The following is a 72,089-nucleotide window of genomic DNA, read 5'->3' as shown; positions in this document are numbered from 1 at the left end:
TAAATAAATCACACGAAGTTAGTTTCGGCCTTACAGCTGATTCTTACCTGTAGAAACAACTCTTCTCTGCTCTGCTATACCGCAAAATAAATCATACCTCTATACTTCTGTAAGAAATAACTGCGTGGCATACAGCCTTACAACTTCTTTAAAGCTGCCTTACCAAAGATTTTTTTTTACACCAAAAATTGCAGCTAGCTGTGCACACAGTAGTGCAAGGAGTGACTTATAAATGATATTACATTAAGATTCTTTTAATGAAACGGAAGTGAACAACATTAACATGAAACCTTTGGAAGTGACAGTTTCAGGTTTGTAATTTGAATACTATTATAAACCACGTAATACTCATTTAACACTTAAAAATGGTTATTTGTGACTATTGATTATTGTAAAGCTCTTTTATATCTGCATTCTACGCAAAACGAATGAAAATAATCTAAGGACGTGCTTGATTTTAAGCTGACGTTGACACCCGTTGAGAAGCCGCTAAGTTTAATAAGAACTAAAAGAATCAATACAGATCTTTCAGTAGATCTAGTCTACGAAATTTTTCTAAAATTACGAACTTTGAGTTAAATACTTTGACACTTCATCCATTCTTCAGACAATGCGTCTGTTACCGGTATATCCTACCACATACTACATTTTTTAGGGTTCTATACTTCATATAAAACCATGACTATCACTTCGCTTTCGCTCTGTCTGTCAGAATGTAAAGACACTTTTTTCTCAGGAACACGTAGAAATATCAAGCTCAAAGCTATGTCAAATACTAAGATCTTCAGTCTCTCGACAGTGGAAAGAATTTAAGCTTCAAACTCAATGGAATCAAAAGATACGGCTAATTGTCACACAGTTAAAAGCTATGGCCATTTATGTCAGACATTTTGATGCAACCCAGTCATGAAAATCTACAGACATTTTGAAACGTTTGAACGTCATGACACATGGCAGTTTTGTTTGGAATGTTTGGCATTATCGGTGGCTTTGGATACCTGACCACATGAGTGATTGATTGCTCTTTGGCTACCAGAGGTGTTATGAGCGGATAACGTCACTGTCATTCTGATCCGATATTCTGCGTCGAATGGCTGGCGAGTGATGCGCCCTGGTCGTGGATGTGGCGAACAGAGGATGCTGTTTCTTTGAGATGCTGTTTGGCGTAGCGGAGCTCACAGGATTGTTTTTGAGATGTTATCACGGAGAACTGTGCATATAGAAGGAGGTAACACGGACACACCTGTTATTTGGTGCAAGCGCTAACCGTCGGCTATTGCAGTGTGATGTACTGCACAAAAATCTGCACCCTACCCTTCAAGGTAATTCTTTATAACAGGGCAACTGTAAATTTTATGTAACTTAAATACAGTTTGCCTAAAGCAGCTTTCGTTGTTTGTTACAATGTGATGTTCAGTATATGCTGAATAATCATGCTACACTGAGAAACTTGTCATATTATTAATTTTGCAACTAATATTGTAGCATTACACACACACACGTCGTTTTTGGAACTGAAAATTCGGAAAATAGGTGAACCTTTTATTCGTGTAATTTATCACTATATAGGTGTTGCCGTAGTAGGAGCGCCGCTTTTTAACGTCGAATATTGTTCACAGAAACCGAGATAGCCGGTTTTCGTGAGGTATGCTGAGTAATCGTCCCTAATGAGCAAATGATGCCCAGTATTAGGGGGAGAACATATATAAAACGGACAAATATGGGAAGGATTCGCACTCTGAAGTTTCCGTATAAACTTAGTTATGCACACAGATAATAATAATAATAATAATCGTCTGTTGCAAGCCTTTCAATAGGAAGCCATTTCGGCGAGCGGCGTTTCCGTAACCTACACCAGTTACCTAGCCAGGGTAAGGTGACACAGGGTTCAACGTTGATTCTGACCCACGTGTCATTTCTGCCGACTTTTCACATCGTTAGGTGTTCAAGGATAGGTTAAAAGGAAGACTGAAAAGTTATTGTTCTGACCGAGATTCAATCGCGCTACCTGTCAGCTTCCTAGTACGTGCCTTACCGATTTCTTTTTTGTTTTTGTCTATCTGTTTCTTCGCCTGTTTTCGTTAGCAGCTCTGACGGAGGTTGCTTGACACCCCTTACATTCTATCAGTAAAAATGTCATTCATTTCTTATATCAAAGAATGTAGATTCTTAAGAGTGAGTTTTCGAGTATTAAAGTAAGTGAAATAAATGGCTGAATCTTTTCCTGCATTGATTTAGAAGCTCAAATATTTTCACTGCCAAGTGACTTTGAACCTTAGCATTTGACACAAATATCATCTCGATATCTCGTCCGTTTCTGAGAAAAAGGGATCTTAACTAGCGGACAGACAAATGGCCAGCGAAGTGCTCCTATTATGGTTCCTCGATTATCGACAAAGGCACGGAATCTTTAAAAAAATACATTTGGGACGGCCGGCCAAATCTCATGGCTTCAAGCGAGTAATATTCATGATACTAGTAATATTCGTGATTCCGTTACCCATGCTCTTGTATCCTACTAATAGTCACACCTGCATTGTTGTCTAGTGAACATTCCTTCACAAGCCGTAGACTCGAAATGTTTCCTTCTATGATGTAGCACAGTGATCAAAATGAAAGACCAACATTCGATGTGAGCGGAATCAAAGTATCCGTGTAAAATATATGCTAGCAACTGGTATAAAATAGATACGTCTTTCAAAGTTTTACTAATCTTCAAAGTAGTCACAATCATTGTATATATCCCGTTACCAGAGATGTGGAAGTCGTAGGATACTCTGAGCAGTGCCAGTTGGGTTGACAATTCGAGCGGTGCGGTCTACTGCCCGACGAATTTGTAGCAGTTCTGAAGCGAATGGCGTGAAGTGTTTCCTTAAGTTTAGAAACCGAGTTGAACTCACGAGGGCCTAAGTCAGGGGAGTGCAGCACTTACCAGCCTCATCAGTCAAACAAATCAGTAACAGCTTGCACTGTACGTGCTTCAGCATTGTCCTGCAAAATGATGGTCAGGTCCTGCAGAAAGTGTCATCACTTCTGTCTCTAGGCGGTTCATTTTTGGAACACAACCTACGACCAACTTAGAAACAGAAGTAATGACACGTTCAGCGGAACCTGACCATAATTTTTTAGGGCAATCCTCAACCACGTACAGTGCAAGCTGTTACTGATTTGTTTGACTGATGAAGCTAGTAAGTGCTGTACCACATACTGCACTCCCCTGACTTAGGCCCTCGTGAGTTCAACTCGATTTCTAAACTGTAGGAAACACTTCACGCCATTCGCTTCAGAACTGCTACAAATTCGTCGGGCAATAGACAGCGCCGCTCGAACTGTCAATACAAGTGGCATTGCTAAGAGTATCCTACGGCTTCCCCATCGCTGGCAACGCGTTATGCACATTACTGGTGGCTAATTTGAATGTCAGTAAAACTTCTAAACACGTATCTATTTTGTACGAGTTGTAAATAAATAGTTGTTACTATTAAAGTTCCAACCCTCGTGTTTAGTCTTCCTGGGGTTTCCATTGCAAAACTTTCGATCGAGCTCGGTATTGCTTGTAGCTCTATGCCGCTTGTCCTGAAGATATTCGGCTGAAATTACTATGAAAGATACCTTCGTCGCCAGTATTTGATGGAAATTAGAAAAGGTAGCATGGTGTTACACTTCTCCTCAGTAGGCTATACTCCCATGCTATCTTCATAACATCACGCGGATAGGCGATTGTCTATCCTGTAGATAACGATTGAAATTTCCGTGGCTGTTACACACTTTCTACATGCCCACGGCATAACACTCAGGAAAGGAGATGGTTCTTGTCTTCTACAGGCTGAGTCCGTACCTCACCGACTCAACTGCGGACTTTGCTGAAGGATATCTTCAGAGTATATAGTTAAGAAATTCTCATAGTCTCCGTTGGTTCGTTGAGTAATTTTGTAATAACGATTTATTAAGAATGTTAACACGCTTACCATTTTTCTTTGCAAATGCTTTCACAACAGTTGAAAACTCTGAGCTATGTAATCACCAAAATGCACAACATAAAATACAGTGTAAAACAACAACACTGCGTTGCAAAGGGACTGTGACTTGGTTGCCATCGCTACGTAAACAATTCCAACTTTCAGTCGTGACGCTCTTCTATTGCATTCAGTGAACCCACACACGAGATGAATACCTCACGTTCTCAAAACTGTCCATACTGTTGTATTCACTGTCAACATACAGCCAACACATTCAGAGGAAAAACCCCAGAGAGAACCGACGAGTACTACAAGCTTGAGGCCGAAGAATGAAGACGTTACTGTTGCCAACAGCAAGTGACTGAATAGAATATATTTCTTTCAAAACAAGACACAAGGCGCATACCGTTGGCTTTTGCATTGTTGTGCTGATAATTTCAGTGTAATACAGATAATATTGTCTTCCTCAGCTCAACCTAACCAAGTCTCTTCGTTTCTGCTTAATTATGGCAACTTAAATCAATTCGTTCTACAATTTTTACCCAAACCACCTCCCTCCGTTACCAAATTCTCAATTTTTTTGTACTTCATGATATTTCGTATCGACCGACGCCATCTTTTAGTCAAATATTTCTGTAAATTTTTATTTGCCCATCTCGAATCTGTACCTCTCCACATTTGTTGTAGGGTACACATACCTAATCATCAGCATTGTTCTGGAGCACAACATTTAAAAAGCTTTTATCTTATCTGGTCTGACCTGTTACCAATAGCGTTTAACACACCCATAACGCTACTCTTCAGATAAATAACCTTCATAAAGTTACCCAACGCTTAAAGCTGTGTTCAACGTCAAACATCAGAAATGCTTTCCTTGCTATTATCTGTCTGCAATTTTTATCTTCTCTACGTCAGTCGACATCAGGTATTGTGCCACCTAATAATAAAACCTACTGATTGCTTTATTGTCTCATTTCTTAAACTATTTCTATCAGTATTACCGGATTTAATTCGAATACATTCCCCTACTGCTATTTTACCTGTGTCGAAATTCCGTTTTTCATCGATTTTCATCACACTACCCATGGCATTGGTCTGATTTTCAAGTCCTCTGCTGCCTCTGCGAGCTACGTCCTTGGCCAATCGCAGACGTTTCATTTCTTCTTCTTAAACTTTATTTCTGTTTCGAAATTTACTCTCGGTTTCCTGTACTGCTAGCCGAGTGTAGATATTAACAGCGGGTTGTGGTCTAGGGGTTGGCATTGGTGTCTCAGATCGTGATCCACCACGTTAGATTTCCGCCTGAGTTGAGGATTTTCTTCTACTCTGGACTGCCTTGTCCCCATCATTCCTCTCATCTTCATCAGACGCGTAAGTCTCCAAAGAGGCGTCAAGTAGAAAGACTTGCACCTGTGGATAGGCTACAACCCTGTCTCATTCCAAACTTCTCATTCCCTTTCATGTCCTTGAAGAAATGGAGGTAAGAAATGAAAGGGAACGCAATTACTCCATAACAGGGCAGTGGCGACTACGGGACCTACTAGCTTAACAGTCGTGTGATTCAAAGTTGGAGGTGCGGAAATTGGACCCTGCATCTGACATACACTAACTAAAATACCTCCCGAAAAATTATTTAGAAATTAAAGGATTTTTGTATGAAACATGACTCACAATTAATTACGTTTACTCCGTAAAAGACAAATTTGACAAGCAGTGATATTTCAGGCTATCCCAACGGATCTATTGCAAATACGCGTCTCGGGTTGGCTGCCAGAACTCACTGGACAATCCCCAAAATATAGGGTGTTTCAAAATGAATATACGGGTTTTAAGGTTTTGTAGCACATATTGCATTCACCTTTCAATTGTAAATAATACACCAGATGAATGAGAAACACAAACAGTTTCTCTTACAATTATTCAGTGTGAACACCGATCACACGTTGAGGTGATAGGCGAGTTTTTCCGAAACCTTGAGGAAAGTGTCAGGAGTAACTGTTGCAATCACACTGATTCTGAAGTGGGTTAGATCAGCTGGTACTGTAGGGACATGCAGATGATCGCGCCAGATCGTGTATGAACGTGGAGGTCATGAATAAAATGCTGTGTCAACCGGCCCCTTACGCCCAATCCTGCGGTCGGATACAACCAGTCGTCTACTGAGCTACACCAGTGAGGCGGTGCACCATCTTGCTCCCAAATAAATATGTGTTGTTCATCTTCTTCCCATTGAGGCAAGGACCATACCTGTAGTACATAAAGATAAGAAACATTAGTTACAGTTGATACACCGAAAAAGAAAGGTCCATAAATCCATCCGCGGGGATATTTCTTGGGGGTAAGCGTGAAAGACTCGCATTCATTCAACACGTTTTTCAGTCACTCTTTGTCATTCCATACAGTTCCCATTGCGTACAGGTATACAAACAAAACTGAGTTGCTCTTTCATTTCATGTATAATTTACAATTATAAGTTGAACGTAATAAATGCTACAACGCCTTAAACTGGACTGTCCGTTTTGAAACACCATATATTTAATCGCTACAACTGTACGACATCTTCAGGTGGTGATAGTTGCTACTGTCACTGCTGATAGACGCGACTGAACATAATCGCGCGGAGGCGTCGAACTTTGCCAGGAACAGGCAGTACACGTGAGCGGGAAGACGTTCTCTGTTGGATTAAAGCGGTGCTCAGATGCACCTGGCAGGAGCGAATTCTGGAACCTCTACGGGGAGGAGATAGCCGACGGCATGTGAGTCTGGCAGCTTACATAAGAAGACGGATAGACTGCGGTGCGCTATGGCCTTTTTATTGAGATGCCATGACAAGCAAACCATACCAACGTTTGCTAAATTTAAAATCATATCGACCTGGGACTGCTGTTAGAATTGGACGACGGGCCAGTGCAGCGCTAATAAGAGAGAGGGTAAGTTATACAAGACGGGAACTGCACATGACGTCCATAAATTGCTGTCACTACATCTAAAGAGCTCTTCAAACCTTTCACCTGTATCCTGCGACTGGGAAAATAGCAGCAACTGGACGCTAGTTGAATGGTTTAAATAACACGCTAGGCATCACTAAATTTCAAAATAGTCTCTAAACCCAACGGCAAGAATTAAAGCCACCATGTTGGTGCACGGTGTTTAATCTCACTGTTCGGATCTGGGAAGTCCCAGCGGTTTCGCTGATCGAGAAAGGTTTGAAGTGTGCACCAGTACCTGAGACAGCTCCAATTCAACATGTGATAGCTGGGATTGAGCAAGAAATTTTGAAATTTTCTAGTGACGTCGCAGAAGAAATTAGGAGGGTTACCTGCCGAAGTCTAGCCTGAGCTCCCACCAAAAAAAGTTTAATAAAGTTCAGCAGAAAGGCAGGTTCTGCGAGACTTGAGACGTCATCATCTTACCGACAAGGATAACTCCAACATCCTGCTCTCACGATATTGATACAACAGTAAAATGGAGGCATATCTTAGTAAGGAGAGGATCCGACTGACAGAATTCAGAAAAAACATTAGACTTTCTCAAGAAGAGTTCTATTCCGGCCAAACTCATTAAGGGCCTGCGTCAACAGGCTGCATTTCCCCCAAGACAGTACGAGCCACCGAAGTGAGCAACATTGGAGCCCACGTATTTTTCCTGGCAAAACACCTCGCTTCCCTGTTGATGCCATTTCTCGGCAAATGTGATCATAATAGGACACCCAAAGACACTCACAGTACAACAGTCGGATCTTTTGGTTAGCTCTGAGGTTGTATCTCTATTTACAAAAGTACCTCTGCAAGACTCATTACAGGTTATCACCAACAAGTTTGAGAAAGACCTTATGGCACTGTTTAAAAAACCACTATTTTGAAAAAGTTGTCGGGGTCGCCATGGGAAGTCCTCCGTCTAGCCGTCTGTTTTATGCTTCTTGCAGTATGCAGACTTTACATCTGTGGCATGGCACCATGGAATAGATACATCACCCAGGTTTCTCCTGCATTTGAAATCGCTCCATCCCAATATACATTTCTCCATGGACGTGGCAAAAGATGGCGTCTTAACAATTCCTACATTTTATGTTTAGAATAAAAGTCGATGGTACATTGGGACATAGGTCTACTGCAAACCAACCTGTAGGCCATAAGCTGTCATCATTGTGCACAATGCGATAATGTCTTACAATAAATGGCTCTGAGCACTATGGGACTTAACTGCTGAGGTCATCAGTCCCCTACAACTTAGAACTACTTAAACCTAACTAACCTAAGGACATCACACACATCCATGCCCGAGGCAGGATTCGAACCTGCGACTGTAGCGGTCGCGCGGTTCCAGACTGTAGCGCCTACAACGGCTCGCCCACACCGGCCGGCGATAATGTCTTACACTCTTTGGTACATAGATCACATGTAGTCTCAGATACTTGCAGTCTTCCTGGTAACCTACAAACCTGAGAACGGTGTTTCAACAGACGATTAATCTGAGAGACGAATACGATATGCATTTCGTTTTAAGCAAGATCGCAGCAGGGATGTTAATGAAGATGCGGAGGCACCAATTCAGCGGTGTTCTTGTCGTGTTTTGGTGGCATGTCTTGAAAAATAGAAATAATCCTCAAGACAGACGACATGACGTGTGTTTCTCGAGCACCAGCAAATTTGAGGAATTTGTTGTGTTCGCTCAAAGACGGACTTGGCCTTAAGAGTCGTAACGTGTGTAAATCCCAAGCCAATGTGAGATATACTGGGCAGACAAGCCGTACCATGCAAGATCAACTGGCTCTGAGCACTATGGGACTTAACATCTGTGGTCATCAGTCCCCTAGAACTTAGAACTACTTAAACCTAACTAACCTAAGGACAACACACACATCCATGCCCGAGACAGGATTCGAACCTGCGACCGTAGCGGTGCAAGATCGTTGTGTTGAAAACTATCGTCTTACTCGCCTGGAACAACCCGATAAATCAATAGTAGAGGAGCATTGGCTGGACGTGGGCTGGCCGTGGTGACCGAGTGGTTCTAGGCGCTTAAGTCCGGAACCGCGCGGCCGCTACGGTCGCGGGTTCGAGTCCTGCCTTTGACGTGGATGTGTGTGATGTCCTTAGGTTGGTTAGTTTAAATAGTTCTAAGTCTAGGGGACTGATGACCTCAGATGTTAAGTCCCATAGTGCTCAGAGCCATTTGAACTATTTGAATTTGCGCTGGACGTGGGGCGCAGTATGTTTTACGACAACATTGATGCATTACCTTCAGCTTCATCTTTATGGTACTGTGTTCTTAAAGCAGTCATAAATATCCGTACGGAACAATCCTATCAGCAGAGATGCAGGTTTGCAACTAAGCCCTCCCTCCCCCCCCCCCCCCCCTTGGAATCCAGCCTTGGCTGCCATTACGTTAAAACGGGGGAAACAAGAATCTCTGATTCATGACTCGACGCAGTGCTTTGCTGAGATTTAACTTTGCCTTTAAACACAGGAGCGTCTAGCAGCCCAGTCTTTGCCTACTGCGTACGCGAGGAAGGCTTTTCTGAGGTTCCCTCCAACTGGAAATATGAGATCTTCCTCTCTCCGACTGCGAGCGGCTTTGCTCGTACACTTATTGTCCGTTTGTGGCCTGATACAGTTCGAAGCCGCCACACTATTATCATCAGTCGCGTCTTGCAGCAGAGAACACAGCAACTACCACCATCTGAAGATGTCTAGCAGTTGTACCGGCAAAATACTGTGGGATCTGCACAATATGGTCCGGTGAAAACCTGAGAAGGGTATTTGCAATGACAATATTTTTCTAGTAAAACGTTTGGGCATTTATTAAATACCATTTTATTAAGTCTTAGGAAAGATTCTAATAATCGTATTAATGAAATAACTGCAATCGATAAGTTGTACTGTAATTGTCATGACGTTAATACAAAAGACAGATAGTACTACAGGAGGGAATGCTTTGAGGCTTTTGGTCGTAGTTGAAAGCAACCTGGTCATTGAATCTGAGAGAAAGTCTTCTAAGTTGAGCTTGAAGTTATGAAATTGTATAAAAAGGTTTCAATACCCCTATTCATCGTCTCCTGATTGTGGCTTGATCATACCGTAGTAAACTGTAGATGGAGGCTAAAGTGGCTGCAGAATCAGTCATTGACGACATATTAAAAACTCTCGCCGAAGGCTAAGTACGGATCATCTCAAAATCTTTATATGTCCCTCAGCACATTTCCTCCGGCAGCCGACCCTGGCAGTCCAGCCTCTCAGACGTGAAGCGATAACGGCTCTTTACAAGGAAGTCACGATGATGTATCTCTAAGAAGTAATTTCCTACGTGGTCTCTGCCAAAAGGAAAACTGTTATTTCCGAGTTTCTGTTCTTTACTCTATTTGGATTTGGTGGGCAACCGATCTTTTGATTCCTGATCGGTAAAAATGTTCCTAAGATAACGCTGCTCGCCTTCCCTGATCATTGCGTCGGGCTGTTTACCAGTAATGTCTGTCCTACCATTTAATACTGAAAACAGGCATCCCACTTGTTACATCTCTCACTGTGGCCAATGCGGAGGGTCCTCGTCGGCACAGTCCTGTCCTATGTCAAATCACTAGTTGGTTCATTTCACTCAATCCGGTCAGTTCTTATCTACATCTACATCTACAATGATACTCCGCAAGCCACCCAACGGCGTGTGGCGGAGGGCACTTTACGTGCCACTGTCATTACCTCCCTTTCCTGTTCCAGTCGCGTATGGTTCGCGGGAAGAATGACTGTCTGAAAGCCTCCGTGCGCGCTCTAATCTCTCTAATTTTACATTCGTGATATCCTCGGGAGGTATAAGTAGGGGGAAGCAATATATTCGATACCTCATCCAGAAACGCACCCTCTCGAAACCTGGCGAGCAAGCTACACCGCGATGCAGAGCACCTCTCTTGCAGAGTCTGCCACTGGAGTTTATTAAACATCTCCGTAACGCTATCACGGTTACCAAATAACCCTGTGACGAAACGCGCCGCTCTTCTTTGGATGTTCTCTATCTCCTCCGTTAGACCGATCTGGTACAGATCCCACACTGATGAGCAATACTCAAGTATAGGTCGAACGAGTGTTTTGTAAGCCACCTCCTTTGTTGATGGACTACATTTTCTAAGCACTCTCCCAATGAATCTCAACCTGGTACCCGCCTTACCAACAATTAATTTTATATGATCATTCCACTTCAAATCGTTCCGCACGCATACTCCCAGATATTTTACAGAAGTAACTGCTACCAGTGTTTGTTCCGCTATCATATAATCATACAATAAAGGATCCTTCTTTCTATGTATTCGCAACACATTACATTTGTCTATGTTAAGGGTCAGTTGCCACTCCCTGCACCAAGTGCCTATCCGCTGCAGATCTTCCTGCATTTCGCTACAATTTTCTAATGCTGCAACTTCTCTGTATACTACAGCATCATCCGCGAAAAGCCGCATGGAACTTCCGACACTATCTACTAAGTCATTTATATATATTGTGAAAAGCAATGGTCCCATAACACTCCCCTGTGGCACGCCAGAGGTTACTTTAACGTCTGTAGACGTCTCTCCATTGATAACAACATGCTGTGTTCTGTTTGCTAAAAACTCTTCAATCCAGCCACACAGCTGGTCTGATATTCCGTAGGCTCTTACTTTGTTTATCAGGCGACAGTGCGGAACTGTATCGAACGCCTTCCGGAAGTCAAGAAAAATAGCATCTACCAGGGAGCCTGTATCTAATATTTTCTGGGTCTCATGAACAAATAAGGCGAGTTGGGTCTCACACGATCGCTGTTTCCGGAATCCATGTTGATTCCTACATAGTAGGATACGCGAGCAAAAAACATGTTCTAAAATTTCTACAAGAAATCGACGTAAGAGATATAGGTCTATAGTTTTGCGCATCTGCTCGACGACCCTTCTTGAAGACTGGGACTATCTGTGCTCTTTTCCAATCATTTGGAACCCTCCGTTCCTCTAGAGACTTGCGGTACACGGCTGTTAGAAGGGGGGCAAGTTCTTTCGCGTACTCTGTGTAGAATCGAATTGGTATCCCGTCAGGTCCAGTGGACTTTATTGAGTGATTCCAGTTGCTTTTCTATTCCTTGGACACTTATTTCGATGTCAGCCATTTTTTCGTTTGTGCGAGGATTTAGAGAAGGAACTGCAGTGCGGTCTTCCTCTGTGAAACAGCTTTGGAAAAAGGTGTTTAGTATTTCAGCTTTACGCGTGTCATCCTCTGTTTCAATGCCATCATCATCCCGTAGTGTCTGGATATTCTGTTTCGAGCCACTTACTGATTTAACGTAAGACCAGAACTTCCTAGGATTTTCTGTCAAGTCGGTACATAGAATTTCACTTTCGAATTCAATGAACGCTTCACGCATAGCCCTCCTTACGCTAACTTTGACATCGTTTAGCTTCTGTTTGTCTGAGAGGTTTTGGCTGCGTTTAAACTTGGAGTGGAGCTCTCTTTGCTTTCACAGTAGTTTCCTAACTTTGTTGTTGTACCACGGTGGGTTTTTCTCGTCCCTCACAGTTTTACTCGGCACGTACCCGTCTAAAACGCATTTTACGATTGCCTTGAACTTTTTCCATAAACACTCAACATTGTCAGTGTCGGAACAGAAATTTTCGTTTTGATCTGTTAGGTAGTCTGAAATCTGCCTTCTATTACTCTTGCTAAACAGATAAACCTTCCTCCCTTTTTTTATATTCCTATTAACTTCCATATTCAGGGATGCTGCAACGGCCTTATGATCACTGATTCCCTGTTCTGTACATACAGAGTCGAAAAGTTCGGGTCTGTTTGTTATCAGTAGGTCCAAGATGTTATCTCCACGAGTCGGTTCTCTGTTTAATTGCTCGAGGTAATTTTCGGATAGTGCACTCAGTATAATGTCACTCGATGCTCTGTCCCTACCACCCGTCCTAAACATCTGAGTGTCCCAGTCTATATCTGGTAAATTGAAATCTCCACCTAAGACTATAACATGCTGAGAAAATTTATGTGAAATGTATTCCAAATTTTCTCTCAGTTGTTCTGCCACTAATGCTGCTGAGTCGGGAGGTCGGTAAAAGGAGCCAATTATTAACCTAGTTCGGTTGTTTAGTGTAACCTCCACCCATAATAATTCACAGGAACTATCCACTTCTACTTCACTACAGGATAAACTACTACTAACAGCGACGAACACTCCACCACCGGTTGCATGCAATCTATCCTTTCTAAACACCGTCTGTACCTTTGTAAAAATTTCGGCAGAATTTATCTCTGGCTTAAGCCAGCTTTCTGTACCTATAACGATTTCAGCTTCGGTGCTTTCTATCAGCGCTTGAAGTTCCGGTACTTTACCAACGCAGCTTCGACAGTTGACCATTACAATACCGATTGCTGCTTGGTCCCCGCATGTCCTGACTTTGCCCCGCATCCGTTGAGGCTGTTTCCCTTTCTGTACTTGCCCAAGGCCATCTAACCTAAAAAACAGCCCAGCCCACGCCACACAACCCCTGCTACCCGTGTAGCCGCATGTTGCGCGTAGTGGACTCCTGACCTATCCAGCGGAACCCGAAACCCCACCACCCTATGGCGCAAGTCGAGGAATCTGCAGCCCACACGGTCGCAGAACCGTCTCAGCCTCTGATTCAGACCCTCCACTTGGCTCTGTACCAAAGGTCCGCAGTCAGTCCTGTCGACGATGCTGCAGATGGTGAGCTCTGCTTTCATCCCGCTAGCGAGACTGGCAGTCTTCACCAAATCAGATAGCCGCCGGAAGCCAGAGAGGATTTCCTCCGATCCATAGCGACACACATCATTGGTGCCGACATGAGCGACCACCTGCAGATGGGTGCACCCTGTACCCTTCATGGCATCCGGAAGGACCCTTTCCACATCTGCAATGACTCCCCCCGGTATGCACACGGAGTGCACATTGGTTTTCTTCCCCTCTCTTGCTGCCATTTCCCTAAGGGGCCCCATTACGCGCCTGACGTTGGAGCTCCCAACTACCAGTAAGCCCACCCTCTGCAACTGCCCGGATCTTGCAGACTGAGGGGCAACCTCATTCATTAATATTTGGGTTTTGTGAAGTCGACATTCAGTGGCGTCTGAAACCTACGAAATATCCGAAAGTCGTGCGTCCCCACTGCATTTTTGAGGCAGCATCTATAGCATCCAGCTGGCTTCCGGAGAAAACACAGCTTTCTATGCTATTCACACAATTGTGCATTCTTGAGCTTCACTAAAGTCAGTGTTCCCTCTCATCCACTTCTGGGTTGTAAGAATGGTTGCTGTTTGAGGCCGTACACCACACGAGGACTTATCCGTATTTGCCTGTGGAGCTTCGGTCACGCAACTGCTGCAGTGCAACTTTTTACTTTAATGTCCAGGTCACAACCGTTCGTGCGGACAACTTTTGCCTTGCCCTGCACTGACATGCCCTGCTCTCATACTGATGCACATCTTCTTTGCCTTTTGCTCGCCATTACTCCGACGAAATTCTCTGAATAGTAACTTTTGACTAGGAGCGATGGGTACGGCTACGATCTTTCAACATTGTTCACCTTAAAGCAGAGAAACCGGTCATGTTTTAATAGACAACAATTTTACCAGCTGTGAGCGGAATTCTTCCTGACAATACATTATGGTCAGAGTTCACATCTACTACTGGAAATGTTTGCCCATGTCAAAATTTCTGTTTTACCATAATATAATTTATCTGAAGCCCTCTATGGCGGCCTGCGAGCTATTGACTTGCGCCACCTCCCGGGGCTCTTTTCCGAGAACCGCTCCATGGATGGTGGCCTGTGTGACTCTACAGCACTGTTACCTTATCCAATCTGCTTTTATCGTCCCCTTCTCTTAGTGCATAAGGCATGCACATTCAGACAGTAGATGAACAGAAAATTACATTAGTTACCTAATGGCAGTCACCAGTACCTAATTTTATGTATCTCACTTCTCAGTGTAGATTAATTATTTTGATTTTGTGGGTCTTTGCGTCATGGTTGTACACGCATTACGGGGAAAGTTTCCGAAAAAACGGTCGTGTAACAGAATGTTGCAATAAAATACCAAGGAAAATATCTCTAAATAGCTTGCGTAACTTTCTAGGTTCGCTGCTTCGTATATCACAATGAAACAAATGTACAATGCTCAAAGTACTACTGATGACAAAGCAGTTCTCTTCGTGTGTCGCCACGCTCGAGGGCGTTAGCGATCTTATTCACTGAGGAATGTAACTCATTAAGATAGAATCTTACATTGAACAGTTGAAACGGGGACGAGTTCTGTTCAGGATGCCAAAAACGCTGCAGAAGCGGCACAGGTGTTAATGTGGTGGGACGCGGAGCAGATTTATGGCGTCGGAGATGTGGTACTCTTTTAATGGCGCTCGGCGGCGGCGGGTTTATCAACAGCACTTTAGCATAGGTGGCGGCCGCGGCCGCGGCCACTCTGCAGCCATTAGTCGCGGCGCTCGGCCACGCGGGCAGACAAATGCCGGCGCTCACAGCGGGCGGTCATAACTCGCCCTCCGTGCGCTGCCGGCTGGACAGTTAATCGCGCCTCGGCCAGGACCCGCTTATCTCTCAGTTAGGGCGCCGGCGCGCGGCGTCGCGTCCACAGGGCGGCGACGCGCTGCCAGCCGAGCACGCGAGCTCATTGCCGAGGAGTGGCGTAGCCGACAAAGGGAGCACACAGCCAGCGCGTTACCGACTTTACTCATTTTGTAACAAGACTGCAGTACATGTTAGGCTGTAGCAAACACTGCTGTAGCATGACGCCGTTCTCAACCATTCTCGAGGTACCGAAGCTCTACCTCGTAGGTGTTTGTTGAACACCATATGAGAGTGCCAGCCATCGAAGAGGGATCTTGGCCCATACGAGCGTCAGCACTGTAGCTCAGCGTGTTGGGTAAAAGGGTTTAGCTACCCTCTGTAATAATAAACTGAGTGAGCGGATCAACGAGCATCCTGAACGGGTGTCATCAGACGTCCGCCACGAACAAACTCAGCGAACATTATAGAACAAAATGAGATAAAAAAATACTAGTGGGGCAGCAGATTAGAGATCGACACGTACCGCTTTCTAGCCCCGTCTTTGTTTTCATCTCTTTCCAATAATGTAGTACACTTGTACCGCTACAGCGAATTGTGTGAGCTGTACACGGGTAAAATTACTTATCATGATGAAACACACGTTTGAGTATCGACATACTAGTTTCTTGTCCGCGGCCACTCCCGCATACGAGTATGTCACATATCCTTCACGCTGGTACTGGCAATATCTCTGCTGCTCGTATTTTACAGCGTGTGACTACTGACCGGACGTTAAGTGTACCATAGGTATTCATCTGTATGGCATGATCTGTGTCGCGAAACACAACGACAGAATTGCTGACTTACTGCAAAGAGACACGCTTATCTCGATCAAATGGTTCAAATGGGTGTAAGCACTATGAGACTTAACATCTGAGGTCATCAGTTCCCTAGACTTAGAACTACTTAAACCTAACTTAACCTAAGGACATCACACATATCCATGCCCGAGACAGCGTTCGAACCTGCGACCGTAGCAGCAGCGCGATTTCTGGCTGAAGCGCCTAGAACCGCTCGACCACAGCGGCTGGCGTTAACTCGATCAAAAAAGCATATAAGAGGTAGGCAGCGCTTCATACTTTTAAAGTATTCTGTGTCAACAAATTTCCGGAAACACACATCATCATGTCGTTTTCTGACGCTTCTATATGTCACACCTTTTTTTCTTTTTTTTTTTCACGCCCACCCGTAGCTTACTATCACTGTATTAGCATTCATATAACGAGTCATTTATGTACCAGATTTTGTAGAAATAGCCCCAGTAATTCGTGGGTTGAGCTTTTATGTCAGCCTTCCTTATAAATGTGTCACTGTTTCAGAAACTTTTCGAGGTAGCAACTAATACGTGCTCCTAGTTCGGTAGAAATTGCTTCCGAAGTGCCAGAGATATGGTGATACGTCACTGCCGTTTTTCCTCCCACCCCACTCTAATTCAAAGTGGTAAAACGACATCAGCGTCCTCGAATAGTATGCATTCGATATCAATTTCTGTTATTGTAGAATCTTTTTTTTTTTCATTCACATCTTCTCACTCCCACCACTAATTACAGTAGAAATCTACAAATGGTACAAGTTATGACGCATATATTTACAAAAGTTGGCTAAAATGACACCAGACATTCGTTGCTATGCTTCTGTGACACTGTCTGTTAGCTTCATCCATTCTCCTACGCGGAGGGTACTTCTTACCACCACATTGTTTCTTACGAGACAATATGTGATACAGGCGCTAGAATTGGTTGAAATCGATTAATGATTATAAAGAATCCGAATCGATTAATGATTATAAAGACTCCGCCTCGATTGCAAATAGACACCGGATGTTGACTTAGGTTTCGGCGCTGATAACCACGCCTTCTTCGGAACAAACTAAAACTACAAACTGCCTAAAGAGGTAATGCTGGACCATACCTCTTTAGGTAGTTTATAGTTTTAGTTTGTTCCGAAGAAGGCGTGCTTATCCGCGCCGAAACCTTGGTCAACATTCGCTTTCTATTTGCGATCGAGGCGGATTCTTTATAATCATTAAACTATTCACGACTGCTGACGCGCTGCAATGTTAAAAGTTCTGAAATCGATTAACTGATTCAGGATAAGATGTGGAGCATATATGCATGGAGAATCTTTCTCACAGCGCAAAGTCCCAAGAGACAGGGTATTAAATTCTAGTTACAAACTTCTATGATTTCTGGAGGGGAACGAGTGCATAATATTTGGAATCGGAACTCATGCCCGGAAACGTACCGTTTTCGTTCTACGACATTTTCAGTTCAGATGTGTGACATGCCCACATGTGCTGAGGGAAAGAGAAAAATCTCAGAGTCGCTTATCCTAGTATGCAGTAGGATAGACAGGATGATGTGTACTACGCCACGCTGTCACGTAATGTCACTTAATGTCTGCCTTGCAAAGTTTAAATTACGAAACTGCTGTAGAGACAGAGGAAGATCTGGTGCACGTGTTCTGGCCGCTGCACTAGAGACTGAAGAGACACCAGGTGAGAAGGAGAGTGTGCATCGGGACATGGTTCGTAGGTGCAATGCCTGCAACAATGTTTGTGGTCACCACATAGAGCCGCTATTAGAATTCATCGATGCTGTCCTGTACTTACGTTATGCTGGGTTCTTTTTTTTTTTTTTTTTTTTTTTTTTTTTTTTTTTTTTTTTTTTTTTTGTTTTGAGCCGGCCGCGGTGGTCGTGCGGTTCTAGGCGCTCCAGTCCGGAGCCGCGCTGCTGCTACGGTCGCAGGTTCGAATCCTGCCTCGGGCATGGATGTGTGTGATGTCCTTAGGTTAGTTAGGTTTAATTAGTTCTAAGCTCTAGGGGACTGATGACCACAGCAGTTGAGTCCCATAGTGCTCAGAGCCATTTTTTTGTTTTGAAATAATGTAAACACTTAATATTTAAGTGTTAATTCAAACAAATGTGCTTAACTGTTAAATCGATGCTTTCTTATGTTTCTTTTCGAATAGTTATCTAATAACTGTACTGCATCACACCTAATTAAATGACTCAAGAAGAAGTGGATGAGATAAACATCTGAAATGAAACTGTCGTAGAACGGAAACGATATGTTTCCGGACATGGGTTCCTGTTCAAAATCCTCGTCCGGCCATCCTGATTTAGGTTTTCCGTGATTTTCCTAAATCGCTCCAGGCAAATGCCGGGATGGTTCCTTTGAAAGGGCACGGTCGACTTCCTCCCTCGTCCTTCCCTAATCCTATGAGACCGATGACCTCACTGTCTCTTCCCCCAAATAACCTAACCCAACCCTGTTCAAAATATCATGTACACGCTCTCCTGTACAAGCCCTAGAAATTTGTAACAGGAATTTCAGATCACCTTTTTATAAGAAGGATAAAAGATCTGTTCTCCAAAATTACAGACCGACGCCCATAAAATATCTTTGCTGCAGAATTCTTAAACACATGCGCAGCTCGAATATAAAAAAAGTGCTTCAGACGGTAAAGCTTCTGGCACAAATAAGCAAGGTTTTAGAAAAGATCACTCGTGCGACACTTAACTTCCCTTTTCTCACATGACATCCTGCGAATTTCATATTCCTAGACTTCCGAAAAGCGTTTGACACAGTGCCCCATTGCACACAGTTAACGAAGGTACCGGCATATGGAATAGTTATCCAGATATGTAAATAGCTTGAAGGCTTCTTAAGTAATAGGACCCAGCATATCAGGAGAGAAATTTCAAGGGTTTATATAAATGTGTAACTTCTGGTAGTCTGGTAGGTGTCTCTTGAGATATCTAAAATTTATTTTTAATTATTGTTCGCACAAAATTTGGTGGGTGGAGGTCATCATACCTCACATAACTTTTAATTGCTTATGAGAATAGAACATGGGATTACGTGCAAAATATAGCCAATGTTGATGATGATACATTAATTGGGTTATCTTTATGATGTATTTTGATTTTGGAATAGATTTATGTATTTAAAATTTTGGGTATAAATGGTATTTTAGTGCAAATATGAGCGAACATTTTCTGAATGCATGATTCAGATATTCTTTGAGTGGAAGGAAAGTGCAATGGCCGATTTCTGCGCAGGGTAGTATTAGTTTTAAAGTTTCTAATTTGATGCCGTAAAACTGCAAAGAAATGAAAGAAATGTTAGTTGACTTATGGTGTCAAAAATTTCATAAGATGAAAGACATGTTCTCCAGTGGGAATGTGGACAGAGTGACCGAAATGTCCAGCTGAATCGAGTGTTTTGCCTATGCTAAAAGTAAATACTTATGTTGCTAACCTTTTCGTGAATGTACTGATTCCATCGTGGCACCCGAGCAGTACCGGGTCTATTGGGCTTTGGGAAGTGATATGACTACCGCTACCTATGCCAAAGTCGTATCTCGACGCATACCGTCCTTCAACGCCGACAGTGACTGCGGATTGTCACATTTTTCAGGCAAGGTGGCAAGGTGGCTTGAATTACAGCAGAGGTGGATGGACTGTGAACGATCTAAACTTAGGTGCCAGGACACAGATCGTGTACTCTGTCCGTGAAAGTGAAATACTACAATGTGGTCAACGAAGGAAAGTGTTATCATATGAACGCAAAGCCACTAACAGTTTTCAAAAAAATCGAGCCGATTCGTAAGTTGTATAAAAGTTATGTGTTAACTGGGGCATTTATTTACTACACCATATTTTTTATAATTTGTGTTAGATTTAGTAAACGAATGGAGATGCTATGTATTGACATAACCTAGGTGTTGCATGCTGTTTGATACACCATCACAAAGCTATTTACACTATTTTTATGACATAGAAGTAAGATATCCTGTTTACTATGTTATGGATGAATAAATTATGTCATGTAAGTATGTCAAGTCTGGTGTGACTTAATGTGCCACTTGGCAAGTTAATGTGACACATTACGTCGAGGTGTGTAACGTTAACCATATTTGGGCGAGCTAATTGGCCACCCAGAATCGCTATGAGATAAAGTGTATGCACAGCTGAACGTTAACGGGCTAGAGGCTCGGAGCGACCGAATCTGTGTAAATCCCAGAAGAGGGGAACTGGGCAGTGGTCGCTCGCTTCGACTCTGAGACAATTTGAAAGACAGCGTCTTACAGCTCTTTCAGAGTCTATAATAATTTACAGTTAAATATTAATGTAACTCTGAATACATCGGCCATTCCCGAAAAGTAAGGCGCATCCAAGTACACAACAGTAATTTAAAACAAAAAAGTCAAACATTTACACAATTTTGTTTATTGACTTACAAAGTCATTTATATCTTTTTCATTATGGAGTTTTTTGCCAGATCAACGAATTCTCTTCATTTACACACCAAACGAAGACAGCATCCATACTCATATTTTGCCACACTGGTGTTTTTAGTTAATGAATAGTTAACAAATTTTCAGTAACTTTATTTCAATGTTGAGTGCAATTCCTATCAAAAAACTGTGCTAAGTTAAAGTTCGCCATCACATGTGTTAGTAGACACCACAACTGGTGTGAGATCCAAAACACGCTTCTGTCAAGAAGGCATAACTAATTGTGTAAATAATGTTTAATGTAATTCTTTAATTTTGCATTAGTGCACGTGCACAAAAATACTAGCTTCTTCATTTATGTACAATCCTTCATGAGTAATTATTCTGAATGATATGACTGAAACCAAGTATCTATAACAATTATTTTATTTAAATATTGTTTTAATATAATAGTTCAGTGAAGAAAAGTGGTCAATATGATTGAAATCATCTTTGTACAATATAAAAACAATGTATTGTAGTATGGACGGCTTTCAGTGAATGGAAAAGCAGACGTATTTGAACACTACAACAGTTAAGACGAGTATTGAGTGAAGAGCTAAAGGGAGCGATTCTGGCCACCTTTGGACACGTTTGTGCCGAAAGAAAACAGAACTGCCTGTAGTAACGTGTGTGGTTCAGTCATATAGGCGATGGATTGTGGTCGATTAACAGCCACTAACATACTTTAATTGCTCAAGTGATTTTATATTTCCAGAGTCTGAATGTGCTCCAGAATAGGACATTAACTTTGACGCCTGATCTGTGGAACTGCGGATGACAGAGTATGAGCTACTATTCTTTACATTGCTTGCGTTATTTGGCGAATCGTCATGTTGAACTCTGAGCTGTTTTGAGCTGATCGATATTTCGTGTATGCTGATCCTGAAACGGACTTCGTTTTCAAACATCTTTGATAACAATTTAGTTTGGGGATTTGGCTACCATATGCATTACTCTCTCAACGTAACTTTACTGCATTTCATGAAAGTGTTTTCTGTATGTATTTTAATTTGATATCGTAGTTCCACTTCCCGTTTATTGAAATCTGCTCTCCTGAATAAATATTTCTCAACATTATTTTCTGTCATCTACATCAAACGTATGGACCATTTGGCTGCAAGATCACAGTTACAGACTAATATTTTCAACGAATTTGCTGCAGGACATGAAAGGAAACGTGTGCGGCTCGACCCTACAGCTATATCTAGCTATTCTTCTTAAACAGAGCCGAGCATAGCTCAGCTACCTAAAGTACGATGCAGGTAAAGATGCAACTGGTTTGCTCGCATTGGATGCTATTTGTAACGTAAACTACCAGGCAATAACCGTTGGGTACCGTCGGATTTGGGGTTTCCTCGTCAAAGGTATTAAATTAATCCCTCTAGAATTACAACTGTAATTCTAACACCACAGTATTCTGCGATCCAGGCTTCAAATCTATTGCATGTTAGTCAGTTCGTGTGGAGGCTGGGAGTTTTTTTGCAGCAATTGATTACATGAGGATCAGTAGAAAAATGCAGGTGTGGAGAAGTAGAAACTTCAAGAAAGATAAAGGAGGTTACTCAGAGGCCTGCTGAGTTCGAGTCTGCAGAGCACAGCAGCAATGGAGACTTTGATGGTATGTGAGCAGCAGTAATGGCAATGATATCGCAGGCAACAGGCAGCGACTTCATTCATCAGTATTGACATCATCAGTATCAACAAATTCGACGACAGCTGCATCGCCACGATAGCAGCCAGCATGAACGATAAACGAAGTACTTGTTCCAATAGCGTTAATATGTGTGAACCAACAGGGTCATCGTCAGACATGGAGCTTACAACGATAAAGCAGTCACCCATTCTGAGTAGGTCAGATGACCCTAGTGCGCCAGTTAGTCTTAAATATGAACATGGTAGTGAAGAAATGGAACTTGCTGATGGGGCAGGTAGTCCAAAATCAGAAGTAGGGGAGGGGGAGGGAGTTTGCTTTCAGACAATACATCTTCACAATAAATGCAAATTTTGCTAGAAGTGCAGTCTAGTTTATGGGCCTTGAGTACAAATATCGAACAGGTAAATTCTGCCATTAATTCAAATATTGAAAGCGCAAAAGCTGACGTGGAAAAACTTAAATCAGATGTTTAGTGTTTGTTGCTACAAAATTAGAAGCTATAAGGGCAGATATAGCAAATTTTCTGAGGAAGATGGCCTGATAAACACCGGAGTCGACGCAGTAGAAAAGTATTTCAGCGAAAAATTGGAAAATATACAAAGTGTTTGAAATGTCCAGCTGAATAAAGTGTTTTGCCTATGCTAAAAATCAGATTTTTCATTGTCATCCTCTTTGTGAATGTCGCTTGATCAGTGTGTATTTGGAAAGTCATACGATTACAGGCAACAAAGCAAAAGTTGTATTTCGACAACTGTCGTCATTCACCACTGATAGTGTGGGCGAATTTACAGCTTTTGGCGCAGTACTTGGTCAACGTGACTTAAATTCCTGGGGAGGAGACTGGACTATGAAGAATAAAAACTTTGATGCCCTAACACTGATCGCATGTTGTGTCTGTGAAAGTGAATTGCTACAACGTGGTCAAAATCGAAAAGTACTAACAGATGAGTACAGAACAGCTATAAACTTTCGAAAAGATCGGGCTGCCTCGAAAGTTACATTAAAGTTACGTATGTATTCTTGAATTTAATACATACGCCATAGTTTTTATAATTTGTTCAAATGGCTCTGAGCACTATGGGACTTAATATCTATGGTCATCAGTCCCCTAGAACTTAGAACTACTTAAATCTAACTAACCTAAGGACATCACACACATCCATGCCCGAGGCAGGGTTCGAACCTGCGACCGTAGCAGTCGCGCGGCTCCAGACTGAGCGCCTAGAACCGCTAGACCACCGCGGCCGGCTTTTATAATTTTATGTTAGATGTAGTAAATGTATGGCGACAATACGTAGCGACGTATCCTAGGAGTTACATTCTGTCTCATACATCACCATAAAGGTAATTACACTATTGTTCTGCACGAAACTATGGTATACTGTTTTCTATGTTATGAACATGTCGATTATTGTCATGTAAGTACGTAAGCCGCCCGGGATTAGCCGAGTGGTCTAGGGCGCTGCAGTCATGGACTGTGCGGCTGGTCTCGGCGGAGGTTCGAGTCCTCCCTCGGACATGGGTGTCTGTGTGGTTGTCCTTAGGATAATTTAGGTTAAGTAGGGTGTTAGCTTAGGGACTGATGACCTTAGCAGTTAACGCCCATAAGATTTCACACACCTTTGAACATTTTTTTAAGTACGTAAATCTGGGGTGACTAAATGTCCACTTAGCAAGTTAATGTGTCACATTAAGTGGAGGCATATAACGTTACAGAGATTTAGGCGAGCTGATTGGGCACCCAGAATGGCTATGATGTAAGGCGTATTTGGTGCACAGCTGAGGCCAAAGTGGCTGCTCCAGGACAGCCCAGGACAAACCGAATGTGGGTACATCCGAAAAGAAGGGAGCTGGACAACGGTGGCTCGCTTAGTAGAGTGCAGAATGACCAGTCATGGTGGACTTTGAGACAAGATGAAAGATGGAATCTTACAGCTCTTTGAGAGACAATAATATTTAACGCTCAAATATTAATGCAAATCTGAATACATCGGCGACTCCACAAAAATGGGGTACGTCAAACTACACATCAATAATTTCAGTAGCATCAAAGTACCATACTTTTATTTTTTAAGTGACTTGATATTTCGAGAGACTGAATGTTCTCCAGAGTAGGACTATGACTTTTTCTGCTTGATTTATGTAGCTCAGTATAAACAGAGTATGAGTTACTACTGTTTGCCCTCGTGTGTGTTAGATTGTGAATCATTAGGTTAAACTCTGAACTGTTTTGAGTTGATGAGTATTTCATGTATTGCGATCAAGAAATGTACTTATGTTTTTCATATTTTTTGTAACAAGCTAATTTGGAGATTTCGCTACGATTGTCATAACTCTCAACGTAACTTTTCTGCATTTGATAAGGGTGTATTCTCTATGTACGTTAATTTAATATCGTTGCACCACCTCCTGTTTATTTCAGATATCCTTTCTTGAATAAACATTATTCAGCATAATGGTCTGTCATCTATATCAATTACAGACGTTAAAATATAACCCATAATACGAAGTTATTCACTTAACTTTTATTTTGTTTTTCTGTGTATTTTAATAATTCACAATGTTACCCAATGCATAGACTGTCTGACTGCAGAAGCAAAGCTACTGATTATTATTTGCACCGAATTAGCTCATTTTTTTATCTCAAACGTTTTAGGAAGTTCTCTACTAAACGCGACTGTAGATGAAGTATTTGTTAAGGTGTCGCGGATAATATTTGTATTTTACGGATCTAAATCGATTTCTTTTATAATATTGATGAGGGATTTTCTGTTAATGGAAACGTACACTTTTTTAAATCTAATGTAACAGTCGTATATTTGTTCCTGGCTTGTTCATCTGTGGGATAGAATTTTATGTATGTGTCGTAGCAAGCTTAGGCAATAGTTCAATAGATTTGATTTGTAGACGACGTCGACCGGATACTACGAGATATAAAGAATAATAGATGAGTTCAGTTATATAGAATATTTAGAAGGCTTCCATGTCCATATGAGGGACGAGATGTAATCGGTACAATTGCAAAACATAATGAAATATTTTTTTTATTTTGAATAGTACAGAGTGAATAGTAGTTAAATATTACAATGCATAAACCTCGGTGTTTGCAAATGACACTAGCTTGCCTGACGGATTTGAATTACGATGTTACTGCTGTCAGATTGGGTTACCAAAATGGTATCGATAATTGGGGTGAGTGGCGCTGCGCTCTGACATGAGTAATAGGCTTCTAGCGGGCGGTGTACGGAAACCCTTGAGGACATGTCTTCGTCGATGTCTCTCATTGAGGCTGCGTCTGTCAGCGACTGTCTTTTGCTTGTGGTTCTGTCTTGAAGTACTAGTTTTAACATGGGACCTCATTCTTCGGGCAACACCACAGTTTTGAGATTCCAATGCTGTTCGCTGCATGGTCTGTTTTTCCGACACCATCTTTCATATTCCTCTTGTCGTGTCTATAGTAACTGAAATAATAATATTTCTGCATTTATTCTCCTTGAAATAATTGGGACCTTGAGGACGTCTCTTACATCTAACCAAACATCCTTATGTATTCTCTTGATACTTATCGTTGCAATGTGAATAGAAAAAAGGACACGCATAATAATAATATCAATAATTATGATAGCAATAAATTTAAATGCATCAATAATAATAATTAAGAGGAGACATGGTAGTCTAAAATACAGTAACGGAATAAGTAATGAACAAATTAAGATTGATAATATAGTTAATTTGTCTGAATAATAGCGAGGCGTAATGGAGAAAAGTTTGTAGAGTAATAAATTGCAGCTGCATACAGAAAAGTAAAGAGGAAGATACAGGGTGTCATCTTCTTGATAGTTCAAAGACAAATTATATTCACCTTCACGCAAGCTGCGCCAGAGAAAACAGGAAATTAGCAGTGTATTGTGCTTTTGGAACAGAAACTGGTTATCTGATAGTCCTACAGATGAAGGCGGGTATACAGAACGGAATTTAAAATTACGCATATGTGGAGTCCACATGCTGCACGTACAAATTCTTGTGTTGCAATTATGAAATGTTGATATGAAAGGAGACTTATTGAACTGTGAAAGAACTAAGAAAGTAACGAAAACACAGCTGTGTGGAAATCTCGTCGCATATCCGGTTATCTAATACCTAAAAGACCGTAGGAATGACTAATATATCCAAGTAAACTTACCTTACACATATAGTCATAACTAACTAGTACAGATTGGATTTTTACTTCACTACACCAAATCACCAAATGATTATTAACATCATTTGTAAATCCTTTTCACCTCTCTAACTTATATTTTAGTAAAAACTGTAGAGAAAATAAATCGGAGTGATCATCAATTTGGTCGGTTTGAAAAACACAGAATTATAAACTTAGGCTTCTGCGAACATTATCACAGTCAATAAATTTTTTCTGGATTTCCCACCGAATCTTCAATATGTAAAACTACCGACGTTTCGGTCACTGTTGCAAGTGACCTTCTTCAGTAAACAAGATCACCCTTCAGAAGGTCACTTGCAACAGTGACCGAAACGTCGGTAGCTTTACATACTGACAATGCGGTCACAAACCTAGGAAAATTTTATTGACTATGCACACAGAGAATTATTAGACATGTCCATACTAAAAGTACTTTGGATTCGACGTAATAATTCGAGCTACGTCTCTGAGAAGGAACGACATTCCTTTCTACCGCACGGTATGCATTACGTTCTCTATGTGCTTAACGCATCAATAAATAAGAATTTTTCTCTAGTGAGCTATTCAGCATTTCCACAAGTCACCTCAAGTTCATTTAACAGTCTTCCTCAGGTACGTAAAGGTTTGCTTAAATTACCGCTACCAGTCACCAACTTCCTGTGGAAGAAGAAAAAACATATGAAGAGTCGGTGTCACTTTGGAAGCTGGACTGACATCGCCTCTTACTAGGTTTCCTCCTCTTCCACAGGATGAACACAGCACTTATAAAAAGACTATGTAACATCAGTACGACCTTATTGTAAAAATGTTTTTGTACTACCATTTAGCCTGAAGATGAGGTATTCCCTCGAAACATGTCGCTAAATAAATAAGTAATACAACAGTTGACAAGGTTTGTGACTGGTAGCGGTAATTTAAAAAACTTTTACGTATTTCTTGAGACAGTCACGATCGAAAAATATTCAAAATGGCTTCAAAGTCTTCCTGAGCCTTAATATCCGAGTCATATATTGTAGTAATCCATTTCACCAAGCAGTATCTGACATCGATCCGGCACTTCACCGCTCAGTGAGGTGGGACAAATACTTCGAGTAGAGACACCCGGTCAGTAGCATTTGCATAATTTTGCGCTATTTTTCAACACGTTAAGATCTTTCTACGACCACTTCACGGACATCAGTTTCGGTACAAATGAGGCCATTTGCGCGGACATAGTGGTAACATTTGCAGGGGGAAGGTTATACCCAAATAACAGTAAAGCCATCGTTTGTTCACTATGATCTCGCAGATCACTTCATTCGATAGAGCCGATCAAGACTGACACTACGCAGTTACGACTAGGCAATAATAAACAGTTGCACATCGAATGGCATTGTAAGCCTAATTAGTGTTTAAATCTGAGTTACTTTGCTGTATGTCCAGGGTTCAGGCAGCAAGCAGACACTAAAACATCACCCTAAGTACTTGATGTGGACAAGCAGCTCAGTCAGCCAAAAACAATGCACTGATATTGCGATTATAATCTCGAATGGATGACCTAAAGGTCACCGTCTGTCACACCTAAACATTTACTATTATCGTGGAAAGTGGAAGTAGTTACCGAATACACCTTACCCACGTCTAGCCAACTGAAACCACGAATACGGATAACGTAGCCATACTAACAACATTTGCGATGTACATTTGACGATCGATGCCGCCTCACATATCATCTATGCTCGCAACAAACAACTAATTTTCAGTCATTTTTAGTGAAACACTGTAAAGTTCCAAGATGAAATGAAAGGAATTGTGGAGTAACTGATTGAAGTTTCTGTAACTATAGGAGCACAGTGTGGATTGCGACATCACCTATGTCAGTGAAGCCATTTAGGCATGTGGTCCAGCGGACATCAGTAAACATAATGGGCTTTCTTCTTTACATGATTCAGTTAACACATTTATATGAAACATGGGTTACTACTCTCTGGCTCGAAAACAGTTAACAATCTTCGTTTCAAAGAGTGGAGAACATTATTCGTATTCACGACAAGCACACAGGAATAGAGATTCAAGATAAATTTAACACTGGGTGTTAGACAAATAATTTTATGAAAGGAATTACAGATGTGTTACAACGACATTCAGAATCAAATTAAAGCAAACATAACTGATCCTTACGTAATCTGTATAACGAGTGTTGCTGGAACATGTATGCATCAAGTTAGCTCCTACGCTTCGACACCTCATTATTTTGAAAACGTTACGTTAAATCTCCGACGTATTTAACTGAATATTGAAATATTCGGTTCGCTACATAGTATTTTCTGAAATAAAGGAGATATGAATAACCCGAAGAACGGAAAGAGAATTTTATACGAAAACTCTGCGTTGTTAGAACAGCTAACACTTCCAACACGAAAGATGCGCTTTGTTTTCCATTCGTTATTCTAATTAAAATGTGAAGTGCATTATTTTATCCGTATCCGTCACAAGCAGATAACGTACAACTCTTCACAAAATGTATTATGTTAAGCATTTCTGATGCAAAAAGAGCCAGAAGGTAGAATAATCTAATAGCATCCGATATTTTTCTAGAAGGAATTGCATCAAAATAGAAAGTTCGAAATATCAGCAAACATGTAATCAGGTCAAATACAACAATACACACTAGATAGACTACAATGCATAGCCTTAATCATAGCGCTACTGTTCTTTGGATCTTGTATACACCGTATGAAGATTATATAAGTCAAGAGTAACCAGATAGAACGTAAACGAGTATTTGGAAAAGACTATTAGATTGCAAATAATTGGTATGATTTTCAAAATCACAGTTGTCGAAGTATGTAAACGATTCAGTCATTTATATGAACGCAAGCTTTCATCACATGAATTACAGTCGGTAAATTACTTCTGCACCGTTAATCCCGACGTATATCCTTTGTGATAGTGACGGTAAAGTCTCGCACATAAAATAATTCAGGCGAAAAATGATATGTATGAAGAGCTCTTCCGTACATGTGCGAAGTATCGAAGTCCATATGATATATCTTATTTCATTAAAAGGAAATGAACATCACAGAAAGCACATCGCAAAAGCATGAGAGCAATAAAAGCGTTCTGAAAGATATTCCATCTATTAACCTTGTGGTTCAATGTAAACTATGCCTGTGTGATCTTTCACTCACGAGTTTTCTCTTTTGATAACAATTTACCAGCTTATTCTCCTTATTACCCCGCTACGTAACATATCTGTCAACTTAACATTTGCATTGTTTATTAAGATCATATTCCAATAGTTTGAAGTTTATTCTGTTCCTATATTTTCCCACGGTCGACACTGCATTTTCATATTCCAGCCGTACATCTTCAAGAATTTCCTCTGCTCTGAAACACACAGAAAATATTTTGTTCAAGAAATTAATCTTTTCTTGTTTACTTGAACCATATGATTTAGTCTTGCTTTCTGGAGAGCAGAACTCTGTCACTACCGGTACCGAGTGACCTCAATCACTACCACAGTTCACACAATATTCGAATCTTCACAACTCTTCATCGCCTTCATTTAAGCTGTGTGTACCTGAATACATCTTTGGTATAGTTTACTGATTCCGTTCAAACAGTTCTTTTACAAGTTATTTGCCTTAAACCAAAAAGAGTACAGCGTCAACAAAACTTACAGGTCCTGGAATTTCATTTTATTTTGCTTTGTCACTTTGTTGAAATGCGTGTTACGAACAGTGCTCATACGTTGCTGGACAGACCTGTATCCTTTTAAAGGAACCAAATTTCTCGTTTGGTTACAGTCGATATTTGTACTGTTGGACGGCAGTTTGTGTCCAAACTGTCATGCGACCTATTTTACAATGTAATGTGCACATCCCAGTAATCAGTACAGTCGATCCTTTAACGCTACATGATAACTGCAGACAGTATACATAATTGCCAATGATTGCACAAATAATTACTTCTGTGCGTTTCCTTTTATTACAGTGCGCGGGACCAATTATTTTCTGCAGCATCCTTGGAAGCTCTTTATAACTGGATATGGAAGTTAAGTTAAAAGAACCAGAGTGTGATAAACTTGTTCGGGACTGAAAGCGGCCCTCCCAGAGAGGCAGAGGACACAGAATTTCCTACATCCTGCTTCCATGCAGTAGGCGCCTCAGAGGCAATCTGTGTGCTGTAAAACTGCACTGTACAAGAAAGAACCTTATTTTGTAGTTAGATGAGCACAGCTACTGGTTAACCATGACAAAATCTGTGAGTGTAGGAGGTTGCCTCACTTATTTACAAAATAATTGTTGGTCGGAACTCACAAAGCGTTCTGCAACTGGCCGATGAGATTCCTATGCTGGCAGAAAAAACCAAGTTCCGGAGTTTAGTTAGAAGACACTTTGCTATATAGATATTAAAGAAAAGGCACTTGCTGCTGGAGCATCGAGGAGGAGATACTTGCTGACATATTGTCACAGAGAGAGATGTGTTCATCTTAGGGCAGAGTACAGATGGCGAGTAAGATAAGAATTTCCAGCCGTTACTGGCGTCATCCACATTCTGCAGTTCGACAGTGAAGTGACGGTAGTCAACTTACAGTTGGGTTTAATTGCACCATTTTAACATTTGCATGCAGATAGTAGCTTTCAGTATTCTATTATATATTTGGTGATCTTACTGGTGTCCGTATTTACTTTTTTACGATTCCTTAAATTACTAACCATTTTCGCAATTCTTGGCCACATCCCTGAAACAGTTTCGTGTTACGCTTTTATGTATCTACCCACCTGTGTCACAGCTATGATTTATAATTACAAACTTCTGTTTACTTATTAGATGTTAACAAGCTTAATTCAGTAGGTAATTCGCTTGTTTGTTGTCTTACGGTAATAAACTAAATTGTTATATTGATTGTTGTTTTCTTTTGTAATTAGATGAGCAGCTTCATTAATATACAGGGCGTTTCAAAAAGAAAGAGCAGATTTCAAACATTTATTTCTCAAAAACTACAAATGATAGAAACACAATTCCAACGGTCCTTCACTCAATATGAGTACCAAATGTTACACAACAAATATCAAAACTGTACCTCAATATGAGCACCATTTGTTACACGACAAATATCAAACCGGTATCTCATTTCTTGCCACACACGACGCAACTGGTCTTTAGTTACCGAATTCACGGCCGCAAAAATTCGATGTCGTACCTCTTGAAGAGTAGCGGGCATAGGTGGGACATAAACACAGTCCTTTATGTACCCCCACAAATAAAAATCGCAGGGAGTAAGGTCTGGTGACCTGGGAGGCCACAGACGATGACATTGATCTTGTGCTCCTGCTCTTCCAATCCACCGTCCTGGAATGGTGTTATTTAGGTACCGTCGTACAGGTTCAGAGAAGTGTGGTGGGGCGCCATCTTGCATGAAGATGAAGTGATTTGAATCTTCCTGAAGTTGAGGAAATAGCCAGTTTTCTAACATGTCCAGGTAAATGGTTCCTGTGATAGTTTTCTCCATGAAAAAGAAAGGTCCATAAACTTTGTTTACCGAAATTGCACAAAAGACGTTAACCTTTGGTGAGTCTCTTTCATGTTGAATAACGTCCCTCGGAGTTTCACTCGCCCAAATTCGTACGTTATGCCGATTAACTTTACCAGAAATGTGAAACGTTGATTCATCTGAAAAAATTAATCGTTCGGCAAAATTGTCCTCTTCCATGTCCTGTAGAATTGCAGTTGAAAATTCGAACCATTTGTTGTGGTCGTCAGGACGCAATGCTTGCAATAACTGCAGTTTGTACGGCTTCATGTGCAGACGCTTACTCAGAACGCGCCATACCGTTGTTTTAGACATGTTTAGTTCGTGACTTGCCCGTGTCGTGGATTTTCTAGGGCTCCTTTCGTAAGCTGCACGGACACGCTCGACATTTTCATCCGATGTGCGTGGACGACCCGTGCTTTTTCGCTTGCAGATGCAACCATCTTCTACGAATCTGTGATGCCACTCATAAATTTGCTTATGACGAGGCGGCGGTTTGTTGAATTGACGGCGGAATGCACGTTGCACACCAACAATGGACTCTAACTTTGCAAATTGCAGCACACAAAATGATCGTTCCTGTGGTGTCGTCGCCATTTTCCTACAAACAAACGCCAGCGCCACTGCGGATTTGCATGGAACTTCTGCGCGGACCATTGAAAAACTTTGAACCTTTCTCTGACAAGAAACGTTTGAATTGTGTTTCTATCATTTGTAGTTTTTGAGAAATAAATGTTTGAAATCTGCTCTTTCTTTTTGAAACGCCCTGTATGTCTATGACACTGATTTAGCCATTGCTATTACAACATTAAACTGCTTACGTAGCTTGTGCTATCTGTCACCAATTTTGGTTTACTACGCACTATGCCCTAGCAGAACAAATAGTACCGTCACAGGAAAAGCCACGTATAATACTACCGCTGCTACTGTTACACGATAACGTCTAAGGCTGGAGACAGTACGTACAATGAAACTATTTTATTAAACCAATTATGGCATTTAAAAGCAGTGCAATGTTACTCTCAGAAAGGAGTTTCGTTGTTTTGACCGTGATGTGCCTAAAGGAGGTCGCCTATCGCACGTAAAGTCGGAACTACGTAATTATACAACAAGTAAAAGATAATATTTTACCTATTTAAACTGTGCAAATGATAAAGGAAGACGGTCGCCAGCCTAATTAGGCATAAGAATCTGTAACATTCCTGTTAAAAAAACAGATTTAAGTAACTTCAGTGGATAGACACAGAATATACTTTCCCACATGAGAGTACAATGAACCCAGTCACAAGCATATGTTAACGTTAAAGAGAGTGCTGACAGTTACAGCGGAACTAACCTATTTGCATAAGCACAACGTATAATGCCACACACTTTTGCATTCAGGGCTTTGTCAAATCGAATAGTTCCAATAACATTAAATCAAAGTTTACTGCATAATTATAAAATTGGGCACGAATTTAGACCCTCTTTACCAAATACTTTTCTACCTGACCTGAAAATTAAATAGAGTTCACTAGTAAAAAACTTCATACACTTCTCTGAAGAAAACAAGTTACTATTTTTATAGGTAAAGCTCCTTCTGTAAATAATTTTCTATCAGTGAGCACAAAAGACAGATTATGGATCCTGTTAATCTGGCAATATATTCTTTAATACACATAGGGACCAAGAATTTAGCAAATTTGAATATATAACTTTCAACAGTTTTTAACTTTTACTGCACTGGGACACAAACTGACATAATTGTAAGACAATGACTCACCTTTCTGTAATTTTCAACAGGCTGCACTATGATTCATTACTATGCAAAACACTATGGGCCACAGTTTTGAGAACACTTACTTTTGAAGCTGACTGCAAATTGTTTTAATATCTGTTTTTACTATTTCATCACTTTAAAATCAATTACTCACTTTATGCTTTTTGAAAACCCACAAACATTGAAATAAGCAGTTTCAATTGCAAAAATACCTTCAGCAAACTTCATTTACTAACTCATACTCTTTTGTCACATTAACTTTGAATTTAATTACTGTCTTCCTACTACATTTAAGTGACATTATTTAGTTAACAATTGGGCTTTAATATTTTCACAACACGGACACTCGGTAAGCATATTGAGTACGGAAAAGATCCTAAGTGGTTATGTGACTGGAGATATTTCATGGTAAGATTTCAAAGTATAGTTTTTGGTTTACCTTATTATTTGAAACAAATAAAACATCCACTTAAACTGATCCTTCACTTTACATTTCAACAATTCCTTATCTCCGTTGCAGTGATTGCGCAATGTGGTGGCGAGTAAGTCCTGGCAGGTGGGTCAGCAGTTGATAAGGATAAAACTATGTAATTTCTTGGTGGCGATGATAGATACCATTTCCAAAACAGAGCTAGCTTATTAATCCATCCATCTGAGGCTTTGGCACATTGGAAAACGGCACAAAAAGCCTCTCTCGGCACCAGCATAATCCACTGTTGTTACATGAGCTGTTGGTGGTGCAGTAGCTCACGTCCGACTAACTCGTTGTCCACCTCTTCCTTCATGCCAACCACATTTTGCACGTGCTGCATGATTCTGGTCCAGAGGGGAACCACAACACCTTTTATACATATAAAGAACTAACAGCCCTAAGTGAGGATCAGAAAATACAGATTAACAAGACATTTTGAACAAAACGTATCATTTTCACATATTGAAAGTACAACATAAAATTATTTGAACAAATTTTCAGTTATACATTATAAGTTTTGTCTCCCTCCACGTGGGGCAAAGTGTTTAACTAATAAAGACAATACATTGCATATGTTTTTACCAGGACATCCAAGTTTTTACTAAGAAAAAAGTACACATTTTTATACAGTACCGAATTAATCATAGAATAATTACAGAAGCTCAACGATGGAATGTTGAACAACACAGAAAGCAAAATGAATCAGCAAAAGGTATGTAGTGTCTAAGCTATGGTGTTACACTATGATAAGATTCGCTGATGGCATTGCTATTATAGGATCCGCTAAATAGAATGAACAGGTTAATGAGAAAAGAATATGGACTGAAAGTAAATCGAAGAAAGACGAAAGCAATGAGAAGTAGCAGAAACGAGAACATCGGGAAACATAAGATCAGGGGTGGTGAACACGAAGTAGATGAAGTTAAGGAATTCTGCTACCTAGACAGCAAAATAAACCATGATTGTTCGAGCAATGAGGACATCAAAAGCGGACTACCACTGGCAAAAAGGACATTCATGTTCATGGGAAGTCTACTAGTATGGAACGTAGGGCTTAATTTGTGGAAGAAATTCCTGGGACTGTGCCTTAGGAGCACGGCGTTGGATGGTGGTGAAACATAGACTGTGAGAAAATCATAAAAGAAGACAATCGAAGCATTTGAGATGTGGCTTTACATTGAAAATGTTGAAAATTAGTTGGACTCATAGGGTAACGAATGAGGAGATCCTCTGGAGAATCAGCGAAGAAACAAGTATATAGGAAACACTAGCAAGAAGAAGGGACAGAATGGAAGGACACCTGTTAAGACATCTGGGGGAATAACTTCAGTGGGAGGGAGATGTAGATGGTAAAAACTGTAGAGGAAGGCTGAGATTGGAATACACACAACAAATAATTGAGGGCGTGGGTTGCAATTGCTACTTTGAGGCGAAGAGGTAGGCACAGGAGAGGAATTTGTGGCGGGCTGCATCAAACCTATCAGAAGTCAAATGACTAAAAAGAAGAAAAAAGAAAGATAAGAAAAGGGGTTAGTGTTGGTATTCTGACACAGTTTCTTACGAAATTAGGTGAGCTCTTTACATCTGTCCATCCAAGCATGGAGCATGACATGGCGACCCTGTTGTTGATCTTACCAGGTTGACGGTGAAACTCAGTTTTTTAAGCAATTAAAATTATAATTAGTTAAATTTCATAATTTCTCCATCCTTTCAACTTCGTGGTAGTAATCGCGAATTTACGAATCAAACTGTCTTTTTTTCAGTTTTATTTAGCAGTCTTTTTCTGTTTTTTCATTGTGATTGTGGTTTCTGTACCCCTTTCATTTTTTTGTGCTGATAACCGGCTTTGTTAACAGTATTGTGTAATTTTGGAAAGAATATCAGTCTGTTGCGCTGAATTTGTTTAAAAGTCATGTTTCTGTGATGAGGAGATCTAATTTTTTTCTTTTCTACCTAATTTACTACATGTCATGCACGACTTTTTTATCCGTTTCAGTAAATGTAACACGTAGTACGGCGAGATTGTTAGAACGTGGGTCTCGGTTAGAAGGGCTAGTACGTTGGATTTTGTACCGGATAGGGATAGAAAGGAGTCGGCGGATGAGATGGTGTATTTTCCGACAAAAGAGGAAACTACGAACAGGTGAGAATCAAAATATCTAGTTACAGATCGTGATGGGTCAGACGAAATACACACTGTGAGTGAGGAAGAAGAGACGATCGAACATGAAAGACTTGTAGACAGGTGGAGTGAACAACAATAACCACAAAGACGAAAGAGAATACTGGACAACCCTGCCACGTCGATAGAGAAGTGCATGTGAATAGTGTGGTGTGTCACCACCAGTAGGGTCACACCAAGAGCAGAGCCGAATTTACTCTTACAAACTTTTAAAGAAGCTGAATTGTAGGATTTAGAAAGGAACCGTGAGCAGGAAATGCAAGAATCAGAAAGGAAACGTGAGGAGGCGGAAAGGAAACTTGAGCAGAAAATAAAGGAATTAGGAAGGAAACGTGAAGAGGCGAAATGGAAGAGACAAAGAGAAACCAAGGAACACGCACAGGAGATGAATAATCTACGGAGCAAAATTGATGACCATGTAATGAAAGTATGAAAGATTAGCACTGAAACGAGGCAGATTCAAATGGTTCAAATGGCTCAGAGCTAACTAACCTAAAGACATCACACACATCCATGCCCGAGGCAGGATTCGAACCTGCGACCGTAGCGGTCACGCGGTTCCTGATTGAAGCGCCTAGAACCACTCGGCCACACCCGCCGGCCGGTTGCGCAGAGGGGGCTGCATTGACAACTGTAACGACAAACAACCGTGCGAGACTAACTATGCGTAATGCAAAGAGCAGTACTTGTAATATTACCTCCCTCACAACGGAGGGATAGTAGGCGATTATAATGAACCCACAAACGTTACACAGGGTAGATAAAAGGTTTGTTTACCTATAACAGGAGTTACACAAGGCTATCTTGCGATCAGATGCAAACGAAGCGGCACATACAACCGTATCACAGTCACAGGGCTCGCCATTCGTTGGGTCTGCGTGAGGCGGTGGGCCACTGGACGTGCGCTACAGAAAGGAAACTGATCTTTTGCATAACTGCTGCCCATTTAGGAGGTGCAACGCAGAGTTCGAGTACCACAGTGGGGCAGCAATTGTCGGTCACAATACTCGAGGTACAACCCTGTGGCATATCGTGCACGCGAGACTGATACGGTTGAACTGCAAGAAAGAGAGGGGAACCGACTTTTGACTTTCTCTCAGTGCTAAAATTCCTGAATTTCCGTGAGAATGGAAGTCCTCTTCACCCCAAGATTTGGCTGTGAGAATTCAATCTTTCCTTGCCTGCATCATGGCCATTGAAGGCAAAGTTAGAATTTATCTGCGGACATATCGAGGGCCCAGCAGCAGAAAAAAATGCTCGAAATAGCGGCTACCTGTTGTTAATATCAAGAAAATAAGGGCGCGTTTCTAGGGACTTACTGGTCATGAGAAATGCAGGAGAGAACAAAAGAGGAAATTATTATGTATCTGGATATTGAGTCATCGAGACACAAGAGCCCTAACTTAGCTATTCGAAGGACCCAATAAAAATAAATAGTTCTTAGACGTACCAGGCTATGAGAGAGAGGTGATTAGATTTTTGTTCTCATAACTAGCAAGTACTTATCAACAATCAATGGTAGGAAAACGTGGAACGAACATCGAGTCGTGTAAGAATCTACTTCATAAGCTGGAGTTTATATTTGAGATACAATCTGTGGGAGAGTGAAAGAGAGGACAGAATGGGAACTTCCAGGCACCCAACAGAAATTATGACATGAAAAAATGACAGGAATGATGAGTCAGGAAGGCAAGAATACAGTGGACAAAGTTCTGGGTGGAAAGGATATTGGCACCAGTTCGGAAGAGGAAATAGTAGGCTTCACAATGAACAGAAGTTCTCGGAAACTGAGGTATGCGAAATGCGAGGAGGTCGAAGTTTGGGGATAAAATCCCATACACGAACAATGGAATCGTAGCCGATTAAAAATTAACACCAGGCTCGTGTGGGGAGAACTCAGAACAAACCCAGGACTCGTAATGGACCGAATTGAATACACTTGTTAAATTACGAGTACCTATCGGAGATTTTGCTAGAAGAGCAAGGAGTGTTGACACTACAGGACTTTCATCCCATGATTACTTTCGCAATTTGGGGGGGGGGGGGGGGGTGAGGACAACCGCACAGTATTCTGTATAGTGGCATCCGTGTTATTTCCATTTCGAAGCCAGCATACCATTCCTGTTAAGAGAGAAGGAACTGACCAACATTGGCCATGAAAAGGACGATAGTGAAAAGAGGGGCTGCCAGAGAAATGCTAAATCTGGAGACTCGATTACATTTCTGTGTCAAAGTCACAAACCAGAGACAAACTTTCCAATTATTCCAAATTTGGCAATAGGCATAGCAAAAGGCATGAATCTTTTGAATGGCTACTGAGCAGTTCTTTACTTTGGAAGAGTTGAAGTTGTGTTATAGAAGAGGACAACCAGTTGTATTAGATTCGAACAGCAGGTTGTACAAGTGCAATTTCCGGTCAATTGCTTTAGACTTAATTTTACTGATTTCCATAGTGGGAAAGACTGATCATCTGGAGAATTATCTGAAGAAGACAGTGAACACAAAAGGTAAACAGTGATAAGAGAAACTAGAGATATCATAGGAAACAAAATAAAACCTGTACAGTAGTCTGAGCTTGCTGAGCTCAATGAATTACGAAATATGCTGTTGCAGAATACGGAAATTTTTCTGCCAACACTTGGTTCTATATAGAACTTTCAGTACAAGTTTAATGTGCATCCTAACAAGAAATTCCTCATGCTACTTACGCTATACCCCTTGCTTATAGAGACAAAGTTGCGAACGGGATTTCAAGAATGATAGCAAATGGTGTGTTAGAACCTGCCAAATCTACATATACTGTAATAATGCGAAAAAAGTGGTCGCTAGGTCAGACGGATTCGTCTCATCCTAGACTGTCGCACCTAAATACAAATATTGAGCCAGAGATGGAATGCCCTAAGAGGCTAGAAGAGCTTCTCTAGAACTTTCACGTAATATCCGTTTTTTTCCTCAGTAGACCTCAGGTCGAGCTTCTGGCAGATTGAGCTTGATGCCAGTTGCAGGCAATATGCAGAATTCCTTGCCTTTGGCAAGTGGTATCAATTTCGCAGACATTGTTGGCCTAAACATATCGTCTGTCGCTTTTACACAAGGCCTTGATGGCGTTCTCAGCGATTTTCTCAAATGGCACATAACGATGTAAGTCGCCAATCTAATGGTAGCCGAAAAGAAGTGGAAACAACACAGTGCGGATCCGAAGGAACATTGTCACACAGTCACGGAGCACAGTGTCACCTTAAATATTGAAAAGTCGACATTCAGGAGTTCGTCTGTAAAGTTTTTACACCTTGTTACACCTAATTCAGGGAGTGGCCGTGGGGTTCTAGGCGCTACAGTCTGGATCCGAGCGACCGCTATGGTCGCAGGTTCGAATCCTGCCTCGGGCATGGATGTGTGTGATGTCCTTAGGTTGGTTAGGTTTAATTAGTTCGAAGTTCTAGGTGACTGATGACGTCAGAAGTTAAGTCACATAGTGCTCAGAACCAGCCAGCCACCTAATTCAGAGAAGTTAGAAGCTATTGTAAAATTCTAAAGATCCACGAGCGAAACACAACTAAGAAGTTTTCTCAGAATTAAAAGTTTCTACAATCGTTATATTCATGTATACACTCGAAGTACCCCCATATTAACCAGGTGACAGGGAGAAAATTACATGGGACTACAGCAAAATGGCAGAGAGCGAGTTTCAGGCTCTGAAGTTGGCATTACTTGAGTACTCAAATTTCCAGCGTCTATATTGACTAATTTGTACCACTCTTCGCACTTCACACTTTTCTGGTTAATCTTCTGTAGTATAACGCTAATCAGCTCCCAATAAGAACGAATCTCGTAAAACGCTCTCACAGAAACGTATTCACAATGCTTGATTTTTATTTTGTTTCGAATTAGCGGAACAGAAATGGTGAAAATTCTCAGCTCTGTGTTTATAGCTAATACAAAACAACATTGTTAGTCTAACTAGTAAACTGAACAGGGCAAGTTGAGGAAACTTGATGGTTTAGAGTACACCATCAGTGTAAGGCACAACACGTTCCTCCCAGATGATCGTGGCTTATGGACTGGACACGAATGAACAGCGCCTGATACCTATCTTGCTGTGGTGTTTTCATCAGGTTTGCTTCCCCCTCTCACCTGTGCAGGACAGGAGTCACAAATTCCAAAACATCTTCATAACATTGAAACGATCCGCCGTTACAGCCTGAGAGAGGCAATAGTATTGCTTGCGTCACTCTCAGCATCCAAGCATTATGTGATGTACTGCTCCACAGAAAAATCAGAAAATTTTTATTGGCTGATCAGTTACGATTTTATGTACTGTTGAACTATTACAGACAGTCTAAATAAGAATCATTGGCTTCACTTACTCTCGTGAGACAGCGCTGTATATCTCACTGCACCGAAACCAATAATTTAGCATTCAACGAGATTCCAATGTCCAACCACTCGGCTAGAAAACGAATACACTGATTAAGATACAACAGAATAACACTTCAGAGTCAATAGTTCGAAACATAAAAAATACCACACTTATAGATTTCAAGAAAATTAATTTAATTTATTGTTTTCAAGTAGAAGAAAAATGGTTCAAATGGCTCTGAGCACTATGGGACTTAACATCTGAGGTCATCAGTCCCCTAGAACTTAGAACTACTTAAACCTAACTAACCGAAGGACATCACACACATCCATGCCCGAGACAGGATTCGAAACTGCGACCGTAGCAGTCTCGCGTTTCCGGACTGAAGCGCCTAGAACCGCACGACCACCGCGGCCGGCTTTCAAGTAGATCCCATATAGTTAGTCGCTGTTGCATTAACCACCATCTCGAGCTACCTGTTGTGTTCCAATGAATTACGTGCCCATACTCAGATCTATAATACTCACAGATAAATTCCGTAATGGATTACGGGTATTCCACACTCGCGCACGGTGGCAACGCACTTTCGGACTTTTCAAATAACATTAAGGATCAGGCATGATAACTCACTACAGACTTGATGTACAGAACGCTCCTCGAACGTCATTCCGTCTACGCCCACAGCTGGTCCCTGACACCAACGAAGGCTGCTGGTCGCCTCCTTGATTTACAGCCTGACCTTCCAGCCAGGAAGACTCTGGAGCCAGAGGCAGGTGTGGGTTCCAGCCCACTCGTCTCTTATAGGATGTCTAAAGATTCGTATAACCACTCTTTCTTCCTCACTGTGGGGCTTAGCAGCAGCCGTACTGTGTCCATGTTGCACAGACGCGCATGGCACTGCGTCAGCGCCCTCCAAGGAATCTGCTGGAGCAGCCCCTTGTATTGTCTGTGCGTCAGTGTCGCGACCTCGTCGCAGGAGCACGAGGCGGCCTGCCTTCTCTGAAGCGTCTGTCGGTTCCATGGTCCACGTATGTGGGAGGCCTAACAGCGACATGAAGGACAGCCTGAGATGCGTTACCAGCACACAGCAAGTGAGGAATGGTGACACATGTGAACCGCTCCCAGGCTTAACAACTTACAGACAGGCACATCGTTCTTCATTGACAGGACGTCACCCCAGCCCTAACTGTCAGGTAGTCTCTGATGGGGTTGGCAGAAATGTAACTCGCTGCGTAGAAGCTCCCCTCGCAGTAGGATGGCTGCGGACTCGTTCAGTACACTCTAAGCAGGTGGCAGTTGGTAACACTTCGTCCTATCCACCGGGTCATCTTGCAATTAGAAGAGCTGGCCATCCGTCAGTGTGAGTGGTGCAGATGGAAGGGGGAGCCCCTGAGAATGAGTGAAAGAAAGGCAATGGTTTCATAGCAGTCTACGACGTGAGGTCCCCATGCTAATGAGCACCAAGTCCTCCTGACGCTCTCTCTCCCACAGTTGAGCCAATGAACTACCTGCTTATTTGTGCCTCGGCTTTTCCAAGTGTTGACATTGGTTGTGCACATTACGTTCTTGACGGGCAGGCTTCACTTAGCATCGTCCTAGTCAGTTTCAACAAAATTTCATTCCTCATATGATAATTATTCTGCTGTGAACGTAACTTTTTGTAATTACTAAGAAAATTAAATAAAGAAAAATTTAGCAGTAGTATCATAACTAATCTCGCATTTGAAAATCAAGTTATGGAAAAGATATTTCCACAAAGCCCTTAATTACCGCTCCAAGGACTGGCTGATGTTAATGGTATGCCTAGGTGTTGCTTCATCTTTTTATTTTAATGGAGTCGTCGAATAAACAGATGAGCGAGAAAAGCATGAATAACTCGTTGATAGTGCTGCATCACTTTTGGAACGTAGCCCAGTTGCATGTTTCCTAGCATGGATTTGACAAGTCCGTGGTCGCTTTTCGGAGGTACGTAGCAGCAGACGACTTCACACTGTCCACACCATTGTCGTAAATTATGGGGCTTTTGTTTGTGGGCCCGATGAAGCCCCAAATACAGTAGGCAAATTTGGTAGCTCAGACGTAGATGTTTGTTCACAAGCATGCTCTTCTAATCACTGCAATACGATTATGGTCATGTGACACGGACAACTATTCTGCTCGAAGATGCCACCACCGCCCGGGAAGGCATCAAGAATTGAGGGATGTAGGAAGCTCGCGATAGAGTTCACACATACCAGTCTTGTAATGGTGCCTTCGATTACTACTACAATAGGTCAGGAATCCTCTACACACAGGAAGCGGCTACACGGGTAGCGGGGGCTGTGTGGAAGGGACTGAGTAGTTTTTAGGTTAGAGGGTCTCAGGAAACCACAGAAGGGGCGCCTGCCTGAAAGGGGACAAGTAAGGCACAGTAAGGTAGTTGTAGAAACGATCGGTGTTATAGTTGTAAATAGTCGTAGCTGTGTTGGGAAAGAACTAGAGCTCCAAGCCCTAATAGAAAGCACTGAAGCCCAAATAGTTACAGGTACAGGAAGCTGGCTAAAGCCGGAAATATGTTCAGCCGAAATTTTTTCAAACGATCTAACAGTGTTCTGAAATGATAGATTAAATATAATTGGTGGTGGAGTATTTATTGCTGTCAAAAGTAGTTTATCTTGCAGTGAAACTGAAGTAGATAGTTACTGCGAAATAGTAAGGGTAGTGTCCCGGAATCTGGCAAAAGACCCAAAGAGATTCTGGTCACACAAGAAGCACACCATTGGCAAGACGCAATCAATACGTTCACTGCGCGATAACAACGATGAAGTTACTATGATGACTATGACAGTGCCACTTTAAGCAGAGATATTAAACATAGTTTTCCGAAACTCCTTCACCAAAGAACATGAAGTAAATTTGTCTGAATTCCAATCAAGAATAACTGCCAATATGAGAAGCATAGAAGCAGATATCCTCGTTGAAGCAAATTAGCTTAAATCTCTCAATAAAGACAAGGCCTCTGATCCAGATTGTATACCAGTCAGCTTCCTTTCAGAGTATGCTGATAAAATAGCATTTATATACAACCGCTCGCTCAATGAAAGATCCGTACCTAATTACTGGAAAATTCCACAAGTCACAGCAATACCCATAAAGGGAGGTAGGAGTAATCCGCTGAATTACAGGCCCATATCACTAACGTCAAATTGCAGTAGGGCTTTGGAACATATACTATGTTCGAATATTATGAACTACCGCAAAGAAATTGATTTATCGACAAAGCACGAAATCAGGAAACATTATTCTTGTGGAACACAACTAGCTTCTTTTACTCATGAAGTAATGAGCGTTATCGACGGGGGATGTCAAATTAGATTTTGAGAAGGATTAGCCGGCCGCGGTGGCTGTGCGGTTCTAGGCGCTCCAGTCCGGAGCCGCGCTGCTGCTACGGTCGCAGGTTCGAATCCTGCTTCGGGCATGGATGTGTGTGATGTCCTTAGGTTAGTTAGGTTTAAGTAGTTCTAAGTTCTAGGGGACTGATGACCACAGCAGTTGAGTCCCATAGTGCTCAGAGCCATTTCAACCATTTTGAGAAGGCTTTCGACACCGTTCCTCACAAGCGTCTTCTAACTAAACTGCTTGTCTATGCAATATCGCCTCAGTTGTGCGACTGGATTTGTGATTTACCGTCAGAAAGGTCACAGTTCGTAGTAAAAGACGGAAAGTCATCGAGTAAAACAGAAGTAACATTCGACTTTCCTCAAGGAAGTGTTACAGGCCCTCTATTGTTGCTCATCTATATTAACGACATAGGAGACAATCTACGTACCCGTCTTTGACTGTTTGCAAGTGATGCTGTCATTTACCGTCTTCTAAAGTCATCAAATGACCAAAAGAAATGCAAAATGATTTAGATTAATTATCTGTATAGTGAGAAAAGTTGCAATTGACCTTGGATAAAGAAAAGTGTGAAGTTATTCAAATGACTACTGAAAGAAATTCGCTAAATTTTGATTACGCGATAAATCACACATATCTGAAGGTTGTAAATTGAACTTAATACTTAGGGATTACATTTACAAAGAACCTAAATTGGAACGGTCACATAGATAATGTTTTGGGTAGAGCAAACCAAAGACTGCGTTTCTTTGGCAGAACACCTAGAAGGTGCAAGGTATACCAAAGAGATTGCGTACACCACGCTTGTCCGCTTTATCGTGGATTACTGCTGTGCGGTGTGGGATCCACATCAGGAAGGACTGACGGATTACATTGGAAAAGTACAAAGAAGGGCAGCTCGTTTTGTATTATCGCGAAATAGGGGAGGTAGTGCCACAGATATGATAGGTGAATTGGAGTGGCAATCATTGAAACAAAGGCTTTTTCGTTGGGACGGGATCTTCTCATAAAATTTCAATCATCAGTTTTTTCCTCCGATTGCGAAAACATTCTGTTGGCCCCACACTACATAGGAAGGAATGATCATCACGATAAAATAAGAGAAATTAGAGCTCGCACAGAAAAATTTAAGTGCTCGTTTTTCCCGCGCGCCGTTCGAGAGTGGAGCGACAGAGAGACATAGTTTGAAGGTGGTTCATTGAACCCTCTCCAGGTACTTTATTGTGAATAGCAGAGTAACCACGTAGATATAGATGAAGAGCATGGACGCCTAGCTGAATGTCGCCCGAAGCATAATACTGTCCCCATCGATCTGCGTCCGTGGTGGGAAGCATGTTTAAGGCAGCTTTTCGCCAGGACGGGCCATCTCCGAACACATCCGCCGATCTAGTCTAGTGCCACAAGCATTTGAGCTAGCAACATTTTTCCTCTGATCGAAGTTCCGATGCTGATGATCACGTACCGACTGCATTCGTAACCGACAACGCCGTTGATTCACCATGGGAACAAGTCTGCTGCGGAAGCCCAATTTCAACAATATGCACTGTGCGGCATGTTCCAAAATACTAGTGCCTGCTCCAGCGCTGTACTCTATGAAAGATCTGTCACATGGAGGCCCCTATCTGGCTTTACAGTGCAGGCAGGCCTTCTTACCTCCACTTTCTGTAATGAGGTGTAGACGTCGAACACTTTGTCATGTACACGTGGCTTCACTGCCTTTCCACCAGTTCCCATGGATGCTCACGATAGTAGGATGGTAACAGCCGATCAGCTTCTTCGTTTCAGAGATATTCGCTCTCAGTTGCTGGGCCATAAGAAACAACTCTAAGCCAAAGGCTTTTCGTCTTTGGATTTCCCCATTTGCCGCCCGTATCGTCCGTAGAATGGTACTCCATTCGTCTCTGCTCAGCTTATATACTTTCATTCCCGAGACAAGTGGCTGCATCTCCACCAGGTGGCCCTCAGCTCGCAGTCGGTAGTGGCCTTAATGTTTTCGCCCAACACTGTATAACTTATGGATAAATGATGTATTTGTGTTATTTTGTACTTATTTTACATCTTCGTGGTGCCTGATACAGGCTACTTTCGGTACCACTGCCATTAACTCCTGTTTCATTCGTGAATAATGTACGAGTAGAGTGACTATTGGTATCTGTAAGAGCTAAATTTCTTTGATTTTTCGGTCAAGTAGGCTTCGAGAGACGTGTAATCCGAAGGAAGTGATTTGTTGGCTGACTTAGAATCACGATCTTGTAACCATCCCCGTAATGTGTAACGCCTATCTTGTAGCGAATGGACCGTCCATAATGATCTCGTAGTCGACGGGAAGTTAAACACTAATCTCCTCCTTCTTGTAGCGACTGGAGCTTAATGAGCATCTCTACCTAGCACCTGTGCTTACTAAATGAACTTGTGATGAATCGAACCATTCTGATTTGAATCTCCTCTTTCTTATTAACAATAACTGGTAAGTGCCGCATTATGTTTTCCTCAATAATCGGAAGAATGGTATTTGAAAAATGTCACTTTTTGGAGTTGCTGATAAAAAATTACTTACCTATTTCGACTGTCTTATCAGCTTCAGGGTCCGTAAAATTATACACAGAAGGTTTGTGATTGGATTCAGGATTTCCTAGAAGAAAGAACACAACATGTCATTCTTAACGGTTCAAAATCTGCAGATGTAGAGGTAATTTCGGGAGTACCGCAGGGAAGCGTGATAGGACCTTTATTGTTTACAATATACATAAATGACTTAGTTGACAACATCGGTAGCTCCGTGAGGCTATTTGCAGATGACACGGTTGTCTACAAGAAGGTAGCAACATCAGAAGACTCGTACGTACTCCAGGAGGACCTGCAGAGGATTAATGCATGGTGCGACAGCTGGCAGCTTTCCCTAAACGTAGATAAATGTAATATAATGCGCATACATAGGGGCAGAAATCCATTCCAGTACGATTATGCCATAGGTGGTAAATCATTGGAAGCGGTAACGACCGTAAAATACTTAGGAGTTACTATCCGGAGCGATCTGAAGTGGAATGATCACATAAAACAAATAGTGGGAAAAGCAGGCGCCAGGTTGAGATTCATAGGAAGAATTCTAAGAAAATGTGACTCATCGACGAAAGAAGTAGCTTACAAAACGCTTGTTCGTCCGATTCTTGAGTATTGCTCATCAGTATGGGACCCTTACCAGGTTGGATTAATAGAAGAGATAGACATGATCCAGCGAAAAGCAGCGCGATTCGTCATGGGGACATTTAGTCAGCGCGAGAGCGTTACGGAGATGCTGAACAAGCTCCAGTGGCGGACACTTCAAGAAAGGCGTTACGCAATACGGAGAGGTTTATTATCGAAATTACGAGAGAGCACATTCCGGGAAGAGATGGGCAACATATTACTACCGCCCACATATATCTCGCGTAATGATCACAACGAAAAGATCCGAGAAATTAGAGCAAATACGGAGACTTACAAGCAGTCGTTCTTCCCACGCACAATTCGTGAATGGAACAGGGAAGGGGGGATCAGATAGTGGTACAATAAGTACCCTCCGCCACACACCGTAAGGTGGCTCGCGGAGTATAGATGTAGATGTAGATGTAGTCTGTACGGTAACATTCTTAATGTGGTTTCAAATAAAATAAAAACCATTATCACTCATTGCTGTCTATAGTAAAACATGACATATAATCAACAATAAAATGCATTTCTGGAGTTATTTAACCTTCGTACGCTTTCTTAATCGTCTGTTCTTCTGTTCGGAATGCATCCTACAAACTGACGGTGGTTCTAAGCTGTGACTTAATTTCTAATATCTACGATATGTGGCTCACCATCATTACGAATTATCTTAGGAAAGTTTCTTACCAGCACCCCTGGTGTGTTACACTTCAAGACAAAAAAAAAAAGAAACGACCTTAAGCGAAGGAACTATCCGAGCTATACAGACAAACAAATGATTACACTTTCAGAACAGTAGGACTATTAATTCAACAGAAAATGCTTCACAAATAGAGCAAGTCAGTAACGCTTTGGTCCACCTCTGGCCCCACCGAAAGCAGTTATTCGTCTTGATACTGATTGATACAATTGTTGCATTTCCTCCTGTCAAATTCTGTCCAATTATAGCTTTAGGTTGTTAAAATCCTGAGCTGGTCTGAGGACACTACCCAAAATGCTCCAAATATTATAGTTAGGAAGAGATCCGGCGATCTTGCTGACCAAGGCTTGCTTTGGCGAGTACGAAGACAAACAGCAGAAACTCTCGGTGTGTGCGGACGGGCACTTACTTGCTGATGAGTAAGCCAAGGATGGCTTGTCACGAAGGGCAACGAAATGAGGAGGAGATTATCGTTGACGTACTGCTGGGTTGTAGGGGTGCCCCACATGAAGATTAAAGGGGTCCTCCTATGAAAATAAATGTCGCTCGAGACCATCGCTCCTGGTTGCTGGGGCGTAAGGAGAACGACAGTTAGGATGATGCCCCAACGCTGTCAGTTGCTTCTCCAGACACGCCTCTGCTGGTCATCGGGGCTCAGTTTGAAGCGACACTCGTCACTCAAAACTATTCTAGTCCATTCAATGAGATTACACGTCGAAGACGGGTCTGGAGAGTCCCAGGATAGTAGTGGGATACCAATCCGACTGAAGCCCACTAAAAAGCTCAAATGGCTCTGAGCACTACGGGACTCAAAATCTGAGGTCATCAGTCCCCTAGACTTAGAACTACTTAAACCTAACTAACCTAAGGACATCACACACATCCATGCCCGAGGCAGGATTCGAACCTACGACTGTAGAAGCAGCTCGGTTCCGGACTGAAGCGCCACTATAAGGCACAGGAATCAGAAGCAAGGGCCTCGGGTGTCATTTCTTTTCCTAATGCGACTCCGTTGGTTCTCATCTGTGGCAGACTTAACAAAACGATGGTACGTCGACGACAATCTACGCCCCGTTTAGTTACCCTTCACGGCGAGACATCATGGGCTTACATTTAAGCAATATAATGCCAGCCTGCACGCGTCAAGTTTCTACTGCTTGTCTTACTGCCATGACAAAGACTACCCTAGGTAGCAGCGTCGCCGGATCTCTCTCCAGCCGAGAAAGTAGGCATGGCCCTGCAACCATCTCGGGCTTTCGATGATGTAACGCGCCAGTCAGACAGAATTTGGCGCGATACGCTTCAAGAGGACATCCAAAAACTCTATCAAACAATTCTAAGCCGAGTAAAAAAAAATGTTCAGATGTGTGTGAAATCTTATGAGACTTAACTGCTAAGGTCTTCAGTCCCTAAGCTTACACACTACTTAACCTAAATTATCCTAAGGACAAACACACACACCCACGCCCGAGGGAGGACTCGAACCTCCGCCGGGACCAGCCGCACAGTCCATGACTGCAATGCCTGAGACCGCTCGGCTAATCCTGCGCGGCTAAGCCGAGTAATTGCTTATGTCAGGGTCAGATGTAGACCACGCATTATTGACTTGCTCAGTATGTGAAGCTCTTTCTGTTGAATGAATTCTACAATTCAAACTGTAATCATCTCATTTTTTCTTTTTTTTTTTTTTTTACATTCATATCACAGCCACGAATTCCGTTCCTTCCGCATAAATTCTTCGTTTCTTTACCCTTATAATGTATCGTGCCTGAGTAGTATATGTTCTGTGTTCTATCTTTATATAGTCAGATTGGCAACTTTTGAGGTGCTTGAAGCACACTAAATGTTAAAACAGAGCGTAGCCTGGTTGATCCAGGTTCAGTATATCCACACACCAGAGAAATTTGTCTTACGCAAGCACCTCACATCCTACCTTTGTATTCTTACACTATGCATTTCTCGTTTTACGATTCGGGTTCCAGAGTAGTGGACTTTATGGGCTCATTCCCTTACCACATTTACAGCCCTATACGGGAAGCCGGTCGTAAACGCCAAGCGGGCAGCCAGCGCCACCTAAACAGGAGGTTCCTGCTGAATAGGTCTTAACGAAATAAAGCACTGCAGAGCGAGAGAGATCTCCGCAGCGCAGATCTGCGGGCCGGCAAGCTCTTCGGCGCTACTTACGCCCACAGGCGCGCGCCGTTCCCCCGCCGCTCGTAAAACGCAGGCCGTTGGCAGCCGACCCGGCCACAATCGATCCCCAGGGTCGATGGGTCGCAATATCCGCGCACGACCGCCCCCGGAGACCGAAACGGCTGCAGCTGGTACAGAAAGTTTTTTGCCCACAACACCACAGCATCGTCGCGCCGGCGTCTGCCATGATGTCGACATCGACAAACCGAAACTGGTGTTACAGATGCCTTTGTGAAACAAAGTTCTTGTGACCCGACATTCAGTACACACAGAGTGTACATTAACAAAACGGACAAATTGCAGGGACGGATTCCTGACTAGAAATTGAGGATGAAAGTCCTATGAATATGTGTCCGAAAGAGGACGAACTGGGTGTAACGGCAACAGATCATCCCGGAATACAGTACAGAGCTGCATTCCATCCACGTCACAACAGACGTTCAAATTAACCTCCATGGAAGGCAATGCATGCGTCATGGATAGCGTCACTATTTCGTACGTTTCGGCTTCTCACCGAATATCGTCACAGGCGTCGTGAACGCGCTGTTGAAGAATCTGAACATCAGAAACTGGTTCAGTACACGCAATGCTTTTCAGGTGTCCTAGAGGTAAAAATACAGGGCGTTTAAGTATGGCTATCTGGCACGCCGCGCTACAGGGGCTGCGCATCCTATCAAACTTCCGGGGAAGATGTTATGGAGGTGTCGGGGGATTCTAAGGCGGAAACCACATAACCTGTCGTATTGCGAAAGAAACATTCTCAAGCAGCGCAGGCAGATTATTCGGCAGCAAGTTCAATATTGTGGTCTAGGGTCAGTCCGCTTTCCGCAGCGCTGCGGCTAGGACGTCTTGTTTACGTCCCGTCCGCGCGATCGCGATTGCCCGTAGTTGTTTACTACTGCGTTGTCGCTAGTTAAGAGTCCATCACTACCGACGCAACATGGCACATTCAAACAGACAAACCACCATCAAGAGCAGTTTTCAACCCGATCATGCACGACCGCGAGCTTTAGAAGTGGAACGTTTTCTACGTGACGACTTTAAAATTGACCCGCGAGACATAATTGGTATCCATCTCTCTATCACGAGCAGTGTTGTCTACGTCAAGCTAGTAAGTGACGAGGTATGCAACAGAATCGCGAGCGCACATGCGACCGATCTTAAATTCAAACATTCTGATGGCCATATTGGGGCGGTCTCTATCGATCACGCGGGGCTTGGCCTCCGTACGATACGCGTCTTCGCACTCCCTTTCGAAGTACCACCGGACGTAGACACCGCGGCTTTCCGGCCCTACGGCAGAGTGATCAGCCATATGGCCGAAAAATGGACCACCTTTACAACGTACCCCGTTCTTAACGGAGTACGACAGATTAAAATTGAACTGACCAAACATGTTCCGTCAAATCTTGTCATCGGCGGATGTACGGCGATCATTATGTATGACGGTCAGCCACGCACTTGCTCTGGTTGTGGCCAAGTAGGGCACGTGCGGTCGGATTGTCTCCGACGACGGCATACTCAAATCCCGACAGATGAATCTATGACTCCTTCTACGGTGACGACCCTTCCTCTCAATTACGCCGAATTTACACGGGCAGCAACTTTTTCCGATGCTGACGACATTAGTCCGATAGCCGCCCCCGATGGCGAGACCATAATGGCTTCTGCAGTACAGGATCCGGCCTCTACAACGGCGCCCCCACCTGAAGATAATCACCGACCGACCTTGCAAGAAGGCGTGGATGCCAGGATGGACATTGACCCACGAGTTGTGCCGACAGCGGCTTTTCTTCCAGACACCGGAACAGCTACAGAAATCCACCCACATTCAGATACTGAAACACACGTCCGTAAACAGCGTTCCCCGCGAAAACACAAGAGACGGCGGCGTGCTCCATCGGACGAGTGTTTGCAGCGATCGTCTGACATGGACTGTGGAAATTCCGAAGACGGTACCGGCGGTACAGAGGCCGCCGTAACTTCAAACTCAACAGATCGCCGTGGTGACGGCTTCCGCCCCTCCGACCCCACAGAACAGCAGGATCACAAGCAGACAGCCGCTGCAGATTCCCAGCCAGCAGAGCCGATGGAGTCAGTGCCGAGTGCCGCAGCAGCCACTAACAGCCACCAACAGCCGATGGTATTTCATGGCGACTGGGCGGACGACTGTGAGGAACACTCCTTGCCCATCGTGTCGGACAACACGGGGGTAAATTTACCCCACCAGTGTTGATCCTTTCCCGCCATCAGTTACAGTGACGAGACAGCCTTACAAGGGTATTGATGGCCAACACGGATGCTGTGGATAGACCTCAAACTTATCGCGTTGGAACTATAAACATCAACACTATACGGACGCGCGCTAAGTTATCCTTGCTTCAGGATATGTTGAACTCTGCTTCCATCGACATAGCCCTTCTCCAGGAAGTGTACGTCGACGACTTCCCAGGCATGTACGGTTACGATGCTTGCGTCTCTCCAGCTTCCCCAACAGGCAGCGGTGTCGCTGTACTTCTTCGGGAAGGGATTGTGGCGGACGATATCCTGTTTCTACCTGGGGCAAGAGGAATGGCACTCACAGTACTGGGTGTCCGCCTTATCAATATCTACGCACCTTCCGGGACGGACAAACGTCGCGAACGTTCACGATTCTTTGCGGAAGACGTCGCCCCGCTCTTCCCAGGCCGCCACGACCATCTGGTGTTTGGAGGTGACTACAATTGCGTACTGGCGCCCAGAGACCAACTCCCACGACATAATCCGTGCCCGGAACTCGAGACGCTAATCCGAGACCTGCAGATGGTGGACACTTGGGAACATCTTCACGGCCACCGACCGGGATTCACGCACTTCACGAGTCACTCTTCCAGTCGTATCGATCGGATTTATGTCTCACGCTCTCTCGCCGCTGGAACACAGGATGCGGAACTGTGGCCTGCAGCATTCTCGGACCACTCAGCTTACATTTGTGCCGTCATCCTGCAGCGGCAACAAGTGTGAAGAAGCCGCAGCCCATGGAAATTAAACATCGCTCACCTGTCGTACCCGGATTGCCGCCAAGCCGTTGAGGATTCGTGGCATTCGTGTGAAAATCGCCTCCGTGCATATCCCACAACGATCCGCTGGTGGTTGGACTGCGCCATACCGGCACTGAGGCGAACGTTGATAACCTACGGTCGTGACCACGCTACTTGGCGAAGACATACACTCGACTTTTACTTCCGGGTCCTGCGCGACTGCGATGCTATGGCGCCGTCTCCGGAACGACAAACGGCGGTCCACCGTGCTAAGGTTCAGATCCTCGCTCATATGCGACGCCACCTAGAGGGGGTAGTCATCCGCTCGAGGACGCAGGATCGGATACCTAGCGAACGCCAGTCAATGTGCCACGTCCTTCGTGAACGTAAACGACGCCATCTAGCGCTGATACGCTTCATCGACACGGAGGACGGTCATCGCCTCACCACGCAACAAGACATAAACACAGCGTTCTACAATGATTATTCTCAACTCTATTCAGCTCAGACCCCTGATCCGACAGCACTGGAGGACGTCTCTCAGACGATTTACGGCACCGTCACCCCGGCAATGGAAGCGGCCTTGATGGAAGAAATTACAGAAGAAGAAGTGATCGACGCCATTAGAAAAGGAGCTGTCAACAAGTCTCCGGGTCCTGATGGCCTCCCCTTGGAATTTTACCGGACTTTTCAATATTTATTAGCCTCCCGATGGACGGACATCTGTCGCGAACTACTATCCCCGGACGTGCCGCTCCCTGCGGCCCTTGTGGAAGGGATGATTATTCCTATTCACAAACCGTCCGGTGGCCCACGACTGCAGGACTACCGCCCGTTGACGCTATTGAACTGCGACTTTAAGATCTTTTCTCGACTGTTGGCGGCGCGAATGCGCCAGATCCTACGAAATGTTATCTCACCCGATCAAACGTCATTAAGAGGCGACAATAATATTCAAACACCACTCAGTGAATATCGTGACTTGATCTCACTGGCGAGGGCATGTCGTTTGAAGGGTGCACTGGTGGCAATCGATTTTAGTCAAGCTTTCGACCGAGTGGACCACGACTATTTGGAAGCGGTCCTCCAACATATGCGGTACACACAGCCATTCGTCACTGTCGTCATGCGACTACTCCGTGGCGCGACGTCCAAGGTGATCGTCAACGGCCGACCTTCGCAGCCCCTCACCATTTCTCGATCGATACGCCAAGGCTGCCTTCTGTCCACTTTACTTTACGCTGTGGCCATGGAACCTCTCCTCTGCGGCCTGCGCCAACGACTAACGGGTATGACGTTACGAGGTCACACTTTCCGGTGTAAAGCGTCCGCTGACGATCTGGTGATTGTCATCCGCAACGGTGGCGACACCGCTAGCGCACTAAATTGGATAGCGAAATATGGCATGGCCACTGGTAGTCGTATCAACGTCGCAAAATCGGTGGCGATGAACTTCGGGGTCTGATTGTCTGAGAACAGTGTCACCCCCTTACAGCTGAGAGATAGTTTGAAATGTCTCGGCGTTGATTTTACAGACGATATACGACGGACCGCTGCTCACAACTTCGACGGCTTTTACGAAATGTTCGGAGTGGAATTGCCAACAACCGCCTACGATCCCTGGACATCGTCCAACGGACCCAGTATGTTAACATACATCTAGCGTCACGCATTCCGCACATCGCCAGATATTACCTATACCGGTGATGTTAGCTCGCCGTATACTTGCGGCTTTTGGGTCCTTCGTGAGTTCAGGAATGCTTTTCAAGATCAAATATGAGGCTCTCACCCTTCCCCCGGATCGGGGAGGGCTTGGCCTTTATCACGTTTATGACAGAGCGGTCGCCCTATTTGTGAGCACGTTAGTCAAACTATGGCACCGCCGTCCGGACAGTCTGACCAGTTTGGTAATAGAAGAACTAGCACCGCCCTCCCTGTTTCCGCCTGTGCCGATACACCACGTCCCCTCCTCGCTCTTATACATCGGTGTCTTTTCCTCGAACTCAGTTACGTTCGACTTGCCTTACCAGCGACTCAACTGGCGACGGCAAAGACGGTTTATAGGGTCCTGCAACGTGGACGACCCGATAACGTCGTGGAGAGGAAGCACTCGAACGTCAACTGGCGAGTAGTGTGGAGGACAATTCACCACGTAACACTGGACACTGACGTCACGGCGATGTGGTATATCACTGTCAACGGTAAGCAGGTGACCAGATCAAGGCTACATGCGATCCACGTGGTAGACTCACCCACGTGCACGAGCTGTGGCGTTCAAGACAACGATGAACACCGTCTTAGCTGTGGCGAGTCTACGGCAGTGTGGCACTTAGTGAGACAAATGTCAGCATACTTCCTTCGGGTAACGCCGAATCATATCGACCCCAAGACTATCTTATTCCCGGATGAAACGTACTAAAACTAATGTACTGCCGTGGCTTTGTGGACATGCAGTGCATTATTTGTTTCAAGACGGCGCTAAGGACACTTTAGACTTTTGGAACTATTTGCAGGAACGACATTGCAAGATCCTCCGTAACCCAAAGTATCGACAATATTTTTCCAATTTTTGTGGAGTGCGTTCCACGACCCTCCACGTAGCTGGAACATCACGGGTAAGAGAAGCTAAAATTACAATACGATGATAGAACACTACACGGTACAACGTGGGATCTACTTTCATCATTACGAGAAGTCATCCCTGGATGATACAGCAGATGGAGAGTTTCGTTGTGAACCCTCATACACTGTAGCAGTATTTGCCCCATTTCCTCTTTTTGTCCCCGGTGCGAAAAGGTCTTCGCAGTTTTAGTTTTCCCATCCGGTGCAAGATGTAGCACTGGTTAATGGTGGTATGGATTCCACCCTTCAGTTTTGTTTCATGGTTTCCTTCGCCCCGCACTTTGCTCTCTTTCTTTATGCCTTTTTCTACAACTATTAGTATGGTTTTAGTTATGTGCGTCCCCAACATGACGCAACGAGTGCACTTACTAGTTTTCAGTTCCTTACTGTTAAAAACACTTTAAAAAATTTAAAAAATGAAAAAAAAATTAAAAATTTAAAAATAAATAAATGACTAAATAAAATAAAAAAATCACAATAATACACCAACTGCATCCTTTGTACCACATCACATCCCCAGGTTGGGAGGGAGGAGACATCGTGGCCAGGCCTCGGGTCGCGACCCCTGCCCACCTTGCCTCCGCCAGCCCACTACCTGCTCCGTAAAAAAAAAAAGAAAGGTAAAAAAAAAAAGGAAAGGTGGTAGAGCACTTGCCCGCGAAAGGCAAAGGTCCCGACTTTGAGTCTCAGTCCGGCACACATTTAATAAAAAAAAAAGGGCGTAGCGTCTTTGATTCATAATCAAAACGTCTTCGGTCCCGGGTTCGATCCGCACCACTGCCTAAATTTTGATAAATAATCAGCATTGGCGACCGAAGACTTCCGGCATAAGAAGTCAGTCACATTCTGCCAACGGCCTTGTCAAAGAGGGCGGAGGAGCGGATAGAGGTTCAGGGCACTCTCTTGTCCTAGGGGTGGGAAATTGCCCCTAAAGGCGGAAGAATCAGCAATGATCAACGACATGAGGATGCAGAAGGCAATGGAAACCACTGCATTAAAGACATGTAACGTGTATCCACAGGACATGTGGCCTGCAATTGAAGAAGTGCCATGATGATCTCTCCATTGGCAAAAGATTCCGGAATAGTTCCCCATTCGGATCTCCCGGAGGGGACTGCCAAGGGGGAGGTTACCATGAGAAAAAGATTGAATAATGTAACCTCCCCACAAAAATTTAAAAGGTGATATTATATAGAAATGGTAATGGACATTGCGCTAAGTATAACCTCCCTAGCAAAATTTAAATGACAGAAATAATAAAAGAATAGGAGCCAAACGTAACCTCCCTAGCAATTAAATTTAATGACAATAATAATGAGAATCGCGATCTGACTCAAATATAAGTTCTTCATAAAAATTAAAGTCCATTCAGTGATAATGATTATTCAATTAAACCGAAATATCGGTCTTTGGCCCTGTGCAAAAAAATCAAAATTAAATTCTTACCTCATTGCAACACCTAGTCAAATTTCTGCTCTTGTTGTTGCGCACCGCTTGGAGGAACTGCATTGCAAATAATAATATTCCCTTTTTTTTTGTAATCTAATTGAAAACTGAAACTTTTGTTTTGGGGAAGTGGAACGAAATAGTTACTTCAATTAAATGAAAATTTTATGTAAAATTGCGTTTGAAATCAAAGTTATTATTGGGGGCACTTGTTGAAAATTAGTTACAATAATTAAACTTTACATTATCCGATGATTATCTTAATTAACAGTATACCTCATTCAGCATCTTGACCAGTGTTGTCGCCAGACCACATCACGCAATCCCACTGGACTGCTATCACTGACCGACCGCTCTGCATGACGACTACTGGCGTACTGCACGCCACTGAACAGAGCTACTGCTCGCGACGACTACTGACAGAGTACTGCACGCAACTAGACAGAGCTACAGACTCGCAACGACTACTCGACAGACTCGCAACGACTGACTGACAGACTGAGAACCGCTCGCAACACTCGCGCGGTCAAGCGCATACTCTCTGGTCACAGATGCTACAATGCCTCGCCATCGCTGCTATGTTACATACGTGTTTCATAACCCTCCACTGGGTGGGGGGGGGGCAAAAATTTGGCAGCGATGGTGAGTCATTTGGACTTGCCAAGCGCGGCAAAATTTTTCTTTGATTAACAAAATTCTACAACTTACAGAATATTTAAATGTTGTGCACACGCACTAAGTACAAAATATGTCAGACAAAGACAAAATGTGAGTACAAAACATAGTAGCAAATCATAAAAATGTATATACAAATTATTTGACAGATAACAAAGTGCACAGGCACTGAAAAAAATTCTTTAGCATATTCAGAACAAATAAACAGACTGGCAAAAAATATTATGTTGACAAGTGACATGAGTGCACATGCACTGCAGTTGAGAACATATCAGTAATTGATGGAATGTACGTACAATTAGTAACAAATGGCATAAGTGCATTCGCATTAAAGTATTGAATATACAGAATAGTAGAAATCATATTGAAAAATGAGAAAAGTGTACAGGCACTGAAGTTCAGTAGAAAACATATTAACACCTAACAGAAGTGCACATGCACTGTAGTTCAGAAAATAAAAAATGTATATACAATATAAAAGACAAAAGTACTTCAGAACAAATCAAAAAAAATGTCTTTAGCATTTTGGCAATAAATAAACATAATAGCAAAAAAAATCATGTCGACCAGTGACATAAGTGTACTCGCACTGGAGTTTAGCGAATCGAAAAAAAATGTATAACCCATGAATATAAATAATGTTAGCAAAAAATGATTTTCACTATGTGACAAGAATTAGGATAGGAAAGGGAAGGATTGCATCATGGTTGTAGCACTTTAGATTGCACACAGCTGTTCTGAAAGTCCATATCTTTCCACAGAAGTACAACACCAAGTGACACAACTTGAAGTTCTTTTCCCCTCAGAATTTATCAGTGTAGCCAAGACACTGAACTGTCGTATTAATGTTTCATGTTTTCATTTTGGCAGTACATTAGATACACCAAACAGTGGGACCATAATATCGTCTTCATCGCTCACGGTGGTGGACAGCATGTCGTGTCAACACCACGCTCTTACACGGCACATCAACGTAGAATTAGTGCAAAACCAAATATAGTGCTCCATGATCACTAGGATAAACAGGACAAATGGACATTGCAGTAATTCAGGGTAGTTAGCTCATGAGGTGAAGGACATTAAGTCACATAATATTGTCAATTACAGTAGTAGTTTGCGGCATTCATAGCCCAGTTATTGAACATTTGTGTACCAAGTATGTAGTATTACAGAAAATGTTCATTAATTGTTTTACATAGAATCAGTAATCTTCTTTTCCTAGTTACAAAGCATTATTAAATAATCGCATTCTTTTCCAGTTACAAAGTATAGCATAGTTAATTAATCATTTGTCATCTCAATAGTAATAATCATTAGCTTTTTCCTAATTACAAAGCATCATGAAACAATCGCATTCTTTTCCAGTTACAAAGTATGGCATAGTTAATTAATCATTTGTCATTTCAATGTAGTATTAATCATTAACCTTCTCCTAATTACAAAGCATCATGAAACAATCGCATTCTTTTCCAGTTACAAAGTATGGCATAGTTAATTAATCATTTGTCATTTCAATAGTAAGAATCATTAGCTTTCTAATTACAAAGCATTATTAAACAGTCACATTCATTTCCAATTATAAAGCATAGTTAATTAATCATTTGTCATTTCAATAGTAAGAATCATTAGCTTTTTAATTACAAAGCATTATTAAACAATAATTAAACAGTCGCATTCTTTTCCAATTATAAAGAATAGTTAATTAATCATTTGTCATTTCAATATAGTAAGAATCATTAGCTTTCTAATTACAAAGCATTATTAAACAGTCACATTCATTTCCAATTACAAAGTATGAACATTGAAAACAAGAGCTAATTAATGGCATAATTAATAACAATTCATTAAGTGACACTAATTATTGGCACTCAGTGGCCATCAGGTATCGGATAGTATAAAGCATTGTTCCTCATTCAGTATTATTCAGATCATTATGAAGTCATTATTAAAAATCAGTTAATTATAGTCATAGCATTAATAATCATGGGGATTATAAGTAGTCTCAATACAATAACAGTGGCAATTACTAGCCAGTTACTAAGCATTATTTTATATATATGTGTATTTTTGTTGTCTCATTAAGAAGTCATTACTCAAGTGACATACTATTCAGAGCTAATCAGTATTATTCAGAATTTTTCTCAAACTGGTATCACTATTTGGGACTGTTAATACATTTTTTTTTTTTTTGTTAGCAATGCATTGCGTTGGGATCGATAATTAATTGCTGAGGCATAACACTTTTTGCTTTTGACCTATTGCTGCCAATGAGGATAGGTAACGTCATTCGTCATGAGTCAGCTGTAGCAAGGTTATGTAACAAGGCAGTAGATGTGATTACATTTATAAATGGTAAACACAAATGGGTAAAAAAATAAAAATGCAAGTACTAGAACAGGTATAATAAGTAACAGTTTTAGTAAGTATCATGAAAAACTTCTCCTGAAAAAAATACAAAATGGATTATTGACCTGAAAGAAGAAACGCACACTATGCTGAAAAGTAGTGAACTTCGAATTAACAAGTAGTGAAATGTGTATAAAATGTGTTCCATAGCTGTCCTTTCCAAAACTTTCCAACATCCTACTATGCAATATAACACCTGCTGTCAAAACAAACTGCAACAAATACTTAAATAACTACATAGCATAAATATAAAACTCCAACATTATCCTCATCTGTAAAGAAAAAACTTCATTATCAATCACTTCATTATCCATATTATCATAACTTCATTATTATCATCACCTGTAAATAAAAACTTCATTATTCATAATACCATATCCTTCATCATTATTCATCAGTATTCATTATCATCTGCAAAAAATCACTTCATTACTCATTATACAACTATTACTTATCTCTAGCATATTTCATCACTAAAACTAAGATGTGTAGTTCAGTCTGACAGCCTGCATCAATCACCTTGTATTCTGAAAGAAATAATTAGTTAAGACTGCTATTCTACGATGAGTATAGTATATTCTTGTTAATGCTTGTTAATCCTGATCCATTTACTCTTCCTCATAAAGTTATTGCATCTTCTTTCGTTTATTCCGTAGGTGAAATTCCCATTTCTGTTGAATTTATTTCTTACACGCATCATTTCTTTCTGAAATTGATGAACAAAGATTAATGTCTTGCATTTAAATCATATACCCACTAAATAATGACTGGTTTATGGTAACATAATTAACCATACAGCATAACATGACAGAAAACGTAATATGTCAAAGGCATTGACAGTGTTCAGATGCAAAAATGTACACAGAATAATACAATGCAGCAGCAAAATGTAAAACAGTCACGATGTTGAGATGTCATAACGCAAAAAAATGTCAAAGTCAACTGGTGTGTGTTATATCTTAACTATTTCACAGTGCATATAAACAAAACTGGAGTACAATCATATACACAAAAAAAGTGGAAAATGTACACGGTCTGATGTGTAACGACAAGAAAAGCGACCTGCTAACCTTACCTCGCCGGGCACTTGCCAAGAAAAAATGCGATAATCATCAGTAATTAGTCAAGTGAAATAATTGCATTAATAAATGACATCATAGTGTGTTGAATCATAAAGTGTCTTCATTAAATAAACGGTTTAATGTTTGAGATATGGTGGTTGCTTTTCGATTTTCTAGTTCTCAAAGTTTCGACGTGTACAACATTGGGGTGAGGGATGCTGCGAATCCGATATGGACCTGCGTATAGAAGTTCAAATTTACTGCACTTACCTTTTAATTTACTGGATAAATAATGTGTACGTACTAATATTTTCTGTCCAACGTGAAAGTCTCGGCGTCTACAAACCTGTTTTTGCTGTCTTCTCCGGCGCCCTGCGGCACGTTTGATGTTGTTCAGCGCAATGTCAATTATTTCGTGGTGTCTTAGTCGACGACATTTAGGGATGTTTACTAATTCTTTAATTTTGTTTGGTGGTTCAACGTTTTTGAGTATAACAGACGGAGATAACATAGTGGATTCATTTGGAATGGAATTAATTACATCTTGGAATGAGAGTATGTGTGTATCCCAATCAATATGTCTTTTGTGGCAGTATATTCTGCACAGTTCACCAATTTCTTTCATTAACCGTTCACAGGGGTTCGAAGAAGCGTGGTACTTGGATATATAGATCGGAGAAATGTTTCTGGCTCGTAACATGCGTGTCCATACACTACTATGAAATTGAGATCCATTGTCAGAAATTACTTTCATCACATGCCCTACATGAAATAGAAAATGTTTTACAAATGCTTTCGAAACAGTTTTAGCAGTAGCTTTACGTAACGGAGTGAAAGTAACAAATTTTGAAGTGAGCTCAACAGCGACAAAGATGTAGCAAAAACCTCTGTTAGTTCTCGGAATCGGACCAAAAATATCTACTGCGGCCATGTGTCTTAATTTAACAGGTATAATGGGATATAATGGAGGAATATGTGAAGTGGTGTCTGATTTAGGTTTCTAGCAAATTTTACAAGACGCTAAAACTCGTCGTATACTTTTTTCCATGTTAGTAAAATAAGAGTTCTGTCTCAGTATAAGAAAACATTTTCGTGCTCCGTAATGTGCGTAACTTAAATGAGTGTACCAAATTAATTTGTTGACCAGTTCGTCAGGAATGCATAATAACCAATTGTTGCTGTCAGGATGAGAGCGGCGAAACAGAATGTCATTGCGTACAGTGTAGTGGTTCCTAATCGTAACATTTTTCCTATCTTGCCAAAGGTGTTTAATTTCTTTCCACACATTGTCCTTATTTTGCTCTTGCGCTATGTCCTGTAGTGACGATGAAATAAAGTTTTCAAATGCGACTTGCTGAATGTACATGACACTGAAATTTGTTTTGCAAAAGTTGGTTGCTACGTCTTGCTGATTGTTGCTGAGAGAACGCGATAGTGCGTCTGCTATAACATTTTGTGTGCCGGGAATGTGAACAATCGTAAAATTAAATTCTTGTAAATAAAGTTTCCATCTGCTTAATCTGTCGTGAGTAAATTTAGCCGAAAGTAAAAATTGTATTGCTCTGTGGTCTGTGTAGACGGTGGTATGTCTGCCATAAAGAAAGTGCCTAAATCTCGTAAAAGCCCATACAACACATAATGTTTCCAGTTCTGTAACGGAATAATTTCGTTCAGCAGGTGACAGAATGCGGCTTGCAAATGCGATGTTTTTAATTATTGTAGAGCCATCTTCTTCAATTTCCTGGAAAATATGTACGCCTAAAGCGGTGTTAGAACTGTCGGTGGCAATGGAAAAATTTCTAGTAAGATCGGGGTGCGATAAAAGTGGAGCATTCAACAAAGCATGCTTCAGGTTCATGAACTCAGAATGTGCTTGCTTATCCCAAGACCAAATAGTGTTTTTATCTGTTAATTGGCATAGTCTAGGCGTGTCTAAAGCGGAATAATGAATAAATTTACGAAAAAAGTTAATTAAGCCCAAAAAACTGCGTAGTTGTTTCTTTGTCGTAGGAACATTAATGTCACGTAGAGCCTGAAGTTTTTCCGGATCAGGTGCAATGCCTTCTGCTGAAATCACGTGTCCAAGAAATTTTATAGAAGTTTTACCAAAGTGCGATTTACTGAGGTTAACTGTAAGTCCTTGTGCATGGAAAGTTTGTAACAGTTGTTCAAGAATCAGATTGTGTTCAGACCAGTTAGCTTCTGCGATAAGAATATCGTCTACATACGTCGTAATTCTGTCCTTAAGTTCTGTCGGAAGTATTGTGTTCAAACCGCGAATAAAAGCTGCAGAAGAAATAGTTAAGCCGAACGGTAATTTGCAAAATTGATAACAATCGCCGAAACAAAGAAATGCTGTGTATTTTCTACAATTCGGATGAAGTTGAATTTGCCAAAATCCCGATTTCAAATCTAGTGTAGAATAAACAGCTGTACCGTGAAATTTCTGTAAAAGTTCCTCTAGTGTCTGTGGTCGATCTGTTTCGTTAATAATAATGTCATTAATGTGACGTGAATCAAGTACAAGGCGAAGTGAGCCATCTTTTTTCTTAACAATATGCAACGGGTTTATGTACGGACTAACTGCCGGTTCAATAATTCCTTGGTCGAGCATATCCTGCAATTCTTTTTTAACTTGTTCTCTATGAATATACGGAATAGGATAATGCTTAGCTTTAAATGTATCGTGCTGCTTGACTTGAAATTCATACATAAATCCGGACATAGTACCAGGAACATTGTCAAAAACTGGAGCTTGCTGTAAAAGAATTTTGTGTAATTGCGTTCGTTCGTCGTCTGTAGTTGCACTGCTTTGTCTAACTTTATCGGAAATCATTTGCATTACGTCGTAGTCAACTTCGTCTGGAGTATTATAGTTGTGTACGTACGTGTCCGTGAACAATGTGGGATTACAGTCTATGTTACGTGACGTGGAAATGACCTCTGTGCGGTTAATTGTTTGTTCTTCCGCATACAATGAATGCTGAAACTCTAAAGCCAATTGTACATTTTCATCCTTTAACATTAAATAAGAATTCTGAAAATCAATGACTGCGTCGTGTTGTACCAGAAAATTCGTACCTAAAATAACGTCTGTTGTCAATAAAGGAACAATCCAAAAATTTGAGTGGAAAGTATGACCTCCAATACAAAATGATAAATGCGTCTGTAATTTAACGTCTACACCTTTACTCGATACTGCTCCCTTCACTTTGGTTTTGCCTAATGGTAATGTCGGATACGTATTCTCTTTGTTGCACTCGTTGAAAGTCTCCTCATTTATTACAGATATAGGTGAGCCGGAATCAATTACTGCTGAGAATTTCGTTGAACCAATTTTAATTTCGATAACAGGATGTGAAATGGTTTTCTGAATAGCTGGTCTTTCCTGCAAGAGAGTGTCTCTGATATCGTCAAAAGTAATTACATTTTCGTGAACAACATTTTGCGTGTCTGAAGTAGTGCTTGTATTATTGGAAGATGCGATCTGTACAGTATCTAGTCAGATTCTATCTGACGTGTTATTGTTATTAGGAGGATTCTGTGGCCTTTCTACTATTTGAACTGTCCTATTACTTCTTCCAGACGTGTTGCGCTCTGGATGGTACCTACTGTCGGGTTCATTCATGAGAATATGTTCTTGCATATGATTTTGCTGTTGGTGAGACCGACTGTTATTAGATGTACGCTAATAATTGTGCTCATCGTTTTTACGTCTGTCGTGAAAGTCATTCCTATACGGTGCATTGCGATACGAGTTGAAATAGAGTGTTGTCTGTACGTAGTTATTTCTTTGCTGCCATGCGTTACCATTTGTTGGAGCTAGGACTATACGTGCACGCGGCGAAACATTAAAGTTTGGTTGACCTTGCAGACTGCATTGTTGGTTAGGTATGCTAAGCGGTTGACTTTCATGCTATTGTGGTGGAAAACGTCTATTGTTACCAAAAAATGCGGTTGCGACTGCCGAAAATTTTGTACATAATGATGATTACGATTTTATTTGTTATTAAAATTACGCTGGTTCTGGAGTGCCTAAAGAATGTTGTCACTTTCAGTAAAAATTTGTCACATCGGGTTTTCTTTAGTCATTTTTCTTAATTCTACATAGAGCAATAGTTGAAGAGCAGTTTTGATAGATATAAAGGATAGTAGAAGAAAAGGCAGCAGTGCAGAAAACTAAAGATGAAACAGCACTACTACAGCTCGGGGCCCTATGCTCGCTACGGCACATATTCATTAAAGCGTAATGAATCCCCTGAGGTCATTTACGCACTGCAAATAAATTTTAGCTTTTGCGTTGCAAGCAATAGCGGTAAAATTCCAAAAGTAAATCGCTGTATTCTTGCTAATTCCAGTTTCTGCATTATAGGCAATGCTGTTGTAAATACAAAAATAAATTGTCGCATCTGGTTCAAAGCTAGCTTCTGCATTACAGGCAATAGCGGTGAAAGCATAAAAACAAATTGTCGTATACAGCTCAAAGCGTGTACTTGTGTTCTGTCATTATTAAATTCTTTACATTTTCTTGCGGATAAAAATTGCTCATAATCTATGTTCTCGTCACCGAATTTGAGAACACGTTCAGGTTTGTATGTAAATCTGTTCGTCTGTGTCATTTCGTACTTCAAGTTACGTAGCTTTTCAAATTTTAAGTCGCGTGGCTTTTCGGATTTTACGTCTCGTAGTTGCTGTAAATTGCTCACATTATACACGCCGCGCGACTCTGACAAATGCTCGCAACGTGGCGGATTCTGTGACGTGTTGGTGACTGAAATAGTCTTTAATTCTGTTACTTTAATGCTTTCGACATTTTGGTTGTTCTGTCGTGCAAATTTCTCGTCAACTTCCGTATTCGGAGTGTGAGAATCTTCCACTGATTCTAAATTAACCTCGTCGCGAATCTGTACTGCGTTTTTGGGGCATTGTTCGGTGACTGCATTAATTTCGTGTATCTGTGATTCTGTTGTGCCTACACGTGTGCTACTTAATTCTTGTGCAACAGTGCCAACTTCTTCATTACTGTTATTAGCACAAGTCTTAGTATCCACACGTAATTGTACTTTAGCGTTCTGACATTGTACGGTAACAGCTGTAATCTGTTCGCTAACTTGTTTGTTCTGTTCATTAAGGTTTTCTTGTTTGTCTTTCGTCAGTTTGAAACTTTCATCAATTGTTTCGCTAAGTTGTTTGTAATGGTTGTCGACACTTTCATTTACCTGTTTGTAATGGTTGTCGAAACTTTCATTAAGTTGTTTGAAATAATGAATCATCTTTCCTTCTGCTGTTTGAAATCTTCAATAAGTTCGTTCCTAAACTGTAGCATTATTGCCCTAAATTGATCCAAAGTAACATTACCTACTTTATTCTCAGTACTGTTTGATGGTGTATCTACAATTGTCGCGCTTTGTGCGACCAATTGGCCATTCCGTAACTTACAAAAAGGATTATCAGTCGGACCTACACTGTCACTCACTATTTCGGAATTAAATAAATCCGTCGTACTTTGTGTATCCTGTTCATTTTCATTAGACAAATTTGTCTGTTCGTCACTTAAATTTTCCAAATCGGGTGTGTTAAGCTCGGCAGCGCTCATTACAATAGAGCGTCCCGCGTCATCAATTGTCGTCAAATTAACAGACGAGACAATTGAGTTCGTTTGTTCATCATTAAGGTAAAAGTCATCATTAGTGGTTGGAATGCACTGATTGTTAGCGAACGCAGGATTGTCATCATTACACTGCGTGTCACAATTACTATCGGTCACGCTGTTTAAGTTGGTAATTTCATTCAAAATACCTCGCGATACACTATTCATAGTCTTTCGCGGCATTTTCACAATAGTCACAATTATTCACAAAAGAAATAAGCACAATGCAAAAGCAACACACAAATACAACAAAGCAACAAATTGCCGTTGACCTGTAGAAAGAAAGTCACAATATTATTAAAAGCGTTGCGCTAAATTCTAATTATATCTAAGCAAATAAGAGCAGATTTCTGACTGTCGCTCAAAAGATTCTCAACGAAATTCGATCCTGGCAGGGTCGCCAAGTGTAACCTCCCCACAAAAATTTAAAAGGTGATATTATATAGAAATGCTAATGGACATTGCGCTAAGTATAACCTCCCTAGCAAAATTTAAATGACAGAAATAATAAATGAATAGGAGCCAAACGTAACCTCCCTAGCAATTAAATTTAATGACAATAATAATGAGAATCGCGATCTGACTCAAATATAAGTTCTTCATAAAAATTAAAGTCCATTCAGTGATAATGATTATTCAATTAAACCGAAATATCGGTCTTTGGCCCTGTGCAAAAAAATCAAAATTAAATTCTTACCTCATTGCAACACCTAGTCAAATTTCTGCTCTTGTTGTTGCGCACCGCTTGGAGGAACTGCATTGCAAATAATAATATTCCCTTTTTTTTTTTGTAATCTAATTGAAAACTGAAACTTTTGTTTGGGGGAAGTGGAACGAAATAGTTACTTCAATTAAATGAAAATTTTATGTAAAATTGCGTTTGAAATCAAAGTTATTATTGGGGGCACTTGTTGAAAATTAGTTACAATAATTAAACTTTACATTATCCGATGATTATCTTAATTAACAGTATACCTCATTCAGCATCTTGACCAGTGTTGTCGCCAGACCACATCACGCAATCCCACTGGACTGCTACCACTGACCGACCGCTCTGCATGACGACTACTGGCGTACTGCACGCCACTGAACAGAGCTACTGCTCGCGACGACTACTGACAGAGTACTGCACGCAACTAGACAGAGCTACAGACTCGCAACGACTACTCGACAGACTCGCAACGACTGACTGACAGACTGAGAACCGCTCGCAACACTCGCGCGGTCAAGCGCATACTCTCTGGTCACAGATGCTACAATGCTCGCCATCGCTGCTATGTTACATACGTGTTTCAATAATCAACGAAAGGATAACGTTCTACGAGTCGGGGCGTGGAATGTCAGAAGCCTGAACGTGGAGAGAAACTAGAAAATCGGAAAAGGGAAATGCAAAGGTTCAATCTACATATAGTAGGCGTCAGTGAAGTGAAGTGGAAGGAAGACAAGGATTTCTGGTCAGATGAGTATCGGGTAATATCAACAGCAGCAGAAAATGGTATAACAGGTGTAGCATTCGTTATGAATAGGGAGGTAGGGCAGAGGGTGTGTTACTGTGAACAGTTCAGTGACCGGGTTGTTGTAATCAGAATCGACAGCAGACCAACACCGACAGCGATAGTTCAGGTATACATGCCGACGAAGCAAACAGTATGTTAAGTGGGACGAAAATCTAATAGTCATGGGCGACTGGAATGCAGTTGTAGGGGAAGGAGTAGAAGAAAAGGTTACAGGAGAATATGGGCTTGGGACAAGGAATGAATCAGGAGAAAGACTAATTGAGTTCTGTAACAAGTTTCAGGTAGTAATAGCGAGTACCCTGTTCAAGAATCACAAGAGGAGGAGGTATACTTGGAAAAGGCAGGGAGATACGGGAAGATTTCAATTAGATTACATCATTGTCAGACAGAGATTCCGAAATCAGATACTGGATTGTAAGGCGTACCCAGGAGTAGATATAGACTCAGATCACAATATAGTAGTGATGAAGAGTAGGCTGAAGTTCAAGGCATTAGTCAGGAAGAATCAATATGCAAAGAAGTGGGATACGGAAGTACTAAGGAATGGCGAGATACGTTTGAAGTTCTCTAACGCTATAGATACAGCAATAAGGAATAGCGCAGTAGGCAGTACAGTTGAAGAGGAATGGACATCTCTAAAAAGGGCCATCACAGAAGTTGGGAAGGAAAACATAGGTACAAAGAAGGTAGCTGCGAAGAAACCATGGGTAACAGAACAAATACTTCAGTAGATTGATGAAAGGAAGAAGTACAAACATGTTCCGGGAAAATCAGGAAATACAAGTCGCTGAGGAATGAAATAAATAGGAACTGCAGGGCAGCTAAGACGAAATGGCTGCAGGAAAAATGTGAAGACATCGAAAAAGGTATGATTGTCGGAAGGACAGACTCAGCATACAGGAAAGTCAAAACAACCTTTGGTGACATTAAAAGCAACAGTGGTAACATTAAGAGTGCAACGGGAATTCCACTGTTAAATGCAGAGGAGAGAGCAGATAGGTGGAAATAATACATTGAAAGCCTATATGAGGGTGAAGATTTCTGTGATGTGATAGAAGAAGAAACAGGAGTCGATTTAGAAGAGATAGGGGATCCAGTATTAGAATCGGAATTTAAAAGAGCTTTGGAGGACTTACGGTCAAATAAGGCAGAAGGGATAGATAACATTCCATCAGAATTTCTAAAATCATTGGGGGAAGTGGCAACAAAACGACTATTCACGTTGGTGTGTAGAAGATATGAGTCTGGCGATATACCATCTGACTTTCGGAAAAATATCATCCACACAATTCCGAAGACGGCAAGAACTGACAAGTGCGAGAATTATCGCACAATCAGCTTAACAGCTCATGCATCGAAGCTGCTTACAAGAATAATATACAGAAGAATGGAAAAGAAAACCGAGAATGCGCAAGGTGACGATCAGTTTGGCTTTAGGAAAAGTAAAGGGACGAGAGAGGCAATTCTGACGTTACGGCTAATAATGGAAGCAAGGCTAAAGAGAAATAAAGACACTTTCATAGGATTTGTCGATCTGGAAAAAGCGTTCGACGATATAAAATCGTGGAAGCTGTTCGAGTTTCTGAAAAAAGTAGGAGTAAGCTATAGGGAGAGACGGGTCATATTCAATATGTACAACAACCAAGAGGGAATAATAAGAGTGGACGATGAAGAACGAAGTGCTCGTATTAAGAAGGGTGTAAGACAAGGCTGTAGCCTTTCGCCCCTACTCTTCAATCTGTACATCGAGGAAGCAATGATGGAAATAAAAGAAAGGTTCAGGAGTGGATTTAAAATACAAGGTGAAAGGATATCAATGATACGATTCGCTGATGACATTGCTATCCTGAGTGAAAGTGAAGAAGAATTAAATGATCTGCTGAACGGAATGAACAGTCTAATGAGTACACAGTATGGTTTGAGAGTAAATCGGAGAAAGACGAAGGTAATGAGAAGTAGTAGAAATGAGAACAGCGAGAAACTTAACATCAGGATTGATGGTCACGAATTCAATGAAGTTAAGGAATTCTGCTACCTAGGCAGTAAAATAACCAATGTCGGACGGAGCAAGGAGGACATCAAAAGCAGACTCGCTATGGCAAAAAAGGCATATCTGGCCAAGAGAAGTCTACTAATATCAAATACCGGCCTTAATTTGAGGAAGAACTTTCTGAGGATGTACGTCTGGAGTACAGCGTTGTATGGTAGTGAAATATGGACTGTGGAAAAACCGGAACAGAAGAGAATCGAAGCATTTGAAATGTGGTGCTATAGACGAATGTTGAAAATTAGGTGGACTAGGTAAGGAATGAGGAGGTTCTACGCAGAATCGGAGAGGAAAGGAATATGTGGAAAACACTGATAAGGAGAAGGGACAGGATGATAGGACATCTGCTAAGACATGAGGGAATGACTTCCATGGTACTAGAGGGAGCTGTAGAGGGCAGAAACTGTAGAGGAAGACAGAGATTGGAATACGTCAAGCAAATAATTGAGGACGTATGTTGCAAGAGCTACTCTGAGGTGAAGAGGTTAGCACAGGAAAGGAATTCGTGGCGGGCCGCATCAACCAATCAGTAGACTGATGACCAAAAAAAAAAAAAAAAAGTTCAAGTTCGGTTTTCCATCTATGCGTTGTGGAATAATAGCCGCACCATGTTTGTGGTCGCCAAGAATCGCTGCCCACACTTCCAAGCTGAACCGATGCTGCTGAGGTGCTTCTGTCATTCCCCGAGGATCAGTGTGTGACACAGAGATGACGATTGTGCCATCGGGAAAATCCCTCCCGTACAGGGAAATCCCCTGCTGATCTTCCTTGCACTCGATGCAGGTGACAGGGATAGCCGCAGGACGTACGAGGGTTGTCCAGAAAGTAAGTTCCGATCGGTCGCGAAATGGAAACTACTGGGAAAATCCGGTGAATCTTTGCACAGATCTGTTGGGCAGTGTCTCCAGTATGCCCGTCGATCGCGTGGCGTCGCTCTTCTCAGTTTTGAGTGAACAGTGAGCACGTAAAGATGCGTAGGGAATAGCGTCTCCCGCCAAGTATGAGGACCTGGTTAGGGGTTTCACCTGTGTCATGCAGCCCATATGACACAACTGTCTAGCAATTCCTTTTTCATGACGATTCTCGGTCCTACACTGCAGGGGCAATGAACACGCTCCTGCAGCGTTTCCGATGAGAAGTGTTTGATCACCCACAATACAGTCAGTAATTGGTTCCCCCCGAGTCTCATCTCTGCTCACAAGAACC

Source organism: Schistocerca serialis, chromosome 6 (assembly GCF_023864345.2).
Source record: "Schistocerca serialis cubense isolate TAMUIC-IGC-003099 chromosome 6, iqSchSeri2.2, whole genome shotgun sequence".
Lineage (NCBI taxonomy): Eukaryota > Metazoa > Arthropoda > Insecta > Orthoptera > Acrididae > Schistocerca > Schistocerca serialis.
Note: the sequence above shows the minus strand (reverse complement) of the source record.